Source organism: Pogoniulus pusillus, chromosome 16, assembly GCF_015220805.1.
Source record: "Pogoniulus pusillus isolate bPogPus1 chromosome 16, bPogPus1.pri, whole genome shotgun sequence".
In the NCBI taxonomy this organism is placed as follows: Eukaryota; Metazoa; Chordata; class Aves; order Piciformes; family Lybiidae; genus Pogoniulus; species Pogoniulus pusillus.
In genome coordinates this window covers 3,427,682-3,488,629 of record NC_087279.1, presented here as the reverse complement: position 1 = coordinate 3,488,629, position 60,948 = coordinate 3,427,682, and the positions used below count along the sequence as shown (strand labels likewise).

Here is a 60,948-nt window from a genome sequence, read left to right as displayed (position 1 = left end):
GGCCTGAGCAGTGCTGAGCACACCACAGTTCCTCAGCTCTGATTGCATTTCAGCATTTGGGTTTTTTTTTAATTTTGGGAACTTTTTGTGGCTTGAGCATTAAAGAGCTTCAGAATGGTTAAAGCAGCTGAGTTCAGTGCTCAGCTGCTGCCTAATCTGCAGCTGCTCAGCACTGGTAGATATGTAGGTAGTGCTGCATTTTAACACTCAACTTTACCATCTCCCAGCAGCTTCTTCCCTGGCTGTGTGCACCCCAAAGCTCTTGCTCCTAACAGAATCCTGACACAGTGGGGTTCACCAAGACCTGGGGGAGCTTTCAGTCCCCTTGCTAAAGCAGGGTCACCCACAGCAGCTTGTCCAGGATCACAATGTCCAGGTGAGTTTGGAATTTCTCCAGACTAGGAGACTCCACAACCTCTCTGGGCAGCCTGCTCCAGGGCTCCACTACTCTCACACCAAGGAATCCTTTTCCTCCTGTCCATGTGGAACCTCCTGGATTCCAGTTTTTGCCCATTACATTTTGTCCTGTTTCTAGGCACCACTGAGAAGAGCCTAGCCCCATCCTCTTGCCCCCTGCCCTTTAGCTATTGATCAGAATTGAGAAGATCCCTTCTGGGGCTGCTCTTTTCCAGGCTCAACAGCCTCAGGGCTCTCAGTCTTTCCTCTTCACAGAGACTCTCCAGCCCTCTCAGCAGCTTTGTAGCCTCCTCTCAGCTCTCCAGTAGCTCCTTGTGTCTCTTGAACTGGGGAGCCCTACACTGTGAAGTATCTCATACATGAGCTGGTAGAAGGATTTCCAGCAGAGTTTGCAGGTAAGAGCAGATCTGCCCTAAATGGATGCTGGGGCAGGTGGATATTGGTTACATTCTCCTCCAGCATATCTGCACTGGTGCAACTGGAACTCCATCAAGGTACCCTGCAGGAGAGGACTCTGTGACAGAAGGTGTGGCATGGAGACCTGACCTACCTGAGGCTGATGGATCCCTTTCTAAATGCCCACTCCAGCCAAAGAAGGTGAGCAGCAAGTGTGTGTGTATGGGGGGGGTGCTATAAATAAATCAATACATCCCAGAAAAATACAAGATCCTTTAGTTCTCTTCCAGCAGTTTTTGCTCTTGCCCAGTAGTAAAAAACAAATGCTACAAAATTTAAGATGCTTGAAAGGCATCTCAAAGCCCTGCTTGCTGGGACATGACTTCTACCAAGGCTGTGAGGGGATGAGGCACTTAGAGTCATGGTCTAGTAGATTGGATAGGGCTGGGTGCTAGGTTGGGCTAGAAGACCTTGGAGGTCTCTTCCAGCCTGGTTGATTCTATGAGTTAGGTCTTCCCTGACTGTGTTTGTGAGGAATCTCTGCATGGTATCCAAGCTTGAGGGAACAGTGGTGGGAGATTCCTCTTCCAAGTTGTCTCTGAGATCTGCCATTCCTTCATTCCATGATTGAAAGAGCTGAAACAGTTGGGGAATTCTGAGTTCCCCCTCTCTCACTTAACCATTGCATCAGAGCTGCCAAATAGTTGTTCCCTTTCTTTTCCTTCCCCTGTACGAAGCAAGCAGCTCAGCTGCTTCTCTGAGACTATTCATTTTCACCACATCAGGAACTTATTAATTCTTGATGAGAATTCAAGCATTAAGCAATCCTTGATTGAACTCTCCCCTGAGGGAAAGAGGAGGAACTGGGCCAGATTTGCCTTTTGGCTGCTTTGAGCTCTGCCTCCGACTGAACACACACATGGCAACAGTGGTATAAGCAGCCTGCTCAGCTCCAGCTCCACATCAAATGCCATCTTCACAGCTAGTGGAGGGCTCTGAAGACAGTCATTTTGGGGCATGGGTTAATGGGCATGACAGTCTTGGTTTGATGGTCAAATTTGATCTTGCAGGTCTTTTCCAACAAAGTTATTTGATAGACTCCCTGCTACAGGTCCTGTCTGATGAGAGGAAAGTGGCCAGAACCCCTGCAGTGCTCTACCATTGCAGTCCTCTTGTGATAGCCACAGCAGGTAGCAGGGAGAAGAACCCAAAGGTTGCTCTAACAGGGGTCAGGCATGCAAAATGCTGCACCGAGCCCAAGGTGGTTGAAAGGAGGAGGGAAAAATAACAATAATAATAATGATAAGTAGGCAGGTAGGTAGGTAGGCAGGTAGGTAGGTGTGTGTAGGTAGTTGTAAGTAGGTAGGCAGATGGGTAAGTAGGCAGGTAGGTAGTTGTAGGTAGGTAGGCAGGTGGGTAAGTAGGCAGGTAGGTAGGTGTAGGTAGGAAGGTAGTTGTAGGTAGGTAGTCGTGGATAGGTAGGCAGGTGGGTAAGTAGGCAGGTGTAGGTAGGCAGGTAAGTAGTTGTAGGTAAGTAGTCATGGGTAGGTAGGCAGGGGGGTAAGTAGGCAGGTAGGTAGTTGTAGGTAGGTAGTCGTGGGTAGGTAGGCAGGTGGGTAAGTAGGCAGGTAAGTAGTTGTAGGTAAGTAGTCATGGGTAGGTAGGCAGGTGGGTAAATAGGCAGGTAGGTAGTTGTAGGTAGGTAGTCATGGGTAGGTAGGCAGGTGGGTAAGTAGGCAGATAGGTGTAGGCAGGTAGTTGTGGGTAGGTAGGCAGGTGGGTAAGTAGGCAGGTAGGTAGTTGTAGGTAGGTAGTCATGGGTAGGTAGGCAGGTGGGTAAGTAGGCAGATAGGTGTAGGCAGGTAGTTGTGGGTAGGTAGGCAGGTGGGTAAGTAGGCAGGTAGGTAGTTGTAGGTAGGTAGTCATGGGTAGGTAGGCAGGTGGGTAAGTAGGCAGGTAAGTAGTTGTAGGTAAGTAGTCATGGGTAGGTAGGCAGGTGGGTAAATAGGCAGGTAGGTAGTTGTAGGTAGGTAGTCATGGGTAGGTAGGCAGGTGGGTAAGTAGGCAGATAGGTGTAGGCAGGTAGTTGTGGGTAGGTAGGCAGGTGGGTAAGTAGGCAGGTAGGTAGTTGTAGGTAGGTAGTCATGGGTAGGTAGGCAGGTGGGTAAGTAGGCAGATAGGTGTAGGCAGGTAGTTGTGGGTAAGTAGGCAGGTAGGTAGGTGTAGGTAAGTAGTCGTGGGTAGGTAGGCAGGTGGGTAAGTAGGCAGGTAGGTGTAGGTAGGCAGGTAGTTGTAGGTAGGTAGTCGTGGGTAGGTAGGCAGGTGGGTAAGTAGACAGATAGGTCGGCTGGTAGGTAGTTGTAGGTAGGCAGTTGTGGGTAGCTAGGTAGGCAGGCAGGTAGGTAGATAGATCTCATCTTTCAGCTGAGTTTTACTGTGTTACAGCCATACCTTGGGGTCTAGCCAGCAGGGTAAGGATGGAGGAGGATTAAATCATAGAATGTCAGGGGATGGAAGGGACCTTGAAGGATCATCTGGTCCAGCTTCCCTGCCAGAGCAGGATCCCCTAGAACAGATCACACTGGAAAGCATCCAGGTGGGTTTTGAATGTCTCCAGAGAGGAAGACTCCACAACCCCCCTGGGCAGCCTGTTCCAGTGCTCTGTCAACCTCACAAGGAAAAAATTCTTCCTTGGGTTCACGTGGAACCTCCTGTGCCTTAGCTTCCACCCACCACCCCTTATCCTGTCACTGGGCATCACCAAGAAGAGGCTGGCTCCATCCTGCTGGCACTCACCCCTCACATATTTATAGGCATGAACGAGGTCACCCCTTAGTCTGCTCCTCTCCAAGCTCCAAGCCCCAGCTGCCTCAGGCTCTCCTCAGAAGGAAGGTGATTTCCCATTGGAATGGGCTGCCCAGGGAGGTGGTGGAGGCACCGTCCCTGGGGGTCTTCAAGAAAAGACTGCATGAGGCACTTAGTGCCATGGTCTGGTTGATTGGATAGGGCTGGGTGCTAGGTTGGACTGGATGATCTTGGAGGTCTCTTCCAACCTGGCTGAGTCTATGATTCTATGTTCAACTCTCTTAATCAGTTTTGTGGCTCTGCACTGGACTCTCTCAATCAGCTCCTGTCCTTCTTGATCTGGGGGGCCCAAAACTGGACACAATACTCCAGATGAGGCCTCACCAGGGCTAAGAATCAAAGTCATGTCCAAAGTCAAAGGTCTTGAGTCTTCTGCTGTTCTGAAGTGGTGATTGATTTGGACACAAAGCTGTCATATTGCTGCAGCGGGTTCTGAAACGAGGCTGTTCAGTTCCCTATTTTGAAGCTGTTTGCTTCTAGTGGCAATCTTACAAGCATACTGCCTGCACTAAAACCACTGCAAGTCAGGTTTTCAGTCTGAGGTGTCCTCCTGCTTTCATTTAGTCCTGGTATACTGAGGAATTCTGATTTACAGCGTTGACCCACTTCCTCCTAACGGCATCTTGCAGCAGGAGGAAGTTTCCCTGTGAGATTTTTAGAGCTGTTTAGATGAATTTTACTTGACAGCTCCATGTCATTTACTTTATGATTCCCTTGCAATTGGCATTCAATAGCTCCAAGTGCAGGGTGCTGCACTTTGGCCACAACAACCCCATGCAGAGATACAGGCTGGGGTCGGAGTGGCTGAGAGCAGCCAGACAGAGAGGGATCTGGGGGTGCTGATTGATACCTGCCTGAACATGAGCCAGCAGTGTGCCCAGGTGGCCAAGAGAGCCAGTGGCATCCTGGCCTGCATCAGGAATGGTGTGGCCAGCAGGAGCAGGGAGGTCATTCTGCCCCTGTACTCTGCACTGGTTAGACCACACCTTGAGTGCTGTGTTCAGTTCTGGGCCCCCCAGTTTTGGAGGGACATTGAGATGCTTGAGTGTGTCCAGAGAAGGGCGACGAGGCTGGGGAGGGGCCTGGAGCACAGCCCTGTGAGGAGAGGCTGAGGGAGCTGGGGGTGTGCAGCCTGCAGCAGAGGAGGCTCAGGGCAGAGCTCATTTCTGTCTACAACTACCTTCCACCCCTCTGCCTTATCCCAGACTTTGCCTTATGTTCAAGGTGAGTTTGGAGAATTGCCCAGGGCGGTTAGGAAGCAGAGAGATCAGTTACACAGCAGGTTAGAGAGAGAAGGGAGGCAGCCAGAGCCAGAGAGAGCAACTCTGTTATCTCTGTTTGTGTTCTTGTTTTCATCCATCTCAGCAAGCCTCTGAGTGCAGCAGCCATCACCATTGGTTCCTTTTCACAGCCTAGCATCTAATTCCTCCCACTGAAATCTCCCAGCTAGGCTCAAACAAGCACACTGCTAAACTCTGAGAGTGATGGAGTTTTAGCCCCTGGTTTCCCCTGTGAACAGCTCCAGAGGAATCATTTCTTTTCAGGATTTAAAGGGCTGAAAGCAATGCCCAGTTCTTTTTTCCTGCAGACCCTTCACGTTCCAAGTGTGGAGGGCAGTACCCTGACAGTGGCAGCACGCAGAAGGTGATTGATTCTATGGACTGTTGTCCTTCCTCTTCTGGAAGGAGAAGACCTCAATTACAGTATCACAGTATCATCAGGGTTGGAAGAGACCTCACAGATCATCCAGTCCAACCCTTTACCACAGAGCTCAAGGCCAGACCATGGCACCAAGTGCCACGTCCAGTCCTGCCTTGAACAGCTCCAGGGACGGCGACTCCACCACCTCCCCGGGCAGCCCATTCCAGTGTCCAATGACTCTCTCAGGGAAGAACTTTCTCCTCACCTCCAGCCTAAATCTCCCCTGGCACAGCCTGAGGCTGTGTCCTCTTGTTCTGGTGCTGGCCACCTGAGAGAAGAGAGCAACCTCCTCCTGGCCACAACCACCCTTCAGGTAGTTGCAGACAGCAATAAGGTCACCCCTGAGCCTCCTCTTCTCCAGGCTAACCAATCCCAGCTCCCTCAGCCTCTCCTCGTAGGGCTGTGCTCAAGGCCTCTCCCCAGCCTCGTTGCCCTTCTCTGGACACGCTCAAGCATCTCAATGTCCCTCCTAAACTGGGAGGCCCAGAACTGAACACAGCACTCAAGGTGTGGTCTAACCAGTGCAGAGTACAGGGGCAGAATGACCTCCCTGCTCCTGCTGACCACACCATTCCTGATGCAGGCCAGGATGCCACTGGCTCTCTTGGCCACCTGGGCACACTGCTGGCTCACGTTCAGGTGGGTATCAATCAGCACCCCCAGATCCCTCTCTGTCTGGCTGCTCTCCAGCCACTCCGACCCCAGCCTGTATCTCTGCATGGGGTTGTTGTGGCCAAAGTGCAGCACCCTGCACTTGGAGCTATTGAACCCCATCCCATTGGACTCTGCCCATCTGTCCAGGTGGTCAAGGTCCTGCTGCAGAGCCCTTCTGCCTTCCAGTCTCAGCTGGGACAGCATGAATAGCTGAGCAGGAAGGGTAGAAAACACCTAACAAACAAACTGAAGGTCAGTAGGGGACTGAGGGAGCACTTCAAATGAAGATGTCAGCAATGAAATGGAAATGTATCCATTCTACTGACCTGTATGAGCAGCTGAGAGAAGCTGGAGCTGGTCACTTCTACCCATAGCAATTTAATTAAATTGGTATTGCTTGCAGGAAATAGAATATTGAACACAACAATTAATGGCTCTTTCTATGCTTTTGGAAGGAGCAAGTGGGCAGAAGGCACAGGGAAATTGCACTTAGAGCAGAGTGCAGTCCCCTGGTGGGTTCCAGGCAATTAAAACAAATGACCCATCAGTGTCTGAGTTCAGTGTTCTAATAGCTGAAATAGAAGATGGGGCACTTGGTCATGTCTGATAGGAAAACAAATCCCACAGTGTAGTTTTCAATCTGTTTGGCAGTGTGCAAGTGTGGGGTAGGAGGAAATGTAGCCCACCTGGACTGCAGCAAAGTCTTTGACACTGTCTGCCACAACAAGCTCCTAGCCAAGCTGGCAGCTCATGGCTTAGACAGATTCACTCTGTGCTGGGTCAAGAACTGGCTGGATGGCAGAGCCCACAGAGTGGTGGTGAATGGTGCCACATCCAGTTGGCAGCCAGTCACTGGTGGTGTTCCCCAGGGATCAGTGCTGGGCACAGTCCTGTTCAATATCTTTATTGATGATCTGGATGAGGGGACTGAGTCCAGCATCAGTAAGTTTGCAGATGACACCAAGCTAGGAGCAGCTGTGGAGCTGTTGGAAGGTAGGAGAGCCCTGCAGAGGGACCTGGCCAGGCTGGATGGGTGGGCAGAGGCTAATGGGATGAGACTGAACAAGGCCAAGTGCAGGGTTCTGCACTTTGGCCACAACAACCCCAAGCAGTGCTACAGGCTGGGAACTGAGTGGCTGAGAGCAGCCAGGAAGAGAGGGACCTGGGGGTACTGGTAGAGAGTAGGCTGAGGATGAGGCAGCAGTGTGCCCAGGTGGGCAGCAGAGCCAATGGCATCCTGGGCTGGCTCAGGAATAGTGTGGGCAGTAGGACAAGTGCCCCTGTGCTCAGCACTGCTCAGGCCACACCTTGAGTGCTGTGTCCAGTTCTGGGCTCCTCCATTCAAGAGAGATGTTGAGGTGCTGGAAGGTGTCCAGAGAAGGGCAACAAGGCTGGGGAGGGGCCTGGAACACAAACCCTATGAGGAGAAGCTGAGGGAGCTGGGGTTGTTTAACCTGGGGAAGAGGAGGCTCAGGGCAGAGCTCATTGCTGCCTACAACTCCCTGAAGGGAGGCTGTAGCCAGGTGGGGTTGGGCTCTTCTCCTAGGCAAGCAGCAACAGAACAAGGGGACACAGTCTCAAGATGTGCCAGGGCAGGTCTAGGCTGGCTGTTAGGAGGAAGTTGTTGTCAGAGAGAGTGATTGGCATTGGAATGGGCTGCCCAGGGAGGTGGTGGAGTTGCTGTCCCTGGAGGTGTTGAAGCCAAGCCTGGATGAGTGACTTAGTGCCATGGTCTGGTTGATTGGCTAAGGCTGGGTGCTAGGTTGGGCTGGATGATCTTGGAGGTCTCTTCCAACCTGGTTGAGTCTTTGATTCTCTGAGATAGGCTTAAGGGAGGAGCAGGAGGAGAACTGCAGCATCACTAGGTCCTCCCTTTGGAGAAATAGATATGTAAGCTCTCAAGTGTGAGATTATCCTTGGTTGCTTCTTAAAGGCTGTAGCTGCCTTTTCCCTGCCTGAAGATGCATTGCACCCAGCAGAAAGAAGCTCTATATTAGAGCCCATCTCCATGGCAAGAGAGTAATTGATCATGGAACGAGAAGTTAGGGGTTGCTTGGTGCAGAGAACCACGGTTTGGTTATGTCTGCTATGTGCTAATGGGAGGGAGAAAAGAACCCAGCCTCAACAATTTATTTACTCCTCTCCAAAAAGAAAAAATCCAATCCAATTGCAGAAAGATGAAGACAACAAAGCTCCCTTAATTCCTGCCCCCTCTCTCCCCTGCTGGCAAAAGGCTCCGTAACAAATGGTGAGCAGGGTGATGAGGAGCATGTAGAGAATAGGAATGAGAGGATGAACATGGTTAAGATTGACAAGCAAAAGAGCTTGAGAAAATGTATGGCCAGCAAGTTTAAACCCACTTCACAACATCCCTTCAAGCTGACAGGAGGGGGGGGGGGAGAAGTTTAACAAGTTGCAGCAGTCTATTTGCAGCTAGGAACAGCCCTGCCAGTGCATCTGTCCCTTTGCAGGCAGAGGAGCACAGAGATGCAGTTGCCTCACAGGAGGGAATCATTTATAGCCCAGCAGTGATTAAGAGCCAGATAAATGGCAGCTGTGATGGTTAGGCTCTGTTAAACCAGTAAGTCTGGGTGGCTGGCACCTAGTAAGGAGCTGGCTGAGCTACTCTTTGGAGCATTAATATTTATTTTTTAATAGGTCTGGGAAGTTTCAATGGGCTGGGGAAAAGCTTCTATTCTTCCATGGCTTAAAAAGGGTAAATAGGGTGAGCTGAGTAATTACAAGCCTGTCAGATGAGCCTTCAATCAATGTGTGTGTCACAGCACCAAAGGTAAGGTCATACATCTAAAGATAGTGAATGTAGCTGATACTTGCAGAAGAGGAGGTTTTAGCCTAAGCAGCAGCATGCAATAGGAGAGCACTGAACAGCTCTAGGGGGAAAAGCTCTTCTCTCTTTCTCTGTGCTGTGGGGGAACTCCACATGGCAGTGCTGCTGCCCTGTTTTTTGCTGTCCACACTTTGTGGAACTGCTTGGAAATTCAGGGAGAGCTTAGGAGAAATTCACTAGAATGATTAAAGCCTTCACAATCCAGCCCCATAAAATGATGTCTGATTGAGCCACAGGGAAGAGGCAAAGGACTTCCCTGATCTGTCTCTAATGATCTGTGCTGGGATGATACTGGCAGAAGATGCAGTGAGTGCAGCTTGAAGACAGAAAGCTCAGGCTATGGGCAGTGTCTGCAGTGCTGACTAATTACTTGATGGGATAAATTAGGGTGGTGGCAAGTTTCCACCACTGGGTTTCTTTGTGATGCTCTCAGGTTGCTTTGTAAAAATCTCACCTCTAGTGCAACCATCACTGGTGGCCTTTGAGCTGGAGGAGACCTGTTCTTCTTCTGGGCAGCCTGATCTAGCTGAGGATGGCCTTGCTTGCTGCAGGGAGGGGTGGACTAGATGACTTTCAGTATCTGAAGGGGCCCTACAAAAAAGATGGGGAAGGACTTTTCAGGCTATCAGGGAGTGACAGGGCTAAGAGTAATGGAGCAAAGCTGGAGATGGGTAGGTTCAGGCTGGTTGTGAGGAAGAAGTTCTTCAGCATGAGAGTGGTGAGAGCCTGGCATGGATTGCCCAGGGAGGTGTTTGAGGCCAGGCTGGACGAAGCTGTGGCCAGCCTGCTCTAGGGTAGGGTGTCCCTGGGCATGGCAGGGGGATTGGAACTGGATGATTCTTGTGCTCCCTTCCAACCCTGACTGATTCTATGACTTTCTTAGGTCCCTTCTGACCCAGGCTGTGCTATGAATGGGCTGTATCAAGAGAAATGTGGGCAGCAGGGTGAGGGAAGCAATCCTCTCATTCTACTCCATGCTAATGAGACCCCACCTGGAGCACTGTGTACTTTAATGATATTGCATTCAGGTTTTCCAACAATATAATCTTTAGGGCAACATCTTTCATGGTCTTCTGAGAGACAGCTCAGCCAGGGGAACACAGAGCAGAAAAGGAATGAAATGGTTTGCCCAAGGAATTTGGACTAAGCATGGAGAAAACCTGTTTGGATTGGTTTGGTGGCTTTTTTCTCTCCATATGAATAACTTAATATTATAATTAGATATAGTATAGTTCTGGAGACACTTTATTGATGGTATAGATAAGATTACTTTATAATGTAATGTTGTAACTATATATGACATAGTTCTGGATTGCCTATAGTTAAGATGTGCCAGGGCAGGTTCAAGATGGATGTTAGGAAGAGATTCTTCATGGAAAAAGTGATTAGCATTGGAGTGGGCTGTACAGGGAGGTGGTGGAGTCATCATCACTAGAAATGCATAAAAGGAGGCTGGATGAGGCACTTAGTGCCACAGGTTAATTAGAAGGGTTAGGTGATAGGTTGGACTCAATGATCCTGGAGGTCTCTTCCAACCTGCTTCATTCTGTGATTCTGTAAGATAGATGTAATAGAATATTATAACTATCTATAATACAGTTCTGGAGCCCCTTAGTACAAGAGGGATATGGAGGGGCTGGAAGGAGTCCAGAGAAGGGCCACGAGGATGAGCAGAGGGCTGGAGCTGCTCTGCTGTGCAGAGAGACTGAGGGAGTTGGGATTGTTCAGTCTGGAGAGGAGTAGGCTCCCAGGTGACCTTCTTGTGGCCTTCCACTATCTTAAGGGGGCTGCAAGAAAGCTGGGGAGGGACTTTTTATGCTGTCAGTTAGTGATAGGAGTGGGAGGAATGGAACAGAGCTGGAGATGGGTAGGTTCAGGCTGGATGTGAGGAAGAAGTTGTTCAGCATGAGGGTGGTGAGAGCCTGGAATGGGTTGCCCAGGGAGGTGGTGGCAACCTCATCCCTGGAGGTGCTTAAGGCCAGGCTGGCTGAGGATCTGGACAGCCTGATCTAGTGTGAGCCTGGAATGGGTTGCTCAGGGAGGTGGTGGCAACCTCATCCCTGGAGGTGCTTAAGGCCAGGCTGGATGAGGATCTGGACAGCCTGATTGAGTGTGAGCCTGGAATGGGTTGCCCAGGGAGGTGGTTGAGGCCAGGCTGGCTGAGGCTGTGGCCAGCCTGATCTAGGATAGGGTGTCCCTGGGCATGGCAGAGGGGTTGGAACTGGCTGATCCTTGGGGTCCCTTCCAACCCTGCCTGATTCTATCATACTAGGATAGGATTTGCCTGGTGTGCAGGGCTGCAGGTGGTGGTCATTGCAGATGTGAAGAATGTTGTTTCTGTCCATGACCTTTGCATGTCAAAAGAGTTTTGTTGCTGACTGGCTGAGGATGAACCTGGTGGGTTGGAGGCATGGCCCTCAACCCTGAACAACACTTTAGTGTCTGGTTTGCAAACTCTCAGTCACTTGACAGCTTTGGTACATTGCTTCTACCTCCAGAAGGTTCACTATCACAGAATGACAGAATTATCCAGGTTGGAAAAGACCTTTGAGGTCTTTGAGTCCAACTGTGCCTCAGTGAGCAGAGTTCTCAGCAGGGCCTCTGGAGCTGGAGCCACCCCTCTGGAGGAATGAGAGACAGACACCTGCAATAAAATGTCCAATTAATGGTTGACCCTTCAGGTGGCCAAATTGTGTTTGCTCACCGAGCTCAGAGGCCATTCCTCCATGAACTCCTCTATTATTTATAGCTGTCCAAATAGCCACACAAGCTACAAGGCTATTTTTTTTGGGAAGGTACAAGGGAAATCTAAATTGAAGCCTATTTTTAGCACCTCTCCTGGAGGCCAGGATGTGCACAAGTGTCCATGGGCTCTGCAAAGCCTGCAAATGTTTTCCAGCTAGAATCTGGCTTTAATTCTCTTCAGAAAGCCATCACTTTCTGGTTGTAAAGCAACCACTGAAAGCTGCTGCTGGTTTCTAACTTCATTTCTTCTCTTAATTAGCTGACAGAATTAAGAGCAATATCCTCCATGGTTTACCCTTTTAGTTATCTCTTGGACCTCCTGTATGGCACTACTTTTGGCTTCTAGGAGCAGGGATGAAGCATGAATCATTTAATTTGCCTTTTTTTTTGGGGGGGGGGGGAGGTGTTAGGTTTCTGATTTGATGTTGTAAAAGAAACTGCCAATACCTTCAGGGGAAAAGAAATAGAAATCCTAAAGTGCTGGAGGAACTTAGCATGGAAGAGCTTATAGGGGGGTAATAGGCAGTTGAATATGGGGAGGGCTTTTGGGGGTGGTCATAGGCAGCTGAATATGGGGAGGGCTTTTGGGGGTGGTAATAGGCAGCTGAATATGGGGAGGGCTTCTGGGGGTGGTAATAGGCAGCTGAATATGGGGAGGGCTTTTGGGGGTGGTCATAGGCAGCTGAATATGGGGAGGGCTTTTGGGGGTGGTAATAGGCAGCTGAATATGGGGAGGGCTTCTAGGGGTGATAATAGGCAGCTGAATAAGGAGAGGACTTTTTAGGGGTGGTAATAGGCAGCTGAATATGGGGAGGGCTTTTGGGGGTGGTAATAGGCAGCTGAATATGGGGAGGGCTTTTAGGGGTGGTAATAGGCAGCAGAATGTGGGGAGGGCTTTTGGGGGTGGTAATTGGCAGCTGAATATGGGAAGGGCTTTTGGGGGTGGTAATAGGCAGCTGAATATGGGGAGGGCTTTTGGGGGTGGTAATAGGCAGCTGAATATGGGGAGGGCTTCTGGGGGTGGTAATAGGCAGCTGAATATGGGGAGGGCTTTTTAGGGGTGGTCATAGGCAGCTGAATATGGGGAGGGCTTTTGGGGGTGGTCCTAGGCAGCTGAATATGGGAAAGGCTTTTGGGGGTGGTCATAGGCAGCTGAATATGGGGAGGGCTTTTGGGGGTGGTAATAGGCAGCTGAATATGGGGAGGGCTTTTGGGGGTGGTAATAGGCAGCTGAATATGGGGAGGGCTTTTGGGGGTGGTAATAGGCAGCTGAATATGGGGCAGCAGTGTGCCCAGGCAGCCAAGAAGGCCAATGGCATCCTGGCTTGGATTGAAAATGCTGTGGCCAGCAGGAGCAAGGAGGTGATTGTCCTCTTGGACTGGGCTCTGGTGAGGCCACACCTTGAGTGTTGTGCTCAGTTTTGGGCACTGCAATACAAAGAGATGTGGAGGTGCTGGAGCAGGTCCAGAGGAGAGCAATGAAGCTGGGGAAGGGCCTGGAGAATAAATCTGGTGAGGAGTGACTGAGGGAGCTGGGGAGGGTTAATTTGAAACAGGAAGCTGAGGGCAGACCTCATTGCTGTCTACAGCTACCTGAAGGGACATTGTGGAGAGGCTGCTGCTGGGCTCTGCTCACAAGGAATTGGAGATAGAACAAGGGGGAATGGCCTCAAGCTGGGGAGATTTAGATTGGACATGAGGAAAAAGGTTTTCAGGGAGTGAATGGTCAGGGACTGAAATGAGCTATACAGGGAGGTGGTGGAGTCCCCAACCCCGGCTGTGTTTAAAGGTGGTTTGGATGTGGTGCTTGGGGCTATGGTTTAAGGTGAATCTTGTAGAGTAGGGTTCTAGGTTGGACTTGGTGCTCCTGAGGGGCTTTGCCAACCTGCATGTTTCTGTGATTCTGTGACTTCTAGAGGCTGCAGTTAGCTCATCTGGGATATTACTGTCTTGATTTTTTCAGCTGCAGTTAAGCAGATGAGAAGTGGAAAGAGTGGAGATCATGAGGATGGGGCTAGACTCCTTTTGGTGGTGCCCAGTGGTGGGGCAAGAGCTAATGGGGGCTGGACTCCTTTTGGTGGTGCCCAGTGATGGGGCAAGAGCTAATGGGGGCTGGACTCCTTTTGGTGGTGCCCAGTGATAGGGCAAGAGCTAATGGGGGCTGGGCTCCTTTTGGTGGTTCCCAGTGATGGGGCAAGAGCTAATGGGGGCTGGACTCCTTTTGGTGGTGCCCAGTGATGGGGCAAGAGCTAATGTGGGCTGGACTCCTTTTGCTGGTGCCCAGTGATGGGGCAAGAGCTAATGGGGGCTGGACTCCTTTTGGTGGTGCCCAGTGATGGGGCAAGAGCTAATGGGGGCTGGACTCCTTTTGGTGGTGCCCAGTGATGGGGCAAGAGCTAATGGGGGCTGGACTCCTTTTGGTGGTGCCCAGTGGTGGGGCAAGAGCTAATGTGGGCTGGACTCCTTTTGGTGGTGCCCAGTGGTGGGGCAAGAGCTAATGGGGGCTGGACTCCTTTTGGTGGTGCCCAGTGGTGGGGCAAGAGCTAATGTGGGCTGGACTCCTTTTGGTGGTGCCCAGTGATGGGGCAAGAGCTAATGGGGGCTGGACTCCTTTTGGTGGTGCCCAGTGGTGGGGCAAGAGCTAATGGGGGCTGGACTCCTTTTGGTGGTGCCCAGTGATGGGGCAAGAGCTAATGGGGGCTGGACTCCTTTTGGTGGTGCCCAGTGATGGGGCAAGAGCTAATGGGGGTGAACCAGAGCACAGGAGATTCCACTTAAGGAAAAACTTCTTTACTTTAAGGGTGATGGAGTACTGGAACAGGCTGCCCAGAGAGGTTGTGGACTCCTCTGAAGAGATCCCAGACTACCCTGGACATTGTGATCCTGGGCAAGCAGCCATGGGTGACTCTGCCTTAACAGTGAGGTTGGACAAGGTGATCCTTAGAGGTCCCTTCCAACCTTCATCCTCCTGAGACTCTTTGAAAAGCAATGGTGTGGGAAGAAAGATGCTTTGGATGCTTCTTTCCATGTACAGCTTTGTTTTGGTTTTGAATGTAAGTGTTCCTGGAGTATTTTTAAGCAAAGAGTTACCTTTTTTTTTTAAACATTTGGAGGGCTTGAGTGACATTTCAGATTGGAATTTAAATCAATATCCTCTATTTTTGAAGGATTACAACTAAATGAGGTCCATAGAAAAAAAAACCCAACCTCTAGGTTTCAATTTTTGTAGTACAATTCCCTTCTCCTTTTCCTCATTCTCCCCTAGATTGAGCCTTTTGATCTTTCACTTAATTCCCAGACAGGTAAAAGTTTAATATTGGTATTTCCCACAAAATAGGCCAACATTTGGGTTTTTAGCTACTGGTAAGAAAAGAAGATCCTTCAGGAGGCTGAAGTCCCCTGGTGCCTCAGACAATCAGAGTAGTGCAAGGCTGTGCTGAAAGTACAAACAGCTCCAATGGGCTCTGACAACTCATTTGTCTCACACCTGCTGTGCTGAGGGGACATTCTGCTGCAGCCTCTAGCATATGTTTGCTTCCAGAAATTCACTTTCCCAGGTTCTCTTTGACTTTCCCTTTCCTCTTTTCCTTCTCTTTTTTTTTCCTTAAAAGAATTGTCTCTGGAGCTTTCTTAATTCATTCTCAATTCTGGAGCTTAATTCATTGTGTTTGTTATGTTATTAACATAGGTACTGGACAGTCTCATGTGCAAAAAGTCTGTGATGGCTACTAGCAAATATTTGAGAGTCTGATTGGGCTCTTCACTAGGAATGATAACTTAATTTCTGCTCATCTGAAGATGGGCTGCTCACAGATGCTCGTGGCATGGATAGGTGGATAATTTGCTGGGTTAAAAGCTGGCTAGATAGAGGGGTGGTGAATGGAAGTAAAGCCAGTTGCTGGCTGATCACTATTGGTGTTCCCCAGGGCTCAGTATTGGAGCCAGTCTTGTTTAATATCATTATCATAGAATCAAGAGACCTCCAAGACTATCCAGTCCAACCTATCATCCAGCCCTGTCCAATCATTAAATCGACCAGGCTGGAAGAGACCTCCAAGATCATCCAGTCCAATCTACCACCTAGCCCTTTCCAATCATAGAATCAACCAGGTTAGAAGAGATCTCTAAGATTGTCCAGTCCAATCTATCACTCATCCCTATCCAATCACAGAATCAATCAGGTTGAAAGAGACCTCCAAGATCATCTAGTCCAATGTATCACTTAGCCCTATCCAATCATAGAATCAACCAGATTGGAGGAGACCTCCAAGATCATCCAGTCCAACCTATCACTCAGTTCTATCCAATCATAGAATCAAGCAGGTTGGAAGAGATCTCCAAGATCATCCAGGCCAACCTAGCACCCAGCCCTGGCCAAACAACCAGACCATGGCACTAAGTGCCTCATCCAGGCTTTGCTTGAACACCTCCAGGGATGGTGACTCCATCACCTCCCTGGGCAGCCCATTCCAATGCCAATCACTCTCTCTGCCAACAACTTCCTCCTAACATCAGTGAGGGGATTGACTGCATCCTCAGTAAGACTGCAGGTGACCAACCCTGACTGATTCTATGAAATCATAGTTCAAGTTACTGTGGACACAAAAATGTGTTCTCTGATAAGCTCTGAGCCCTCCTTCTCAGCTCCCAAGTCCTAAAAGAAACCCAAACCAGACAAAATACACTCTTTAACTTTTTTAATCTGCTTTCTGTAATTGAGCAAAGCTAAGATCCATTTTTTTTGGGGGGGTGAGACATATGGAAGCCACTTTTAAAAGGGTTCCTGATGATGGCTTCATGATTGTAATCTGTACATATTTTGAGTGCTGTCAGGCTGTCTTTGGGTGGTGCCAGGCTGTCTTTGGGTGGTGCTGGTGTGAAGAGAACATTAATTGGCAGATGACTGTGAGAGGCAGGGGGGGCTGTAATTTCATTTAGGAGCTCTGCTTCCTGCTTGGATCACATGGGAGTGAATGAGCAGAAACTCAAGATGAAGTTTTTGATCACAAACCCACAAGTCTCTTGGCTTTCTTAATGTTATGGGCAATGAATAGCTCAGGGAAACAAATAAAAGGGACTGCTTTGCCACTTCAGGGTCTATTAGAATCATAGTGATAGAATCAGTCAGGCTTGGCCCTGCCTATGGTGGGGGTTGGAACTGGATCATCTTTGAGGTCTTTTCCAACCTTAAACCATTCTATGATTCTAACTCTAAGGCCCTAATTGTAACCCTAATCCTAAAGGCATCTTATCCCTAACCCCTCACCCTTCCCATCCCTCCCTTCCCCAATCTGCTTCTCCCTCCCTTTGCACAGGATAGGTTGTTTTTTCTCTCCCTTTGCACAGGATAGGTTGTTTTTTCTCTCCCTTTGCACAGGATAGGTTGTTTTTTCTCTCCCTTTGCACAGAGTAGGTTGTTTCTTCCCTCCCTTTGCACAGGATAGGTTGTTTCTTCCCTCCCTTTGCACAGGGTAGGTTGTTTTTTCTCTCCCTTTGCACAGGATAGGTTGTTTCATCCCTCCATTTGCACAGGGTAGGTTGTTTTCTCCCTCCCTTTGCACAGAGTAGGTTGTTTCATCCCTCCCTTTGCACAGGATAGGTTGTTTCTTCCCTCCCTTTGCAGAGGGTAGGTTGTTTCTTCCCTCCCTTTGCAGAGGGTAGGTTGTTTCTTCCCTCCCTTTGCACAGGATAGGTTGTTTTTTCTCTCCCTTTGCACAAGGCAGTCTGTTTTCTCCTTCCCTTTGCACAGGGTAGGTTGTTTTCTCCCTCCCTTTGCACAGGGTAGGTTGTTTCTTCCCTCCCTTTGCACAGGGTAGGTTGTTTCTTCCCTCCCTTTGCACAGGGTAGGTTGTTTCTTCCCTCCCTTTGCACAGGGTAGGTTGTTTCTTCCCTCCCTTTGCACAGGGTAGGTTGTTTCCTCCCTCCCTTTGCACAGGGTAGGTTGTTTCTTCCCTCCCTTTGCACAGAGTAGGTTGTTTCCTCCCTCCCTTTGCACAGGGTAGGTTGTTTCCTCCCTCCCTTTGCACAGGGTAGGTTGTTTCTTCCCTCCCTTTGCACAGAGTAGGTTGTTTCCTCCCTCCCTTTGCACAGGGTAGGTTGTTTCATTCCTCCCTTTGCACAGGGTAGGTTGTTTCTTCCCTCCCTTTGCACAGGGTACGTTGTTTCCTCCCTCCCTTTGCACAGGGTAGGTTGTTTCTTCCCTCCCTTTGCACAGGGTAGGTTGTTTTCTCCCTCCCTTTGCACAGGGTAGGTTGTTTCTTCCCTCCCTTTGCACAGGGTAGGTTGTTTCTTCCCTCCCTTTGCACAGGGTAGGTTGTTTCTTCCCTCCCTTTGCACAGGGTAGGTTGTTTCTTCCCTCCCTTTGCACAGGGTAGGTTGTTTCTTCCTTCCTTGCATATTTTCCTCGTGGGAATCCAGCATATTCCATAAGATTGGAGCAGGGGGGGAGTAGATGGGTGTTTTTTTTGCTGCTGCAGCATATACAGCAATGGAAGAAAATCAGCTGAGTAAACCAGAAACCTGCTCTCTGTTTCCTACCCAAATCACAGAACCAGTCAGGGTTGGAAGGGACCACGAGAATCATCCAGTTCCAACCCCACTAGGTTTCTTTACACCTCACACTAGGTCAGGCTGGCCAGAGCCTCATCCAGCCTGGCCTTAAACACCTCCAGGCATGGGGTCTCAACTACCAAACTGGGCAACCCATTCCAGGCTCTCACCACTCTCATGGTGAAGAACTTCCTCCTCAGCTGAAGAAATACAGTGGCAGATTTCTTGTACTATCTGGACACCACCTGCCTGGGCAACCTGTTCATATTGACCAGCAGTAAATGAGTTTCAAAGCAGTGTCAGTCACAGAGGACCCCTGCAGCAGCTCTGTGGTGTGGCATGTGGAACTGTGATGTTCTGGAGCTAAAACTGGAAGATCAGGAGAATGGGAGTGGAGGGGGTGCCTGTGTACCACCATGGGGTCCTCTGCTGCTGCCTAGGATGAGTTGGGTCTCCTCTGTTGTGCTTAATTATGAAACCTTTGTTCTCCTTCAGCAAAGAACAGGATGAGAAAGAAACTTGGCAGTAGGAAGACAAGAGAAGACTGCCAGCCCTGAGATCCTGACCTGGACCTTGGCCAAGCTGTGCAAGGTCAGTACCACGTTCATCTCTCACTCTTCATGCAGGCAGCATCTCCTGGTGAGCGCTGTGCCGGCGATCAAAGCGCGCGCAGCAGGCGTGCAGCTCAGGTTCAAAGCCTCTAGCCACGTCTCTCATTTCTGCATGAATATATTCCTTCTATTTTATCCTCTGCTAGTTATTATTTTTTACTGTTCCTATTTTCCCTGGAAGGTGGTAATTATTGCATGTTCATGCCTCAGTCATTAGCAATTGAAGCGATCATGTCGTACTGGGCGGCTTTGAGCGCTGCGGAGAGTGTTCACCTGGGATGTCTCTGCTGCTCAATACCCCTTTGTGGCAAAGAGAGGTGTTGGGTGTAGGCACAGGTCTAGTTTGAGACTGAATTATCTGAGCAGTGCTCTCAAGCATCTCATGATGCATCTCATGGTGCTGGGGTTGTTTAGCCTGGAGAAGCAGAGGCTCAGGGGTGACCTGATGGCTGTCTACGACTACCTGAAGGGAGGTTGGGGCCAGGTGGGGTTGGGCTCTTCTGCCAGGCAAGCAGCAACAGAACAAGGGGACACAGTCTAAAGTTGTGCTGGGGAAGGCATAGGCTGGGTGTTAGGAGTTTGTTCCCAGAGAGAGTGATTGGCATTGGAATGGGCTGCCCAGGGAGGTGCTGGAGTTGCCATCCCCAGAGGTGTTGAAGCAAAGCCTGGCTGGGGCACTTAGTGCCATGGGTTAGTTGACTGGATTGGGCACTTAGTGACCTGGTCAAGCTGATTGGCTAGAGCTGGGTGCTAGGTTGAACTGGATGAGCTTGGAGGTCTCTTCCAAGCTGGTTGATTCTATGACTTGTTGCACAGGTGGGATAATGGCAGGTCTCAGTTTTTGGGCGTGCATGGCTTTGTTTCACCTGAAGAGAGATTTTACAGCACAGGACACAGCTCTCAATCCATGCCATGAAAAGAAAGGGTATTTGCTTGGAGAAGCCTGAGCAGGGAGATTGTTTACAGAGAGGGTGGTGAGACACTTGAACATGTTGCTCAGGGAGGATGCAGATTCCCCCTTGCTGAAGACCACAGTTTCACAGAGTGTTAGAAGGGACATCCAGAGATATTTGAGTCCAACTCAGCCTGCAAGAGTTGGGGCTCTTCAGCCTGGAGAAGAGAAGGCTTTGAGGACACCTCATAGTAGCCTTCCAGCATCTGAAGGAGGACTACAGGAAGCCCGAGAAGGGACTATTTACAAGGCCTTGTAATGCCAGGATGAGGAGTAATGAGTTTAAAATGGCAGAGGGGAGATTCAAACTGGATGTTAGGAAGTTCTCTCCAGTGAGGGTGATGAAACAGTGGCACAGGTTGCCCAAGGAGGTTGAGGTCTTTGTGATCTTTGATCACTTTCTGTACTTCTGTGATCCACAACCTCCCTGGAGATGTTCAAGGTTAGGTTGGAGGAGGCTCTGGGAGACCTGTTGGTGAGGGGCTTGGAACTAGATTATCTTTAAGGCCCTATCTAATCCAAACTATTCTGTCATGCTGTAAGGTGCATCTGGGTTGTCTGTACTACCCATGACTATATGTGGTTGCACTGACCCTACAGTCTTATCTCCAAGGCTGTGAGATGCTTGAAGCTGGTGGAAATTCTTTTGGGTTCTCCTCAAGCTCCTAAAGTTAGTAGAGCAGAGACAATCCCCTTTACAGCAGGATCATTTCCAGGATAATTCTTGAGGAGTTTATTATGTCACAGAGGTGTCATTACAAGACTCAGCAGTCATAGAATCAACCAGGTTGGAAGAGACCTCCAACATCAGCCAGTCCAACCTAGCACCCAGCCCTAGCCAGCCAACTAGACCATGGCACTAAATGCCTTATCCAGGCTTTGCTTGAACACCTCCAGGGATGGCAACTCCACCACCTCCCTGGGCAGCCCATTCCAATGCCAATCACTCTCTCTGACAACAACTTCCTCCTGACATCCAGCCTAGACCTCCCCCAGCATCACTTGAGACTGTGTCCCCTCATTCTGTTCCTGGTTGCCTGGCAGAAGAGCCCAACCCCACCTGGCTACAGCCTCCCTTCAGCTAATTGTAGACAGAAACGAGGTCATCTTAATACAGATTTAGCACCCACAAAGGCAGGACGAGGAGGAGACACCAGTTACCTCTTTCCAGCCATTTGTTTCCAGTAGTTAAGCTGAAGTATGCTAACAGAACCCTTATTGATTAGCTTTCAGGATAAAAAAGTAGGTATGTTTGCACAGATATGGTCAGCATCATTGCATATTGACTAAGTGTATTAAAGACAGATAAGATGCAGCTGTGATAGGCACAGCCTCATGTCTGGAGCAATGGCTTTTAATTCCATTTGTTCTTAAAGTGAGCACAGCAGCACTCAAGAGCCTGAGCCCTTCTGTGCACCTGCCTGATCAGCAGTTGAATCTCGTAGTTTCATGATATTGCATTCAAGTTCTTCCAACAATATAATCTTCAGAGCAACATCTTTGATGATTTTCTGAGAGAAAGCTCAGCCAAGGGAACACAGAGCAGAAAAGGAATGAAATGGTTTGCCCAAGGAATTTGGACTAAGCATGGAGCAAACCTGTTTGGATTGGTTTGGTGGTTTTTTCTCATCCTAGGTTAGGGTGGAGCCCTCCCCTGGTAGAATAAACTCACCACAACACAGATTTTTTTCTGTGGAAAGTCAGGGAAAGATGCAATTGTATTTCTTATAGTGTAAGTATGACAGTATAAAGAGAAATCACTAGAGTAAAACAAGTATAATAACCTTAAGGAAGATGGGGAAGGGGTCATAGAATCATAGAATCAACCAGGTTGGAAGAGACCTCCAAGATCATCGAGTCCAACCTAGCACCCAGCCCTAGCCAGTCAACTAGACCATGGCACTGAGTGCCATGGGTCAAGTCATGGCAAAGCAGCCAAAACAGCAGCCAGGGAAGATAGCAGGCAGGCAGAGCTCAAGCAGCAGAAGCCAGCAAGAGGAAAGAACAAGCTGTGCTTCTAGGCATAAAGCTCTTGATGCTCCAAAGAAATTGTATTTACTTACCCAGTGTTGCCATTCTATGGCCCATCCCTGGAATGTTCACCTCTCCTCTATGTCTGAGCTAGAAAATCAACTCAAACTGCCACATTTCCCCACATTAATAATCTAATATTATAGCTATATATAACATAGTTCTGGAGACACTTCATTGATTATATAGACAGTACTATATCAAGAGAAGTAAGAGAAGTTTGGCCAGCAAGGCAAGAGAGGGGATTCTCCCCCTTTACTCTGCTCTCATCAGACCCCAACTGGGATCCTGTGTGCAGTTCTGGAGCCCCCAGCACCAGAAGGACATGGAATTGAGTGCTGTGTCCAGTTCTGGGCCCCTCAATTCAAGAGGGATGTTGAGGTGCTGGAACATGTCCAGAGAAGGGCAGCAAAGCTGGTGAGGGGCCTGGAGCACAAATCCTATGAGGAGAGGTTGAGGGAGCTGGGGGTGTTTAGCCTGGAGAAGAGGAGGCTCAGGGGTGATCTTATTACTGTCTACAGCTACCTGAAGGGACATTGTTGCCAGGTGGGGGGTGGCCTCTTCTCCCAGGCAACCAGCAATAGAACAAGGGGACACAGCCTCAAGTTGTGCCAGGGTAGGTATAGGCTGGATGTTAGGAAGAAGTTCTTCACAGAGAGAGTGATTTCCCATTGGAATGGGCTGCCCAGGGAGGTGGTGGAGGCACCGTCCCTGGGGGGTCTTCAAGAAGAGCCTGGATGAGGCACTTAGTGCCATGGTCTGGTTGACTGGATAGGGCTGGGTGCTAGGTTGGACTGGATGATCTTGGAGGTCTCTTCCAACCTGGTTGATTCTATGATTCTGTGATTCTATGAATTGCTGGAGCCAGTCCAGAGGAGGGCCACAAAGATGCTCAGAGGGCTGCAGCAGCTCTGCTATGAGGGCAGGCTACAAGAGTGTGGGCTCTTCATTCTGGAGAAGAAAAGGATTCAAGGAGACTGTATAGTGGCCTGCCAGTATCTGAAGGGGGCTACAGGAAGGCTGGGTAGGGAATATTGACAAGGTCTTGTAATGACAGGACATTGGGGAATGGGTTTAAACTAGCAGAGGGGAGATTTAGACTAGATGTTAGGAGGAAGTTCTTTACAGTGAGGATGGTGAGATACTGGAATAGGTTGCCCAGGGAAGTTGTGGATGCTTCCTCCCTGGAGGTGTTCAAGGCCAGGTTGGATAAGGCCTTGAGCAACCTGTTCTAGTGGGAGATGTCCCTACCTGTGGCAGGGGGTTGGAGCTGGATGATGCTTGAGGTCCCTTCCAACCTAGACCATTCTATGATTCTATACTCTAATATAATACTATAACTATATCTAACATAATTCTGGCTTCCCTATATTTAGAATATATATAAGATAAGATTATAACTATACATAATGTAATTCTGGCTTCTCCAGCTTTATAATCTATATGGTATTACAACTATATATAATGTCATTTTGGCTTCCCTATCTTTATAATATATATAATATTATAGCTATATATGTAACATAATTCTGGATTCTCTATCTTTATAATATATATAATATAGTTCTGGAGCCATTATTACAAGAGGGCTATGGATGTGCTGGAAGGTGCCCAGAGAAGGGCCATGAGGATGAGTAGAGTGCTGGAGCTGCTCTGCTATGAGAAGAGACTGAGGGAGTTGGGGTTGTTCAGTCATGGAGAGGAAAAGGCTCCCAGGTGACCTCATTGTCACCTTTCAGTATCTGAAGAGGGCCTATAAAAAAGCTGGGGAGGGAGTTTTTAGGATGTCAGGTAGTGATAGGATTGGGGGAATGGAAAATGGGTAGACTCAGACTGGATATTAGGAAGTTGTTCAGCATGAGGGTGGTGAGAGCCTGGAAGGGGTTGCCCAGGGAGCTGGTGAAAGCCTCATCTCTAGAGGTGTTTAAGGCCAGGCTGGATGAGGTTCTGGACAGCCTGATCTAGTGTGAGGTGTTCCTGGGCATGGCTGGGGGGAGTGGACCTAGATGATCCTTGTGGTCCCTTCCAATCTGACTCTACCATTCTATATCTAACATTAATTTTCACAACTGAATCATAGAATCAAGCAGGTTGGAAGGGACCTCCAAGATCATCCACTCCAACCTAGCACCCAGCCCCAGCCAATCAACCAGACCATGGCACTAAGTGCCTCATCCAGCCTTTTCCTCAATACCTCCAGGGACAGCAACTCCACCACCTCCCTGGGCAGCCCATTCCAATGCCAATCACTCTCTCTGCCAACAACTTCCTCCTAAACATCCAGCCTAGACCTCCCCTGGCACAACTTGAGACTGTGTCAGTGGCTTGAAGAGTGTGAAAGTGACTCTATTTTCCAGATAGACAGCAAACAACAACTGAAGCAGGCTACTTGAGGTCCAAAAATGCAGATTTGTAGCAGAGGTGATGGTGTCCTCGGATGAAAACGAGGATGTGCTTACCCTGTGCCTGTATTTATTGTGTTCCCCTGAGTTTGCTCCTGCTTTATTTGTTTGTCTAGACTTTGTGAGGAATTTGGCTCAGTTGCTGGCATGAATTAACAGGCCAAGAAGATGAACTGCTTTTAATCATAATTGCACGTTCATGAGCCCAACTCCAAGGCAAGGATTTAACACCTTTAAGTGCAAGTGCTAATAATGATGGCAAATGTTACTTCATCAGGAGCCATTTCACTTCCTAAAATCACTCAGCAAAGGCAACCCCACTCATCCAAGTAATTTGTGTAGCTACATAAATATTCCCTGTGTTCCTTAAAGCATTTCTTTTGCTTTTTTCCTCCTCCAGCCTGCAAATTACCCTTTTATGAGATGCTGTACAAACCAACTACTCACTCTATTCAGAGTATGATAATATCTCTGTGCCTTTGAATGAAATATTTGGCCCTTGAGAATCTGGCAGCATCTTTCTTCATAAACTACCTGAGAATTGAATAAGTTCTTCAGCTTTATTATGTACATATAATACTGGTACCTGTGGGGCTCTGTGTAGTAACCTTATTTACACAGCCTTAGGATGTATTTGCAGGATAGATTTTTAAGGCTGGGGCAGCTTTGCAGTGTGTTTATAATCTCTTCTTATGTGACTTGATCTTGAAAGAAACCCAAAGGTTTTGTGCTGGGAAAAGGATACATGTCCTCAGTACCAGCTGAGTTTAACTTTAAGTTGTAATATTTTGGAGTATCATAGAATCAACCAGGTTGGAAGAGACCTTCAAAGACCATCCAGCCCAACCTAGCACCCAGCCCTGGCCAAATCAACCAGACCATGGCACTAAGTGCCCCAGCCAGGCTTTGCTTCAACACCTCCAGGGATGGTGACTCCACCACCTCCCTGGGCAGCCCATTCCAATGCCAATCACTCTCTCTGACAACAACTTCCTCCTAACATCCAGCCTAGACCTCCCCTGGCACAGCTTGAGGCTGTGTCCCCTTGTTCTCTTGCTGCTTGTCTGGTAGAAGAGCCCAACCCCACCTGGCTACAACCTCCCTTCAGGTAGTTGCAGACAGCAATGAGCTCTGCCCTGAGCCTCCTCTTCTGCAGGCTGCACACCCCCAGCTCCCTCAGCCTCTCCTCATAGGGTTTGTGCTCCAGGCCACTCACCAGCCTTGCTGCCCTTCTCTGGACATCTTCCAGCACCTCAGCATCTCTCTTGAATTGAGCAGGAAGAAGACTTGCTGTAATATATGAAGTCAGTCTCTTGGCCTGTCTTGTTTCTAAGTTCTTTTCTTTTTTCTGCTCAAAATACAAAGAAAGGGTAAGGAAATGTAGCTTTTCTTGTAAGAGAGAACATGCATCAGGAATGCTGCAGCCACAGAGATCCTTCTTTTGAACATGGAATAGGGCCATGAATTTTCCAGTGCTAGAGAAATACCCTGGAGACCTGATACTGATGAGATGTCTTAACTTTCCTCCAGAAGTACTTTCTCTCTGCTCTGGAAGGAGAACTTCTTCTGGCAAAGAGTTGAGGCATCCTAGTGAGTGAGCTCAGGAAGTGTGGGATGGAAGAGCAGGCAGTGAGGTGGATTAGGAACTGGTTACAAGATAGAGTCCAAAGAGTGGTGATCAGTGGTGCCCTGGTGAGAGCTCAGCTTGAATACTGCCTTCAGTTTTGGGCTCCCCAGTTGAAGAGGGACAGGGACCTGCTGGAGAGTGTCCAGAACAGGGCTATGAGGATGATGAAGGGACTGGAGCACTGCCTGATGAGGAGAGGCTGAGGGACCTGGGGCTGCTTAGGCTGGAGAAGACTGAGAGGATTTAATGTTTATAACTATCTGAGGGCTGGGGGTCAGGAGTGGGGGGACAGGCACTTGCTCCCTGGGATAGGACAAGCAGCAATGGATGGAAGCTGCAGCACAGGAGGTTCCAGCTCAACACAAGGGGCAACTTCTTTCCTGTAAGGGTCCCAGAGCACTGGCACAGACTCCCCAGAAAGGTTATGGAGTCTCCTTCATCTGAATACACTCCTCTGTGACCTGAGCTAGATTGTATGCTCCTGCTGTGGCAGGAGGGTTGGACCAGATGATCTCTTTGGGTCCCTTCCAACCCCTGAAACCTTGTGACCCTCTAAAGAATCTGCTCCCCCATATGTATACAATTTCCCAAGATGAAATCAACTCCCTTGGGAAGAAGGAAGGAAGCAAAAAGAGTCATACCATCTACAAATGATAAGAGGGTCTACATTTGGAAACTGTGAGTGAGTTTCAAACCCTTTCAGCAAGCAGCTGGGATAACACAGAAAGAAGCATCCACCTCATCTGCTCTGTGTGCATGACATCCTCCTTGGCCAAAAGATGTGTTAGGGCTTTGCAGAGCAGTGTTGTGGCATTATCCACGGGGATGCTGATGTAAAAGGGCTTTACAGAAACTTTGGAGAAGTCAAAATCCAGGACAAAACAACTTCTTGTCTTGGTTCAGGGAAAACAGAGGTTTCCAAGTGCATTTTTCTCTCCGATCCTCTTAGCAGTTCCTTCACAGATAAATAATTCCATTACATTTCTGTTTGAAACACCCAACCACGAGCACTTTGGTGGGTTTAGTTAGCTTATTTCTCATTCCTAAGCTGATCTTTCAAGGAGCTGGAACCAAATCCATGTCCAATCAAACTGATCAGCATTTCTGGGCATGACTTTTCCATCCCAGCATGAGGTGCAGTCATTTAATGTAACTTTATACAACAGAGCTGTTGGGATTATTCCCTAAAGATTATCTGCAGGATCTTCAAGAGCACTTTGGATAGCTCTGAAGTCTCAGCACTGTATATATTTGTCATTATGTTCCTGCTGCTTTTGTGATGTTTCCAAAGTGTCAGTATTTGGTATGGCAACAGAAGAGGGCTTACAATTTCCTGCACTGAGCCAGCAGTGCTGTCTAAGGTGAAATTAAAATAGATTTCACTTATTTGGGGAATTAATTATTCAAATGTGCTCAGCAATCACTCATCTCAACCCTCTGTGCTTACAGGGCATGTTCTTCCCTTCATGCAAATGCCACCAGAACAATATGAGAATCATAGAATCAAGAGGTTGGAAGAGAGCTCCAAGCTCAGCCAGCCCAACCTAGCACCCAGCCCTGGCCAATCAACCAGACCATGGCACTAAGTGCCTCATCCAGGCTTTGCTTGAACACCTCCAGGGATGGTGACTCCACTACCTCCCTGGGCAGCCCATTCCAATGCCAATCACTCTCTCTGCCAACAACTTCCTCCTAACATCCAGCCTGTATCTCCCCTGGATGAGGGAGGAGACTGAGGGAGCTGGGGGTGTGCAGCCTGGAAAAGAGGAGGCTCAGGGCAGAGCTCATTGCTGGCTACAACTACCTGAAGGGAGGCTGTAGCCAGGTGGGGTTGGGCTCTTCTCCCAGGCAAGCAGCAACAGAACAAGGGGACACAGACTCAAGTTGTGCCAGGGCAGGTCTAGGCTGGATGTTGTTAGGAAGTTGTTGGCAGAGAGAGTGATTGGCATTGGAATGGGCTGCCCAGGGAGGTGGTGGAGTCACCATCCCTGAGGTGTTGAAGCAAAGCCTGGCTGGGGCACTTAGTGCCATGGTCTGGTTGACTGGCCAGGGCTGGGTGCTAGGTTGGACTGGATGATCTTGGAGGTCTTTTCCAACCTGCTTGATTCTATGATCTTTAAGGTCCCTTCCAGCCTAAGCCATGCTCTGATTCTCATAGGCTGTGCCTACACCTCTCAGCAGCTGGAATTTCAAAGCACCTATTTATGTGTGAGCCCATCTTAAGCCAGGGAAGTAAGGAATGGATGTGAAGGGGGACACTTAGAAGGCTTTCTACTGCAAAGAAGTTAAGTTTAAAGATCTGAAGTTGTGGTTTGTGTTTCCTCTTTTCTTTTTTTTACTTTTTTTTTTTTCCAACAGAGATGATCTTAGAAATCTTTTCCATCACTTCTCTCTGCATTCCAATTTCAGCTTTATAACACCCCTCACTGTGCAAGTCTTGGCAGGAAACTTGCCCATCTTGCAGAGCCTTGCATGAATAATTCATTTTGGTGGCATGCTGATTCTCAAAAGGTTGGAATGGTTCTTTGGAGAAAGCATTTAATAAGATGCTTCCAAACAACCCAAACCAGAGCTTTGTAGGAGTTTTACAGGGCAGGATCTCTTCAAAGGTGTTGCACAATCAAGGATTTAACGAACTGAAACCCAAAACATGTGCTAGTCCCTTCTAACCATCCATTTCCTAGGTTGGAGAACGGGGATGAAGCTGATTAATTGGGGTCAGGAACTTGAATCTGGCAGATCTGAAGGCAGAACTTGAAGAAATAGGCTGCCACTCCTATTTGCCTCCTTACATTTATATCTTCATTTGGTTGATACCCTATGACAAAGGCAGGGAGTGAAGCAGCACTGGCAGTTATTTGCCAAGAGTAAGTACCAGACAGCTCCTACTGAACCCTCTCACTCTGAAAGGCTTCCAGCTGCATGTTCAGCCCATCACTTAGAGGCAGGCATACTGAACCCTCTCACTCTGAGAGGCTCCCAGCTGCATGTTGCCCCAGATGCTTTGTTCAACAAGGTGCTCTTCTGCCCATCACTTAGGGGCAGACATACTGAACCTTCTCACTCTGAAAGGCTCCCAGCTGCATGTTGCCCCTGATGCTTTGTTCCACAAGGTGCTCTTCAGCCCATCAGAGGCAGGAATACTGAACCCTCTCACTCTGAAAGGCTCCCAGCTGCATGTTCAGCCCATCACTTAGAGGCAGATATACTGAACCCTCTCACTCTGAAAGGCTCCCTGCTGCATGTTCAGCCCATCACTTAGAGGCAGATATACTGAACCCTCTCACTCTGAAAGGCTCCCAGCTGCATGTTCAACCCATCACTTAGAGGCAGGAACACTGAACCCTCTCACTCTAAAAGGCTCCCAGCTGCATGTTGCCCCTGATGCTTTGTTCCACAAGGTGCTCTTCAGCCCATCAGAGGCAGGAATACTGAACCCTCTCACTCTGAAAGGCTCCCAGCTGCATGTTCAGCCCATCACTTAGAGGCAGACTTACTGAACCCTCTCACTCTGAAAGGCTTCCAGCTGCATGGTCAGCCCATCACTTAGAGGTAGGCATACTGAACCCTCTCACTCTGAAAGGCTCCCTGCTGCATGTTCAGCCCATCACTTAGAGGCAGGAACACTGAACCCTCTCACTCTGAGAGGCTCCCAGCTGCATGTTGCCCCAAATGCTTTGTTCAACAAGGTGCTCTTCTGCCCATCACTTAGGGGCAGGAGTACTGAACCTTCTCACCCTGAAAGGTTCCCATCTTCATGTTGCCCCAGGTGCTTTGTTCAACAAGGTTCTCTTCAGTCCATGACTTAGAGGCAGGCAGGCATCTGCAGCTCTCTGAACAAAAGTGTGCCATGACAAACTAGTGCTATTTAGAAGTTAAGGAAGCTGCTTGGGGTGGGGTCTATTTTGGCTCTGTTTTTCCTTTTGAAGACAGTTTCTAAATGGGCTGTGGTGATCCAAGAGGCTGGTTTGAAATGGGAAGTCCCTTGAAGTGTTTTCCAAACAACCCTTGCCACTCAGTAGTTGTTTTTTAATGCTATTCTAGCATTGTTGCCACTTTCCATCACAGGATGATAGGGGTTGGAAGGGACCTCCATAGATCATCGAGTCCAACCCCCCCTGCCAGAGCAGGGCCATAGAATGTAGCCCAGGTCACACAGGAATGAATTCAGATGGGTCTTGAAAGTCCACAACCCTTCTGGGGACCCTGTTCCAATGCTCTGTGACCCTTACAGTGAAGTTCTTGCTCATGGAATGGTTTAGATTGGAAAGGACCCCAAAGCTCAGCCAGTTCCAACCCACTGATATAGGCAGGGACATCTTCCACTAGAACAGGTCACTCAAGGCCTCATCCATCCTGGCCTTGAACACCTCCAGGGAGGCTGTGGGTCACAGAAGCACTGAATGTGATCTTTGGTCTTTGATCACATTGGGTGATTCTGTGCTCCACAATCTCCCTAGACAACCTGTGCCACTGTATCTCCACCATCACTGCAAAGAACTTCTTCCTAACATTCAGTTTCAATCTCCTCTCTTCAGGTAGTTGCAGACAACAATGAGGTCTGCCCTGAACCTCCTCTTCTCCAGGCTGCACACCCCCAGCTCCCTCAGCCTCTCCTTATAGGGTTTGTCTTCCAGGCCCCTCCCCAGCTTTGCTGCCCTTCTCTGGACACCTTCCAGCACCTCAACATCTCTCTTGAATTGAGGAGCCCAGAACTGGACACAGCACCCCAGGGGTGGCCTGAGCAGTGCTGAGCACAGGGGCAGAAGAACCTCCCTTGTCCTGCTGCCCACACTGCTCCTGAGCCAGCCCAGGATGCCATTGGCTCTGCTGCCAACCTGGGCACTGCTGCCTCATCTTCAGCTCCTCTCTGCCAGCACCCCCAGCTCCCTCTCTGCCTGGCTGCTCTCAGCCACTCTGGCCCCAGCCTGTAGTGCTGCTTGGGGTTGTTGTGGCCAAAGTGCAGAACCCTGCCCTTGGCCTTGTTCAATCTCATCCCATTGGCCTCTGCCCACCCATCCAGCCTGGCCAGGTCCCTCTGCAGGGCTCTCCTACCTTCCATCAGCTCCACACCTGCTCCTGGCTTGGTGTCATCTGCAAACTTACTGATGCTGGACTCAATCCCCTTGCACACTCATAATGGCTGAAATGTATTCCTGCATGGATCATGCTCTTGGTAGCATCTACCAGGGAGCTCATTTCTAGGTTCTGTTGCTGATTGGTGTCTTCCAGTGTTTGTGAAGTAGTTTTCATCAGCAAGGTGTGAAGAGAGCTGAACTCCTTAACCCAGCTGGGTTTATCTCGTTTCTTTTTTACTTCTTTCCCCCTCCCCCAGATGTCATTTATTGGAAATTAATATTGTAATTGCTTTCTCTGGAGGCTCTGTGGCTTCATGCACTCTCATTTTTGGCTGGATATATGGATGATGGGTGACTAATGATGCTAGTTAGGGGGGTATAAAAATAAACACAGAATCTGTCAATCCATTCTCTGCCAGGGAGAGAAACAGCTCCTGGTTGCTCACAGTCTCTTCCTTCAGGGGATTCTGTCTTGGGAAGTGCAGTAATAGGGAGAAGTGTATGGATTTTGACTTCTTTGGCAGTTTTCAGCCTTTCCTTTGCAAATATTCTTCCAGTTTTCTGATTTGTGGGGGGTTGAGAGTGTGGTGCCTGCTGAAGAAGGTAGAGCAAGTGGCTTGGAATGACACTGACCGCAAGATGTCGAGTCCATGACCTCTACTTTTATCATCCTTAGGTATAAAAGCTGAGCAAACAGCATCTTTATTTGTATTGATTAGGATGTTGCTATGGGGACTTAGAACCATAGAAGAGTGATTTTCACATTTTTCAAGCCAATTGTGAAAGTTAATATTAGGTCATAGAATCATAGAACCAGTCAGGGTTGGAAGGGACCATAAGGATCAGCCAGTTCCAACCCCCTGCCATGCCCAGGGACACCCTACCCTAGAGCTGCCCACAGCCTCAGCCAGCCTGGCCTTAAACACCTCCAGCCATGGGGCCTCAACCACCTCCCTGGGCAACCCAGTCCAGCCTCTCACCACTCTCATACTCAACAACTTCCTCCTTATGTCCAGGCTGAATCTCTCCAGCTTTGCTCCATTGCCCCCAGTCCTGGCACTCCCTGAGAGCATAAAAAGTTCCCCCCCAGCTTTTTTGTAGCCCCCTTCAGATCCTGGAAGGCCACAAGAAAGTCACCTGGGAGCTTCCTCTTCTCCAGCCTGCACAGCCCCAACTCTTTCAGTCTGTGCTCACAGCAGAGCTGCTGCAGCCCTCTGAGCATCCTCCTGGCACTCCAGCATCCCCTCTTGTCATAGGGGCTTCAGAACTGGATGCAGTACTCCGGGTGGGGTCTCAGCAGAGTGGAGCAGAGGGGGAGAATCACCTCCCTCCACTTAAATCAGCTTTGTCCTTAATTGCTTGTAGAAAGTCGACTGTTATGCCTAGCTCTCCATCTACTTCTTCTGCAAGCTACTTGCCAAAATATGATTTTTTCCCCCCTATCAATTATCTGATGATTGATTAATTCACTTCAGCTTCCTCTGACTGCAAGCTTCAAGAGGACACATTCTCGTTTCACTCATACATATGCAAGATTTTCTTTCCCTCATCATAGCTTCTCACCCTTCAAACAGTCATTTCTTACATTTCCTCTTCTTGTGAGCAGTCTTGTGTCCTGCTGCTTCAAATAAGAAACAGAAGCAGACTACTTTCCAAGGCTTCTTAAGGGTCAGCTTCCCCTGGTTGAGAAATTAGTTGTTGGCTAGCAGATGCAGGGGAGCAGAGGATGGAGTATCACAGTGTGAGCAATCAACTCAGCTCCAAACAGAAAAATTCATGACCTAAATGAAGGATCTCCCTCCAGATGTCAGAACTGTGAATAAATGTTTCATAAACCTTGCTTTCCAGGTCAGCTCCAAACCACGGGGTTTATGTTTGGGGTTTAACCCTTATGATTTAGCAAAAGCAGCAGGTTGAGATGGGAGGAGGAGCAGGGACACGTTCCTGGGTGTCTCTGTTGGGAGCAATTGCATCACTAGTGCCTGCAGCCAGGAAAAATAAGCCTGTGCAAGACTGAGACAGCAATCTTGAGGATGAGGAATAATATCACATGCATTTTCTCAGCTCAGGACATCAACTCCAAAACCCACTAGATCACATCGTATGATGGCATAGCTGAATGGGTAGATTCAGGGAGAGCAGTGGATGTAGTCTGCCTTCATCTTAGCAGTGGATGTAGTCTGCCTTCATCTTAGCAAGGCCTTTGACACAGTCTCCCATGATATCCTACTGAGCAAGCTCAGGAAGTGTGGGATGGAAGGGCAGGCAGTGAAGTGAATTAGGAACTGGTTACAAGATAGGGTTCAAAGAGTGGTGATCAATGGTGCTAGGTCCAGCTGGAGAACTGTAACCAGTGGAGTCCCTCTGGGATCAGTACTGGGTACAGTGCTCCTCAATATCTTCATCAATGACACTGATGAGGGCACAGACAGAGTCTGCTCAGCAAGTTTGCTGATGACACCAAGCTGGGAGGCTTGGCTGATACAGCTGCAGGCTGTGCTGCCACCCAGCGAGACCTGGACAGACAGAGGTGGGCACAGAGGAGACAGGTAAGGTTCAACAAGGACAAGTGCAGAGTCCTGCACCTAGGGAGGAATAATAAACTGCACCAGGACAGGGTGGGAGGTGACTGCTGGAGAGCAGCCCTGTGGAGAGGGACCTGGGAGTGCTGGTGGAGAACATCCATGGGACAGCAATGTGCCCTTGTGGCCAAGAGGGCCATGGGACCCTGGAGTGCATTAGGAAGAGTGTGTCCAGCAGAGCAAGAGAGGTTCTCTTTTCCCCCTTCTCTGCCCTGCTGAAACCTCATCTTGAATACTGCATGCAGTTTGGACTCCCCAGTTGAAGAGGGACAGGGATCTGCTGGAGAGGGTCCAGTGGAGAGCTACATGGATGATTAGGGGACTGGAGCACTGCCTGATGAGGAGAGGCTGAGGGACCTGGGGCTAGTCTGGAGAAGAGTAGTAGACAGCAACAAGGTCACCCCTGAGCCTCCTCTTCTCCAGGCTAAACAACCCCAGCTCCCTCAGCCTCTCCTGTGTTTGCAATCCCAGGCTGAGCTTGCTCTTCTTACTCTTAGGAAGCCAAGTGAGATTGCACAGCACACAATTGTAGAGAGAGCATGGAGAGTGTCAGCAAATTCTGTTAACAAGTGGCAGAATTTATGTGCTCATGGCCTAACTCTTGCATTGGAGGTTGATGGAGCTCTCCTTGCTTGCTGTGCTGGTGCTGCTGCTTCACAATGGGAGGGAAGCTGGCATTAAGAACATCTGCTCCCTGTGCTGGCCTGGAGTTGCCAAACTTTTTTGCTCTCTTTCTGCCAAGCAGTACCTTGCCAGCAGTACTGTTGTGTTTAAATGTGAGCTCCCCAAAGCAACGCTTGCCACTGAATCAGCACTAATCCTGACATTTCACTTAGGGGAGGGGAAGGATCTGGGAGGAAGCAGCACCTCCAGGAGCTTAATTAGCATGGAAGTGCAGGATGAAAATGAGCATGTCCTACAAAAAAGCACGGTAAGGGGTTGTTTTCTTCTGCTTTCCTGAGCTTTCCTAACATCTGCTCTGGATATGTTGTTTGGGAACTGGTGGCTTGGTTCCAGGTTCTGGAAGGTCTCTACCTGCTGGTAACAAACCAGTGCATGTAGAGCCCAAGCATGGGTGGTCCTGTCACCACCAGAAGTCCAAAGCTTCCTGCTGTTCTTTTGAGCTGCACTTTAATTTTCAGGGGGGGGAGCTGTCACTTTACTGCTGCTGTTGTGGTGAGATGCTGGAGGTGGGTTGGGGGATGTGTTATGTTGTGTGCAACCACACACCGAGACAAGGTCCTTGGCTGCAGCATCCCAGCATCCTTCCCACACATTTTTCACTCTGTTTAAAATGATTACCAACAGCTAAAGAAGTTGTCAACTATTCATTCCCACTCCTCACTCCAAGGGTTAGTGATTCTCTTTCTGCTTGCTTCCTGAGCAATATAAACATCCCATTGTAATATGTGCCACAGGTTTTCACAGCAGAGAGAGAACAACAGTGGCAAACTGCTAACTAAATGCTGTGCAGGAGTGGTGAGCTGGGAAGTGGCAATGCTGGTGGGTAAAATGAGAGCTGACCCTCTTCATTTTCTAGCTATAAAGTATCTTGGGGGACAACTAAAGATATTCAGCAGCCAATATGTAACAGACTTGCTTTGGCCATTGTAATCTGGGCCCCTCAATTCAAGAGAGATGTTGGGGTGCTGGAAGGTGTCCAGAGAAGGGCAACAAAGCTGGTGAGGGGCCTGGAACACAAAGCCTATGAGGAGAGGCTGAGGGAGCTGTGGTTGTTCAGCCTGGAGAAGAGGAGACTCAGGGGTGACCTCATTGCTGTCTACAACACCCTGAAGGGAGGCTGTAGCCAGGTGGGGTTGCTCCTTGAGCAGCTCATTCCAGTCCCTGACCACTCTCCCCAGGAAAACTTTATGCTAATGTCCAATCTAAACCTCCCCAGCCTCAGCCTGAGGCCATTCCCCCTTCTTCTGTCCCCAGTTACCTGTGAGCAGAGCCCAGCAGCAGCCTCTCCACAATGTCCCTTCAGATAGCTGCAGACTCCTGCGCCGCAACGACCCCGAACCACCTGAAATACAACCAAAATGTGTCAGGTTTGCCTTTGCAGGAAGGGATTTAACCTTCAACATCAGCTGTCTAGAGGAAGCTACAGACAACAGCAAAATCTAGCAATATTTGGTGAAAATAAAAGCAGGTCTACATAGCTACCTCTGCTGTAAGAACAGGCTGGAAGAGCGGGGGTTCTTCAGCCTGGAGAAGAGAAGGCTCCAGGGAGACATTCTTGTGGTCTTTCAGTACTTAAAGGGTCTGATCAGAAAGATGGAGACAGATTTTGGAGCAGGGCCTGTTGTGACAGGACAAGAGGACAGGGTTTGAACCAAAAGAGGAAGATTCAGGCTGGAGAAAAGTGATTTGACACTGAGGGTGGTGAAACACTGTCCCAGGCTGTCCACAGAGGTCCCTTGGAACATTCCAAGTGAGTCTGGGGCTCTGAGCAATCTGCTCTAGTTGCAGATATCCCTGCTTAACTGCAGGGGGTTGGACTAGATGACCTCTAAAGGTCACCACTCAGTCATTCTCCAATCTTTAATCCTGAAGTTCAGCCCAGAAGTTTCTCTGCTTGATGAATTGCTCCTAAACTTTGTCTCCATTCTGATGGAGTGAAATATGTTTAATGTGTTACAAAATAGAAGTGACTTAGACATCCTTGTGGCAGCTGGACATGGAGATGAGCTGCCTCTCCTTGCCAACAGCTCCTGCCATGACACTTGGCTACTCAAAGAGCAAGGAAATGCTTAAGATGAGTAAAACAATCACAGCCAAACCCACAGATGCACAAATAACCACAAACAGGAGGGAGTTCTTCACAGTGAGGGTGATTTGCCATTGGAATGGGCTGCCCAGGATGGTGGTGGAGTCACTGTCCCTGGAGGTGTTCAAGCAAAGCCTGGATGAGAACCTTAGTGCCATGGTCTGGTTGATTGGATAGGGCTGGGTGCTAGGTTGGACTGGATGATTTTGGAGGTCTCTTCCAACCTGGTTGATTCTGTGATTGGATAGGGATAAGTGATAGATTGGACTAGATTATCTTAGAGGTCTCTTCCAACCTGGTTGATTCTGTGATTGGATAGGGATGAGTGATAGATTGGACTAGATTATCTTAGAGGTCTCTTCCATTCTGATTGATTCTGTGATTGGTTAGGGCTGGGTGATAGATTGGACTGGATTATCTTAGAGGTCTCTTCCAACCTGGTTGATTCTATGATTGGATAGGCATGAGTGATAGATTGGATTAGATGATCTTAGAGGTCTCTTCCATTCTGATTGATTCTGTGATTGGATAGGGATGAGTGATAGATTGGACTGGATGATCTTGGAGGTCTCTTCCAGCCTGGTTGATTCTATGATTGGATAGGGATGAGTGATAGATTGGATTAGATGATCTTAGAGGTCTCTTCCAACCTGATTGATTCTATGATTCAATGCCCATGGCACTTTTTATGCTGAATGAAATAAGAGAGAAGATGCAGTGTGGGTTTCATATCTATACCTTCTTCTCCACATATTATCAGTTTGATATCCTTGTTTAGCAAATAAGCAAAGTGCTAAGAAGGGGCCAAAAGCTGAGATATTTGCCAGCTGTCATTGCACCCAGCAGATACAGGTGGAAAGGAGTTTTTTTTTGGAGCATCCTTAAGAGAATGAATATTTCTAGTTAAGTGCTGGAATATTCTTTCTCTTAAGGATGCTCACAGAGTGGGGGTTTTACTTGCAGTTGAGTGAATGCCATAAATGCAAAGTAACACAGGGAAAATATAAAGTCTCTATCAGCTCAAAAACCTGAAAGATAACTGCAGGAAAGCAGAACAGCTCCCAAAAAAAACCAAAAAAAAAACAAAACCCAGAAAACATAAAATAAGATAAAATTTGAAGAATCCAATCTTGAGCTGGGCAGCTTGACAGCAGTCTAAGTTTAAGTACTGCCTGGAGGAAGGAATGCATTGCTCCATGAAGAATAGGAAGAAATGAACACAGCAGTTTTTGGAGTCTATCAATACTATTTACATTGAGTTCTTTCTTTCTAGCCTGAGTTTTCAGCTGATGTGTGCCAATAAGATTCAGCCAAATATGAGGGAAGCAGCAGCAACTTTCTTTTCTTCTGGGAGAGCCAAGGACATGTTGCAGGCTGCTTACTGATGTGCAGCCTCAGTTGTAGTTCATGTTGGCTACTCATAGTTGTCAGAGAAATAAGAAGATAAAAGTATTTTGTGGTAGTTTTGCAACCATATATCCCCTGCATGAGTGCACACACCTGGGCAAGCGTTCTCTTTCCCAGCAGTCACAGAATCCCAGCGTGGGGAGGGCTGGAAGGGACACTGTTCATACAGTCATAGACTCATAGAATCAACCAGGTTGGAAGAGACCTCCAGGATCATCCAGTCCAACCTAGCACCCAGCCCTAGCCAGTCAACCAGACCATGGCACTAAGTGCCTCATCCAGGCTTTTCCTGAACACCCCCAGGGATGGTGACTCCACCACCTCCCTGGGCAGCCCATTCCAATGCCAATCACTCTCTCTGACAACAACTTCCTAACAACATCCAGCCTAGACCTCCCCTGGCACAACTTGAGACTGTGTCCCCTTGTTCTCTTGCTGGTTGCCTGGCAGAAGAGCCCAACCCTCACCTGGCTACAGCCTCCCTTCAGGTAGTTGTAGCCAGCAATGAGCTCTGCCCTGAGCCTCCTCTTCTGCAGGCTGCACACCCCCAGCTCCCTCAGACTCTCCTCATAGGGTTTGTGTTCCAGGCCCCTCAGCAGCTTTGTCGCCCTTCTCTGGACACCTTCCAGCACCTCAACATCTCTCTTGAACTGAGGGGCCCAGAACTGGACACAGCACTCAAGGTGTGGCATGTGATTCTGCATGGGAGTGCTGCTGGTTGAATGCAGGCAGCGAGCAGCAGAGGGCACTGATCTAACAGGAGACGGAGTTGACTCAACTGTCAGCTTACTTCAGCACAGTCTGAAAGCCCCCAAGATTAATCTGTTAATATTCTCTCATTCCTTTCCCTTCCTATATCAGTGTTAATTGCCAAACAAGTGACAACTTTCCCCACCATATTATACTGGTCCATTATACACCACTGCTGCAGATATGGTTATGTGCAAGTTTTGCTACAGACTCCTCCACAAATTCAAGAGGTTTTTTATGTTGTTTCTGTATGTCTGAAGGCAAATAAATAGAGGCTGCAATTCCATCGATATACAACATAGTCTGCAGGCTATTTAAAGCAGCCTAAATATGAAAATCAGGTTGTTGGGATAGTCTGCAGGGTTAAGCTTATTCACCATAGTTTGCTTTCAGATAAATTTGCCTGCTTCCTTTGGTTTTCTTTCCCTGCAAAAGGATGTGATCCTTAAAGTGGTTATTTTAGGCTGTGCCTTCACAACCTTATTTAGGAACCTGTTTCTACCTGTTATCCAGTGGGTTGATAAATGCAGTCATGACTGAGGCTTGGCAGGAGCAGCACTTATAATCATAACTGCATAAAGCACTCCTGCAAACTGGATGTGGTCATGGAATTGTTGCAGTTTGAGAAATCCTCTAAGGCCATCAAGTCACAAGGTGATGATTCCACCACCTCCCTGGGCAGCCTATTTCAATGCCTGAGCACTCTTTCAATGAAGAAATTCTCCATCAGAGAATCAAGCAGGTTGGAAGAGACCTCCAGGATCATCCAGCCCAACCTAGCACCCAGCCCTGGACAATCAACCAGACCATGGCACTGAGTGCCTCAGCCAGGCTTTGCTTAAACACCTCCAGGGATGGTGACTCCACCACCTCCCTGGGCAGCCCATTCCAATGCCAATCACTCTCTCTGCCAACAAATTCCTCCTAACATCCAGCCTAGACCTCCCCTGGCACAGCTTGAGGCTGTGTCCCCTTGTTCTGTTGATGCTTGCCTGGGAGAAGAGACCAACTCCTGCCTGGCTACAACCTCCTTTCAGGTACTTGTAGACAGCAATGAGGTCTGCCCTGAGTCTCCTCTTCTGCAGGCTGCACACCCCCAGCTCCCTCAGCCTCTCCTCTTAGGGTTTGCATTTCAGGCCTTTCACCAACCTAAACCTCCCTGGCACAATTTGAGGCAGTTTCCTCTTATCCTATTCCTAGATACTAGGGAGATAAGACCAATCTCCAACCTCTTTTCAGGCAGATGTAGAGAGCAATGAGGTCTCCTCTCAGCCTCCTCTTCTCCAGACTAAGCATCCCGCAGTTCTCTCAGCTGCTGCTCCCCAGCCTTGCTCTCTACCCCCTTCACCTGCTTTGTCTCCCTTCTCTGGGCATGCTCCAGCAACCCAATGCACTTCTTGTAGTGAAGGGCACAAATGGAAGGCAAAAGCTTTGGGGGGGATGATGAAGGAGAAGGTAAACAGAGGCATAAGTTTCTGGTAGAAGGTTGACAGAGCCCTGGAGCAGGCTGCCCAGAGAGGTTGTGGAGTCTCCTTCACCGGAGACTTTCAAGACCTGCCTTGATACATTCCTGTGCAGCCTGCCTCTAGGTGATCCTTCTCTGATCAAGAGTGTTGGATTTAAATGACTTCCAGAGGTCTCTTCCAAGCCCTACCATTGCATGCTTCTGTACTGCTTCCCCAGATCCAAGGGCAGAAGAACCCTCCTGAGCGGCAGCAAGGGATCAGAGTGGCCGTGCTAGGGTTGGAGGCAATCTGGTGTCAGCAGAAGGGATGAAGCTGGCGTGTCTGGAAATTGCTCTGACAGCCAGGGCCCTATAAAATTTTAATTTGAGGAATGAACCTGCTCTAAACTTTGCAAGTCAAGCCCTGCAGCCTTTGCTTGGGCAAGATTTTTCCCTAAGATAAATGAAAATAGACTTAAGGAGTGTGACAGCAGCCGGCGGGCAAAGCCCTTCCTTGTGTCTGGCAAATAACCCCTTCTAGCCCTGGCTTGTGTCACAAGATTGGGGTCAATAAATAAATAGCAGTTCGATGGGAGCTTGTCCTGGGTGTCACAGCATTGTTAAAAGCCTTTCAGGTTGAGCAAAGGGAGGTGGTGTGAAGTCAGTCTCAGACGTGTTGCTCTCCTCCAAATTGTATCTCTGTTGGCTTTTATGTGTTATAGAATCATAGAATCAAGCAGGTTGGAAGAGACCTCCAAGATCATCCAGTCCAACCTAGCACCCAGCCCTAGCCAGTCAACTAGACCATGGCACTAAGTGCCTCAGCCAGGCTTGTCTTGAAGACCTCTAGGCACAGCGACTCCACCACCTCCCTGGGCAGCCCATTCCAATGCCAATCACTCTCTCTTCCAACAACTCCCTCCTAACATCCAGCCTGGCACAACTTGAGACTGTGTCCCCTTGTTCTGTTGCTGCTTGCCTGGGAGAAGAGCCCAACCCCAGCTGGCTACAGCCTCCCTGCAGGTAGTTGTAGCCAGTAATAAGATTAGTAATTAGTCTTGCTAAGAGCTTTGTAACAAACACATCCTGCTGAGTTTCCTGAGATTTGCCTTCTTTGTTGTCATGTTGTTGTTTTTTCATTTCTATAGGAGAGTTTTTAATGGAAAAAAAAAAATCATCCCTATTCCTGGAGGTGAAAGTTTACTGAATGGATGGCTCAAAAGAGAAAAGCTAGACCTCCCCTGGCACAACTTGAGACTGTGTCCCCTCGTTCTGTTGCTGCTTGCCAGGCAGACGAGACCAGGGAGCGACTTTTGAAATGATTTCTTCCCATAGCATCTGAAAGGAAAACTAAAAACAGAAAAGAAAAACTAATAAGGAAGGAAAAAGGCATTTTATAGCTGTTGTACTAATGACATTAAGTCAAGAAACTATGGAGGAGATGGTCAAATAGGTCCTGGGAGGCTGTAGCCAGGTGGGAGTTGGTCTCTTCTGCCAGGCAACCAGCAACAGAACAAGGGGACACAGCCTCAAGTTGTGCCAGGGGAGATCTAGGCTGGATGTTAGGAGGCAGTTGTTGACAGAGAGAGTGATTGGCATTGGAATGGGCTGCCCAGGGAGGTGGTGGAGTCACTGTCCCTGGAGGTGTCCAAGTAAAGTCTGGATGAGGCACTTAGTGCCATGGTATAGTTGATTGGATAGGTCTGGGTGACAGGCTGGACTGGATGATCTTGGAGGTCTCTTCCAACCTGGTTGATTCTATTCTATGATAAGGATCCTTCTGGTTATGAGGCTGCAAATAGGATCCTCCTGGTTCTGAGGCTGCAAATAGGATCCTCCTGGTTCTGAGGATGCAAATAGGAACCTCCTGGTTCTGAGGCTGCAAATAGGATCCTCCTGGTTCTGAGGTTGCAAATAGGAACCTCCTGATTCTGAGGCTGCAAATAGGAACCTCCTGCTTCTGAGGATGCAAATAGGATCCTCCAGGTTCTGAGGTTGCAAATAGGATCCTCCTGGTTCTGAGGTTGCAAATAGGATCCTCCTGCTTCTGAGGCTGCAAATAGGATCCTCCTGGTTCTGAGGATGCAAATAGGAACCTCCTGCTTCTGAGGCTGCAAATAGGAACCTCCTGGTTCTGAGGCTGCAAATAGGAACCTCCTGGTTCTGAGGATGCAAATAGGATCCTCCTGCTTCTGAGGCTGCAAATAGGAACCTCCTGGTTCTGAGGCTGCAAATAGGAACCTCCTGGTTCTGAGGATGCAAATAGGATCCTCCTGGTTCAGAGGCTGCAAATAGGAACCTCCTGGTTCTGAGGCTGCAAATAGGATCCTCCTGGTTCTGAGGTTGCAATGGGATCCTCCAGGTTCTGAGGCTGCAAATAGGAACCTCCAGGTTCTGAGGCTGCAAATAGGAACCTCCTGGTTCTGAGGCTGCAAATAGGAACCTCCTGGTTCTGAGGTTGCAATGGGATCCTCCAGGTTCTGAGGTTGCAAATAGGATCCTCCAGGTTCTGAGGCTGAAATTGGATCCTCCTGGTTCTGAGGTTGCAAATAGGATCCTCCTGTTTCTGAGGTTGCAATAGGATCCTCCTGTTTCTGAGGTTGCAATAGGATCCTCCTGGTTCTGAGGTTGCAATAGGATCCTCCTGGTTCTGAGGTTGCAATGGGATCCTCCTGGTTCTGAGGTTGCAATGGGATCCTCCTGTTTCTGAGGTTGCAATGGGAGCCTCCTGTTTCTGAGGTTGCAATGGGAGCCTCCTGTTTCTGAGGTTGCAATGGGAGCCTCCTGTTTCTGAGGTTGCAATGGGAGCCTCCTGTTTCTGAGGTTGCAATGGGAGCCTCCTGTTTCTGAGGTTGCAATGGGAGCCTCCTGTTTCTGAGGTTGCAATGGGAGCCTCCTGTTTCTGAGGTTGCAATGGGATCTTCCTGCTTCTGAGGTTGCCTCTCTTTGAGCTCGAGGGGGGGAGTGTGACATCAATCATCTGCAGGGTCCAGTGTAGACATTGCACCAAGGTCTTCATTCCTACTGCACTTGATTTCCTTAAGGAAAATGAGCTTTCCTCCCAAGCCCTGCTGCTATTCCTCGGCACACAAAGATACACCCAGGAATAATTGCTTTATCCTTTAGTTTTGAGTGGACTTTTTGCTTTGCCTCTTCCAAGCACATAGAAAAAGCCCTTGCACTTAGTTTAGCATACACAACTATCTAAGAAGAGGAAGAATTCAATAGAGGCAAAGATAACTTTATTTCTGTCAGCAAAGAAAAATAGATATTTGATCCAATCTGTGCTCAGCTTTTGCTGTGCAGATCCTGAGGAATACAGGGGGGAAAATAATAAAATCAAATCAAATCAAATCAAATCTATATATCACACTCTTAGCCAGCACTTGATGACAGTAACCTTCTGTTTTTTCCCTCTCTGTTGTCTTACTAACAGCAACAAAAAAGGCAGGGAATCATAGAATCATAGAATCAACCAGGTTGGAAGAGACCTCCAAGCTCATCCAGTCCAACCTATCACCCTGCCCTATCCAATCAACCAGACCATGGCACTAAGTGCCTCATCCAGGCTTTGCTTGAAGACCCCCAGGGACGGTGCCTCCACCACCTCCCTGGGCAGCCCATTCCAATGCCAATCACTCTCTCTGTGAAGAACTTCTTCCTAATATCCAGCCTGTACCTACCCTGGCACAACTTGAGGCTGTGTCCCCTTGTTCTATTGCTGGTTGCCTGGGAGAAGAGGCCACCCCCCACCTGGCTACAGACAGTAATAAGATCACCCCTGAGCCTCCTCTTCTGCAGGCTAAACAACCCCAGCTCCCTCAACCTCTCCTCATAGGATTTGTGCTCCAGGCCCCTCACCAGCTTCGTTGCCCTTCTCTGGACATGTTCCAGCACCTCAACATCTTTCTTGAATTGAGGGGCCCAGAACTGGACACAGTACTCAAGCTGTGGCCTGACCAGTGCTGAGTACAGGGGCAGAATAACCTCCCTTGTCCTGCTGGCCACACTGTTCCTGATGCAGGCCAGGATGCCATTGGCTCTCTTGGCCACCTGGGCACACTGCTGGCTCATCTTCAGCTTACTGTCTATCAGTACCCCCAGGGAGTAAGTTTATGTATCAGTAAAGGTAGAGCAGCAGAGTTCCTGTGCACCTCGTTTTACAGCTTGCTTTGACACGCAGTGAGAAATAACTGAGCAGAACCTTTACTGCAATAATTGGATTTTTGCCATCAGGAAAAGCTTGTTACAATTGTGTCCTCTGAGAAATAATACTTTTTTTTTTCCCTCTCTCCTTATTTTTTTTTTTTTAGGTTTATAGAAACCATTCTCTGTAACCTTAGAGGGCTCAAATTCCAGTGAGAGAAAGATGATGCACACGGGTTGGATCCTTCCCCTTGCGAGTCAATCATCTGTCATCATTCTGTCAATAGTTTGGGTGAGTTTACACCACCACAGCCTAAAAATCGTTTTGTGAGGCATGTCTTAAAAACACAGACTAATTTTAGAGCAGTCTCCTTTGTCTTGCTCTTTTTATTTAGCTTCCTTTTTTTTTTTGGCTTCAGGTCACGTTGTTTTGTGAGTGATTTTTCTCTCTCTTCAAGTGGCTTTCTTGAGGAGTTCTAGGAGGATATATTTCATTAGGAAAGCTGCATGGAAATTGCACCTGAAAACCACATCAGTTAGGCTGCAAGAGGTCAGAGATGAAGGATGAGTGAGTTTTGTGAGCTGGGAAGAGGAAGTTAGAGTCACAGAAACAACCAAGTTGGAAGAGACCTCCAAGATCATCCAGCCTAATCTAGCACCCAGCCCTGGCCAATGAACCAGACCATGGCACTAAGTGCCTCATCCAGGATTTGCTTCAACATCTCCAGGGACAGCAACTCCACCACCTCCCTGGGCAGCCCATTCCAATGCCAATCACTCTCTCTGCCAACAACTTCCTCCTAACATCCAGCCTAGACCTCCCCTGGCACAACTTGAGACTGAGTCCCCTTGTTCTGTTGCTGCTTTGTCTGGCAGCAGAGCCCAACCCCACCTGGCTACAGCCTCCCTTCAGAGAGTTGCAGACAGCAATGAGCTCTGCCCTGAGCCTCCTCTTCTGCAGGCTGCACACCCCCAGCTCCCTCAGCCTCTCCTCACAGGGCTGTGCTCCAGGCCCCTGACCAGCTTTGTCACCCTTCTCTGGACACCTTCCAGTCCCTCAACATCTCTCTTGAATTGAGGAGCCCAGAATTGGACACAGCACTCAAGGTATGGCCTGAGCAGTGTTGAGTACAGAGGAAGATCTCCCTTGTCCTACTGGCCACACTGTTTCTGATCCAGGCCAGGATGCCATTGGCTCTCTTGGCCACCTGGGCACACTGCTGGTTCATGTTCAGCCTACTCTCTACCAGTACCCCCAGCTCCCTCTCTGCCTGGCTGCTCTCAGCCACTCTGTCCCCAGCCTGTAGTTAAAGGGCCCTTGTACTCAAAAAATCAATTTGAATTTACTTCAGACTTTGCATAACCTTCTCTTTGGAGCTACACAAATGTCTTAATAGACTCATTAAAGTCTGGAAAGTGGGAGGGAAAATCTGAAGCTTAGGGACCCACGGAAGAGCAGAAATAGAAAGCTGTAACTGAAGTGTGAAGTGCATCAGTGAGAATTTTGTTTCTATTTCTTCCAGTTTGTGGGTTTGTCACCTGTTAATTCCCCATTTTGATATAGTGGATCAGACCTGTTACAACCTATTTATTCAGATCTGGTTTTTGCAGGGCCTTCCCTCTGCCATTCTACTTGTGTAGCTCACAGTGAAGACCCTTAAGATGCCTTTGATGGAAGACCCAGCATTAGCAAATCTATGGGAAATAATGATCCTTGCATTCTCCTTTCAATAGGTTACTTTGGAGGACAAAAGAGGAGAAGGCTTTGCTATGGAGAGATCCCTTATGAGCTAAATGGTCATCTCCTCCTTCTAGAAATAGATTGCAAATTGGATTTGCAAGTCTCTCTCCAGGGAATGTGCATTAATTGGCTTTCAGAGAAGTCTTCTGACTTGCTGTTGAGCACCATGTCCCATGAAAAGCCTGGATGAGGCACTTAGTGCCATGTTCTAGTTGACTGGATAGGGCTGGGGGATAGGTTGGAGTGGATGATCTTGGAGGTCTCTTCCAACCTGGTTGATTCTATGAGTCTATGAGTGTGTTTTCCAGCTGCCTGCTCTTGCCTACCTCCAAATGGACAGTTTGACTGGCAGCATCTTATTTACTGCTACACAACCAAGCCAAAATTGTTTTCTCATATCTGCTGTACCACTGAGGGTAGAACTTGGATCTTATCATTAAGGATACCTTGAAGTGTAACTTTTATTCAGCTGCAAGGTTTCTGGTTGAAACTCCTGTTTACACCCCAAATTGATAGAGAGAAATTGAGATTTTTCTGTATCAGGATTGTACAGTATGGAGCAAATTGCTTCAGATTATGATTCCCTCCACTTTAAATTGTTCCATTGTTTAGGCTGGAGCTGGCTGACAGTTTCTTCATTTATCTTGCACAGAGGAACGCTGCAGTGGACATGCTCAAGGTATTAGGCTGGGGCTGATCTGTCAACCTTGACCTTCTGCCACATTAGCTCGTTGCAGAGCTGACACTCTTCATTTCTCAGCTGTGGATTTCTTTCTGAGCTCTCTGAGCTCTCTGAGCCAGGAGTAGCCACCACCATTTATGTGAAGGTTATATGGACAGGTATCAAAAGCTGCCATGCACTGTTTTCTTTCTCACACTGGACCCCTGTTCACCAACTTCTATCAGAAACACATCTCTCATCCTGTGTGGAGACATGGTGTTGAGGGACATGGTTTAGTGGTGACCTGGCCCCAATGGTTGGACTTCTTGATCTAAAAAAATCCCTTCTAACCATAATGATTCTGTGATTCTCTCATGATTCATAGCTCATAACAAAATTTAATTGCTATTCTCATCTCTGACTTATTTTATAGGCTTAGTCTGGCTTAATAACAGCTTGCACAGGACAGACCAGCCTATGTTTGAAATATAAGCCACTGAAATTAGCAGCAGTTTCCTGTTGCTGAGCAATTGGAAGTAGCCTATGCAGGATATAGAATCATAGAATCAACCAAGTTGGAAGAGACCTCCACGATCATCCAGTCCAGTCCTGTTCAACATCTTTATTGATGATCTGGACAAGGGGATTGAGTCCTGCATTGGTAAGTTTGCAGATGATTCCAAGCTGGGAGCAAGTGTGGAGCTGTTGGAAGGTAGGAGAGCCCTGCAGAGGGACCTGGCCAGGCTGGATGGGTGGGCAGAGGCCAATGGGATGAGATTGAACAAGGCCAAGTGCAGGGTTCTACACTTTGGCCACAACAACCCCAAGCAGTGCTACAGGCTGGGGACAGAGTGGCTGGAAAGCAGCCAGGAAGAAAGGAACCTGGAAGTGCTGGTAGACAGTAGCTGAAGATGAGGCAGCAGTGCCCAGGTGGCCAAGAGAGCCAATGGCATCCTGGCCTGGATCAGGAGCAGTGTGGCCAACAGGACAAGGGAGGTTCTTCTTCCCCTGTACTCAAAACTGGTCAGGCTACACCTTGAGTGCTGTGTCCAGTTCTGGGCTTCTCAATTCTAGAGAGATGTTGAGGTGCTGGAAGGTGTCCAGAGAAGGGCAACAAGGCTGATGAAGGGCCTGGAACACAAACCCTGTGAGGAGAGGCTGAGGGAGCTGGGGGTGTGCAGCCTGCAGCAGAGGAGGCTCAGGGCACTGCTCATTGCTGCCTACAACTACCTGAAGGGAGGCTGTAGCCAGGTGGGAGTTGGTCTCTTCTGCCAGACACCCAGCAACAGAACAAGGGGACACAGTCTCAAGTTGTGCCAGGGGAGGTCTAGGCTGGATGTTAGGAGGAAATTCTTCACACAGAGAGTGATTGGCATTGGAATGGGCTGCCCAGGGAGGTGGTGGAGTTGCTGTCCCTGGAGGTGTTGAAGCAAAGCCTGGATGAGGCACTTAGTGCCATGGTCTGGTTGACTGGATAGGGCTGAGTTCTAGGTTGGACTGGATGAGCTTGGAAGTCTCCTCCAGCCTGCTTGATTCTATGATCCTAAGGTGCCTTTGATTTTTGCTTTTCTTGAGTGGCAGTGACCAGTAGTTTTATTGTTTGTTGTTTTTTGTTTTTTTTTTGCTTCACATCCTGTGGGGCAAAAGAAAAGCTGTAACCTCCTAAAACTTTGATGAAGTATTGTGCATAGGTGTGAAGCCAGGAACAGCTCTCAGAACAGAGCCAGAGCCTTGCGTTTGGCGGAGAGGTTGAGCGCTGAACTGTAACACGGAGCTACTGCTTGCTGCTTTCAGGGCAGCCTGTTGTAACTGTGGTTGCAACTCGCTGAGAGAGAGAGTTAACATGATTTTCTTTAGGTGTGTTTTTGTGCTGGTGCTATTCTTAGGGCTTGCTGGGTGTTGCATCAAACCCCCACCAACAGCTTGACATCTTGTTCAGATAAAGAAGAGAGAACACCTGTCCTTGGCGAAGCGCACATAATAAAGCAAGGTGAGTGAGATAATCAGGAGAGATCTGAGTGAGAAGCAGGAAACCTTTGGCAGTTTACAGCAGCCTGAAATCAGGCTGACTTTCAGATGGCACAAGGTCTGGGCATGTCCAGAAGATGAGTTTCTCATGACTCTGCACTTAATGTAACGACAGCGTCGATCTTTATCAAGGCTGAGCTATCTACATAATCTCTTTCCCTGATTGTTAAGCACTCCGAACAGCTCCTTCTGCTAAAGGGACAGAAAAGTGATGTTTTGAAACTCAGTTTGAGATGGCTCCTTCTCACTAAGCACTGCAAGCTGTGGAGGAGGCCACACTCCCCAGCTTTTTGTCTTCAGTGGAGCCCAGACTTCACCCTGCTGCTGGGGCAGGAGAAAGCTGTGATTATCTGATAGCCACTTGTTTACATGTAGTGGGAAGTGAGATGATAATTCCCCTCAAGAACACTTCACATATTTTTTTTTCTTTCCTTTTTTTTTTTCCAGACTACAGAACTTGTTAATTTTATTATGTTTTCTTTCATTTGTTTTTTTTTTTTCCTTGCCAGATTGTTCCATTTAAGACACAGGCAAGACCATGAAACATTTAATAGCATCATAAAACCCTATCATAGAACGGTCTGGGCTGGAAGATACTTCTAGAGGACATCTAGTCTAGCTCCCCCTGCAGTCAGCAGGGACATCCCCACTGGACCAGGCCACCCAGGGCCCCATTAAGCCTCACCTTGGAAAAAAAACATTTAGGATTGAGTCCAACCTTGGCCTGGATCAGGAACAATGTGGCCAGTAGGACAAGGGAGGTTATTCCTCCTCTGTACTCATACTGCAACTTGAGAACTGTGTACAGTTCTGGGCTCCTCAATTCAAGAGAGATGTTGAGATACTGGAACATGTCCAGAGGGGGGTGACAAAGCTGGGGAGGGGCCTGGAACACAAACCCTATGAGGAGAGGCTGAGGGACCTGGGGTTGTTTAGCCTGGAGAAGGAAGGTTGTAGCCAGATGGGGTTGGGCAAGCAGCAACAGAACAAGGGGACACAGCCTCAAGTTGTGCCAGGGGAGGTCTAGGCTGGATGTTAGGAGGAAGTTGTTGGCAGAGAGAGTGATTGGCATTGGAATGGGTTGCCCAGGGAGGTGGTGGAGTTGCTGCCTCTGGAGTTGTTCAAGCAAAGCCTGGATGAGGCACTTAGTGCCATGGTCTGGTTGACTGGACAGGGCTGGGTGCTAGGTTGGGCTGGATGAGCTTGGAGGTCTCTTCCAACCTGGTTGATTCTATGATTCTAAAATAAGTCTTGTGCTAAACCATGTTCCTCAGCACTACATCTCTGAGTTTTTTAAGCACCTCCAGGGAGAAGGCTTCTTTTACACATCTCATCCTACAGTAACAAGTGGTTTGCATCCAGAGCTGTAGATTGGCAGACAACTGGAAGTAACTTGGAGTAAACACTTACTAAAATACTTGAATCTGAGAGCTAGCAGCTATATGCTTCTTACAACTAGGTTCATTCTAAGCTGATACTTAATTAGATTGTCATCCTTATGAGAGTAAGTATTCAAACATGTCTAAACTTCATAAAACCTCCTGTAAGGAAAGGCAGTATTAGAGCAAAAATCAACCCCTAACTTTTTTAAGCATGTTTGCACAGCAAGCTCAATAAGCACTTCTGCTGCTCCCCAGGAAACCTGTGCAATTTAAATGCCATTCTTCTTCTTCTTGTCAAGGTGCAGGTAAATTCCAGCCCTGGTTGAGAACCTCAAAGTATTAGGTTTACTTAATAAAACCTATTAAAATGGGTGGCATGAAACTGAATTATTTCAGCTGGAATATATATATATATATATATATATATATACACACACTGGGGAAAAGCAAGATCTTGAATATTCACATTACAGCTCATTGAAAAGGCAATGGGCTATGCAACAAGATTGACAACAAAGGGAAAAATGATGAGGGAAATTGCCTTACTTATCTGCTAGAGTGCTCTTGACTGCCAACTGTAATTTTATGGTTCATTATATAAAAAAAAATACCATTAATGTTAGTACTTGTGTGTCATAATCACAAGAAGAAGGGGAGGGGGGAGGGAAAAAAAAGTTGGTTGAAATGTGCTCCGTTTTTAATCAAGACACTCTAATTGTGTGGTTGTTTTTTTTTTTTCAGGCATCATCAATTCCCATCAATTTTACTGCTGCTAAAAGTAATAATAATAATAATGGGCTGCTGTAGTTCTTCCAAAGGTCAATTCCTGCATGAGGTGCATCGACTTGGAGGGATTGTACACTGTAAATAAACAGCAGCATAATTTATCTTCCCTGATATTGCTTGATTCATCATAAGCTTTAAGTTGATAAGTGAAGAAAATGGAAATGCTGCTGCTGAATTTCCTGGTGCATCAGATAACTTAGAAATTACAGGAACTTTGGTTATATAAATGTTGTTATACAAAATGTCAGGCAACAGCCAATATTAGCATTGCAGAGCCAATATTACACAGCAAATGGATCTGTCAACCTATCTGTGTGCTCTCAAGGGGGGGGGTTGGAAAATCACAGCTCAGGCAAAATTGTCTGAAACAATGGCAGGCTCTGCACTGCGAGGTGCTGCAGGACGTGGGGACCAACCACCTCAAAATGACTTTGTCCAGCAAGGGATTTGGGTTCATAGAATCATAGAATCAACCAGGTTGGAAGAGACCTCCAACATCATCCAGTCCAACCTAGCACCCAGCCCTAGCCAGTCAACTACACCATGGCACTAAGTGCCTTATCCAGGCTTATCTTGAACACCCCCAGGGATGGTGCCTCCACCACCTCCCTGGGCAGCCCATTCCAATGCCAATCACTCTCTCTGTGAAGAACTTCACAGTATCACAGTATCACTAAGGTTGGAAGAGACCTCATAGATCATCCAGTCCAACACTTTACCACAGAGCTCAAGGCTAGACCATGGCACCAAGTGCCACGTCCAATCCTGCCTTGAACAGCCCCAACTTCCTCCTAACATCCAGCCTAGACCTACCCCAGCACAACTTGAGACTGTGTCCCCTTGTTCTGTTGCTGGGTGCCTGGCAGCAGAGCCCAACCCCACCTGGCTACAACCTCCCTTCAGGTAGTTGTAGACAGCAATGAGCTCTGCCCTGAGCCTCCTCTTCTGCAGGCTGCACACCCCCAGCTCCCTCAGCCTCTCCTCATAGGGTTTGTGTTCCAGGCCCCTCACCAGCTTTGTCGCCCTTCTCTGGACACCTTCCAGCACCTCAACATCTCTCTTGAATTGAGGAGCCCAGAACTGGACACAGCACTCAAGGTGTGGCCTGAGCAGTGCTGAGTACAGGGGAAGAATAACCTCCCTTGTCCTACTGGCCACACTGCTTCTGATCCAGGCCAGGATGCCATTGGCTCTCTTGGCCACCTGGGCACACTGCTGGCTCATCTTCAGCCCACTGTCTATTGCTTCCTATTTTCAGCTAGCCACCACTGCTTGCCTGACACCTTTGAAGCTGGACCATCCCACGGCGGATGCTGAGCAGCCGAGTTGTAGAGGAGCCTCTCCCATCTCCTGCTCCCAGCAGAAGGGAAGGTCTGGGAGAACACTTTGCAAGCCTGCCTGTTAAAAACATGGCATTATTCATAGTGTATGATTAGTCTTTCATGCTTTCCTTGTTATAAATATGTAACACATGCTCCAGCACAGAATGTGCTAATGTATTCCAATGTGCTCTTTAATGCTGATATTTAAAACCCTGTTCCTCAATAGGCACAGTTTAAATTTCACATGAATGTACATCTACCATTCCCTCCCCCCCCCCTCTCTCTTTTAAAGCATAAAGTCTTTCAGGCATAAAAAAGAAAAAAAAAAGGGTTTATGTCAACTCATTTTTACTCCTTTCTTCAGCTCATCTATCTACAGCCAAATATTTTCTTCCTCTTCCACAAAAACCCAGAAATGAATTATTCCAGCAGCACTGTGAGCTGCAGTTTATGTGTGTGTTTGTTGGGGAGGCTAAATACAAACACTGGGAGAAGAGATTCTCATTTGTTTTCCCTTCCAGTTTGTGTGGTTGTTTTTAAGTGATGTGTTAGGAAGCAATCAGAATAAAGAGGAGCTGAAGAAATTATTCCTCAGTTAGAAAGCAGCCTGCTGGTATCGCTAATCTAAGAGGCAGTGGAGAGAGGTCATCTTCTGATCAATGAAGTGGATTTTGGTTTATGATGCTGGAAACAGACAAAGAGTGGTACAATTGGGTGCTTTGCAAGAGAAAACAGGAGCAGGCAGGGAATGATGGAAGAACCATAACAAAAATACACAGATTTATTGCTAGGTGCAGCCTGTTTTACAAGGGCTCTCCAGCACAGAAAGAGGATGTAACTCTGAGCCCCTCAGATACACAGAGTATGGTCAGGATTTGCAGTCATTTTACCTGCCCAGGACATTCTTCTGCACAAATGGGTTTAACATGGCTAAATTCTCTACTAAAGGGGAAGCAATTTGGGTTCCAAGGTGAACACTTAAGCATGTAATGCAATGCAACGTTGGGAATCCTCACACACAGAGTGCTGAAAGCTTTGCTGTGGTATTATGGTCTCCAAAACCCCAACACAAGTGGGTTTCTCCCATGTGCACTGGCTCTGAAGGGCTGACTCCAGGGCTTGAAGAACAAGAAGAGTCTGAAGAAGATGGAATTGCTCAGCCTGGAGAAGAGGAAGCCCAGGGTGACCTCACTGCTGTCTGTGACTGCCTGAAGGGAGGTTGTAGCCAGATGGGGTTGGGTTCTTCTCCCAGGCAAGCAGCAAGAGAACAAGGGGACACAGTCTCAAGCTGTGCCAGGACAGGTTCAGGCTGTTAAGAAGTTCTTCACAGAAAGATTGGTATTGGAATGGGCTGCCCAGGGAGGTGCTGGAGTTGCTGTCCCTGGAAGTGTTGAAGTAAAGCCTGGCTGAGGCACTTAGTGCCATGGTCTGGTTGATTGGATAGGGCTGGCTGCTAGGTTGGACTGGATGATCTTGGAGCTCTCTTCCAACCTGGATGATTCTATGATTCTTACTGCTCTCTACAACTAAAGGAGGCTTCCTACCTGAAGGGAGGCTGTAGCCAGGTGGGGTTGGTCTCTTCTCCCAGGCAAGCAGTGATAGAAAGAGGGGACACAGTCTCGAGCTGTGCCAGGGCAGGTTTAGGCTGAATGTTAAGAAGTTCTTCACAGAAAGATTGGTATTGGAATGGGCTGTCCAGGGAGGTGGTGGAGTATGATCTTGTCTGTTCCACAGGTGTCTGCTATTCCCTCCCAGAACTGGGGAAAAGAATGGAGCGTTCCTTGTTCTCTGGAGAGCTGGGTGACAAATTGCTATCATATTCCAATGCCAATCACTCTCTCTGCCAACAGCTTCCTCCTAACAACCAGCCTATACTTCCCTTGGATCAACTTGAGGCTGTGTCCCCTTGTTCTGTTGCTGGCTGCCTGGCAGCAGAGCCCAACCCCACCTGGCTACAGCCTCCCTTCAGGTAGTTGTAGACAGCGATGAAGTCCTTCCTGAGCCTCTTCCAGGCTGACCAACTGCAGCTCCCTTAGCCCCTCCTCACAGGGTTTGTGTTCCAGGCCTTTCAGCAGCTTCGTTGCCCTTCTCTGAACACCTCAACAGCAGCAAGAAGTCAAAAATACTTGCCCATGAAAATACTGAATTCCACAATGAGCACAGTTGGCTGCTCAAAATGATCTGTCATGGAGCAATCTGGATCATTTTCAGGAGAGGAAGCAAGACAACCAATACTGATGCAAGCAAGGAGATGAGCAAGAGGAGAAGGTTGTGTAAATACAGGCAAGGATAAAGGGATTTGTGAACTGTGGTACCAGGAAATGGGCAACCATACATCTGTCGTGGTGCATCAGGAAATCATCCATTTCTGAGTGTCTGACTTGCTATTTGTGGCTGAACTATTGATTGTAAAACAAAGTTGGACTGCAAATATTCCTTGGTGAAGATTTGAAGAGTGACATTAGACCTGGAGTTGCATCAAGTATATTATATGTGATTGTACTCTATGTAACTGTAGGTGGAAAGGGGTCAGCCCATGATGACAATCAGCAAATGCTGACATAAATTCACAAACCAGTCACAAAGTAAAACTGGAAGAAGAGAAAGCTAAAGTGGCAGAGAAGCAGTGCAAAAAGGAGCCCAGAATTTTAACTGATCTGCTGCAGTTGGAGACTGCACAAGCAAGGAGCAGGAAAAGGCAAAGTGTGCTGCTGGCAGGGAAACACAGAAGCAAGTTTCCCTGGTTTTGTGTGCCTCATCCAAAAGGAAAATGTGTGCAGCATTAGAACAGATCTAAGGAAGAAATGTTTTGTGATGGGGCTGGTGAGCCCCTGGCCCAGGTTGCCCAGAGAGATGGTAGCTGCTCCATCTCTGGAATCATTCCAGGTCAGGCTGGATGGAGTTCTGAGCAACCTGCTCCAGCTGCAGATGTCTGTGCTGACTGCAGGGGAGTTGGACTAGATGAGCTTTAAAGATCCTTTCCAAACTACTCTGTGATGCTGTGTATATATATTTGAAAACAGCCCCAGACAGCAGAGCTTACTCCTCAGCAGAATGCAGAGCAGAGTTGCTGTGTTTTTCCCCAAACCTTATGAATCACAGAATTAATTGAGTTGGAAAAGACCTTCAAGATCTTTGAGTCCAACCTATCACTTAACACCTTCTAATTGACTAAACCCTGGCACTAAGTGCCTCATCCAGTTTCCTTTTAAACACCTCCAGGGATGGTGACTCCACCACCTCCCTGGGCAGCCCTTTCCAATGCCAATTACTCTCCCTGGCAAGAACTTCTTAACATCCAGCCTAAACCTGCCCTGGCACAGTTTGAGGTTGTGTTCTCTTGTTTTATCTCTGGGTGCCTGGCAGAAGAGACCAACCCCACCTGGCTACAACCTCCCTTCAGGGAGCTGCAGGCAGCAATGAGCTCTGCCCTGAGCCTCCTCTGCTGCAGGCTGCACACCCCCAGCTCCCTCAGCCTCTCCTCACAGGACTGTGCTCCAGGCCTCTCATCAGCTTTGCTGCTCTTCTCTGAACACATATCTCAACATCTCTCTTGAATTGAGGAGCCCAGAACTGGACACAGCACTCAAGGTGTGGCCTGAGCAGTGCTGAGTACAGGGGACAGAAGGACTTCCCTGCCCCTGCTGAACAATCTGCACACACACACACACAAAGGGACAACAGAGAGCCCTTGTTAGCAGCACAGATAGATTTGGAATTCCTTGGCGTTTGCAGATCCTGCCACATCAAAACAGTAGCTTGCATCAGAAGTTTGAGCAGCGACTCAGAGTACTCAGCAGCTCAGAAAGCTGTGAGAGCAAATGAACCAAACTGCCTCCAATTTCTGTGGCTTGCAGACTTCAAAACCTGGAATTGTGCTGTAAGACTTTGATCTCAATATTAATCTTCTATTGCTTTTGAAGTCCAAAGTGTGGGCCACTGTTGAGGGGTGGAACTCAGAGATGGCAGGTGTTTATTCCCTATGGCCACCTTTAAGGTACATTGTATTAACTACAGACCACTGGGTGCTAGAGGATGCAGCCAGGTGTAGAGAAGACCTTTTTTGGAGTAAAAAAAAAGTTCCACATATCAGTAGTTTCAGCACAAAGAGGACCCTGCAGGCCAGTGATGCATGGGAACTCTGGAAGATGTTTGCTAGAACAAATGAGCAACCACATCACTGAGGGCTTGGACCAGATAACCTTTAAAAGTCCCTTCCTACTAAAAGCATTCTGTGATTTCATGATTAATAATCAACTGTTACAGCTCAGCAGGGGTTAAAAAGATGTCAAAAGTTCATAGATTCATAAATCATAGAATCAACCAGGTTGGAAGAGACCTCTAAGATCATCCAGTCCAACCTAGCACCCAGCCCTAGCCAGTCAACCAGACCATGGCACTAAGTGCCTCATCCAGGCCTGTCTTGAACACTTCCAGGGATGACAATGCCACCACCTCCCTGGGCAGCCCATTCCAATGCCAATCACTCTCTCTCAGAGGAACTTCCTCCTAACATCCAGCCTATACTAAACAGCAGCTGAAGTGATTGTTGGTGCTTAGTAGGATTCCCTAGAAGGAGAGGATAAGTGAGGTGCTCAGCTGGAACATCAGGAATCTGCCTGCCCCTGAGATGGAAGCTTAACATCACAAACTGGTACCAGCATCTGCCTTCACGCAGCAGAGGTGGAAAAGAAAAATGGAAAGGGCTGCATCTATCTGGCTTGTAAAATATTCATTGATGTGCTGTGCTTGAGGAGAATTGATCTCAAGAGAGCAGGGGGTTCCTCCATCTCAGTCAAATTAGATTAGAGGTAAGAGCTGAGTGGGATAAACCACCACAGGGACAGCGATGGGGCGAACCGGTGCCGATGTGTGCTCACCTCTGATCCCTGAGCACTGCAGGGGTGGATCAAGGAGGGCTGAGCCTGCAATGGGACCAAGGCAGAGTGTGCCCATCAGCAAGTGTCTTTGGCCTTCTACTCCATGAGGTGGGCAATTGTTGAAACCTTTTGGTAAATCTGTTCCTAGGACAACGTATTTGGTCTGGCAGTTATGGCAAGGTTAATGAAGGTCAGTGCTGAGAGAGGCAGTGGTTACTTGGCTTGGTTCATGGACTTCTCCTCAGTGTATGGTGAAGGAGAAGACAGCAATGGGCACAGCAAAGGGTACAGGGAGCTTTGTGCTTTGCTCCTCCATGAATGCCCATTGTTCCTTAGCATTGCTCACAGCCACAGGGGTTCCTGCAATGGTGGCTGTATTGGTTCTACTTTAATCTTCCCAGAGACTCAAAATAAAGCTATCATCAGAACCAATACATGAGTGGGATGCCTTCCCCTCTCCCACACTTTGGAAAGAAAGGAATTAGATGTAGAGAGGAAAAAGGGGTAAAACCCCCTGAAGAATAGTCTTGCTTCCATTTGGAAGTTAAAAACTTCAAGAATAAATAAAAGATATTTAAGGTAGGAGAGTTACAAAGTGGTATAGGGAAGGGAAACAAGGTACAACTAAATATATACAGCCAGACTGGTGGCAGTGGATGGAGGTAGATTCAGAAACTGGGTGCCCACCACGTGGTAGAATGGCCACATGGTAAGAGCAATAGAACAAGGAGACACAGTCTCAAGTTGTGCCAAGGGAGGTCTAGGCTGGATGTGATCTAGGCTGGATGTTGTTAGGAAGTTGTTGTCAGAGAGAGTGATTGGCATTGGAATGGGCTGCCCAGGGAGGTGGTGGAGTCACCATCCCTGGAGGTGTTGAAGCAAAACCTGGATGAGGCACTTAGTGCCATGGTCTGGTTGACTGGACAGGGCTGGGTGCTAGGTTGGACTGGATGAGCTTGGAGGTCTTTTCCAACCTGGTTGAATCTGTGATTCTATGAGGGTGTCAGAGCCCTGGAGCAGGCTGCCCAGAGAGGCTGTGGAGTCTCCTTCTCTGAAAAGATTTCAAACCCACCTGGATGTAAACATGGGCAACCTGCTCTGGATGAACTTGCTTTAGCAGGAAGGTGGAGCTGGGTGACCTTCACAGTTCCTTCCAACCCCTACCATGCTGGAAGTCTATGATTCTGTGGTTTGCCTGTTTGTACAGCTGCTAGCCAGGTCCATTCACAGGACATGAGATCAATATGAAAAGAGTGAGTGCCAGGAGGCTGCAGCCAGGCTCTGCTGGGTGATGCCCAATGACAGGACAAGGGGCAATGGACTGAAGCTGAGGCATAGGAAGTTTCATTTAAACATGAGCAGGATTTATTTAACCTGTGAGGGTGACAGAGCCCTGGAACAGGCTGCCCAGGAGAGTTGTTGAGTCTCCCTCTCTGGAGATACTCAAAACCCACCTGGGTGTGTTCCTGTATGGTCTGGTATAGGTGATCCTGCTCTGACAAGGGGATTGGCCAGGATGAGCTTTCAAGGTCCCTTCCAGCCCCTGACATTCTATGATTCTATGTGATATGGTAGGTCAGAGCTAGTTTTGCCCATGCCTGGAGTGATTAATCAGCCTGACCCAGTGGTTTCTTTGAGTTAAAATGCTCTTTGTGGATATTAAGTGAGATGTGCTTCCATGAGTGAGGCTCTTTCACTCTTTTCCTGATGTCAAGGAATTCTGAAAAGCTTCTAACACCAGATTCTCTGCATAGTTAAACTGAGAAATGTCTTACATAATGTTTTTTTCCTTGGAAGCAAAGCATTCATGATGGTGTCAATAAAGGCAGCAGCTTTGACAGCAGCTTTATTTATCAGCGTGGGTACAGAGCGCTGAATATTACCTGTGTTATCAATGGGCTAACACTGCCCATGAAGAGAGATGTCTCTTTAGGAAGCTGGGCCTCTTAGGAGTGTCATCAACTTCTGGCAGGCTGGCTTTGATGGGGTTTGAGGGTTTCTGTTGTTGTTTAAATCTGTGATGAAGTGAGTGAGCCTTTTTCTGAGCGATGGGCACTGAAAAATGTGTTGTGTTCAGCTCTGAGCTGCTTCTTTCTCCTGCTTTATGTGAAAGCTCTGAGATCTGGTCTAGTTGATTGGTTAGGGCTGGCTGATAGGTTGGACTGGATGATCTTGGAGGTCTCTTCCAACCTGGTTGATTCTATGATTCTATGATATGATTCTATCTGGGGAAGAAAAGGCTTAAGCCACAGAGTGATTTGCCATGCTTTTGGCATTGGAACAGCACAGGCACAGTTTGTGCAGGGGCAGTGACTTATTACAGCTCTGAACATCTCTCCTTTAAAAGCTTTGGGCAGAGTCTTCAGAGAGTGATTGGCATTGGAATGGGCTGCCCAGGGAGGTGGGGGAGTCACTGTCCCTGGAGGTGTTCAAGCAAAGCCTGGATGAGGCACTTAGTGCCATGGTCGAGTTGAATGGCTAGGGCTGGGTGCTAGGTTGGACTGGATGATCTTGGAGGTCTCTTCCAACCTGGCTGATTCTATGATTCATCATGGAATGTGATTCTGTGATCCACAACATCCCTGGAGGTGGTCAAGGCCAGGTTGGATGAGGCCTTGAGCAGCATGTTCTAGTGGGAGATGTCCCTGCCTATGGCAGGGGGTTGGAGCTAGATGCTCTTTGAGGTCCTTTCCATCCTATGATTAACCCAGCACTGCCAGGCCACCACTCAGCCCTACATCTCCATAGCTTTTCAAACCCTCCAGGGACAGAGACTCCCTCACTTCCCTGGGCAGCCTATTCCAGGGCATGACAACCCTTTTGGGGAAGAAATTGTCCCTGACATCCAACCTAAACCTCCCCTGGTGCAAGTTGAGGCCGATGCTGATGGAGACCAGCAAGGAGCTGCTTTCATTATGGGAAGCTTCTTTCTGAGTATTTACATCTGAGATATAAATCAGACTGCAGACATCACTCAGTGTAATAGGTTCCTGTAATTAAATGAGAGCTGTATGGAATAAATTACCACAGTGCTAATTCTGTTTGTAATACTCATGCTGTAGCACTGGCAATTCCTTTGCCTTTATTGCAGCTAAAACAATGACCTTGTCTATCTTCACAGCTCTTGGTAATTAAAGATGACTGAAGGAATGTAATTGTGAGTTGCCTAAGAAGCCTTTACAAATGCTACTATCAATAATATTAGCTTAATATTGAGATAATATCACTGCTAATACTTTCTGTGTACTCCCAGTGGCAGTCATCACCCTGTTACCTTTGGAAACACAAAGTTTATGAGCATCAGAGCTTGGTATGTGCCACTAACACTGCCAATAGAGTGGGAAAATTATAGAACCATGGAATGGTTTGGGTTGGAAGGGGTCTTAAGGATCATAGAATCAACCAGGTTGGAAGAGATATCCAAGATCATCCAGTCCATTCTATCACCCAGCCCTATCCAAGCAACCAGACCATGGCACCAAGTGCCTCATCCAGGCTTGGCTTCAACACCTCCAGGGACAGCAACTCCACCACCTCCCTGGGCAGCCCATTCCAATGCCAATCACTCTCTCTGTGAAGAACTTCCTCCTAACATCCAGCCTAGACCTAGCCTGGCACAACTTGAGACTGTGTCCCCTTGTTCTGTTGGTGGTTGCCTGGGAGAAGAGACCAATCCCCACCTGGCTACAATGTCCCTTCAGGTAGTTGTAGACAGCAATGAGCTCTGCCCTGAGCCTCCTTTTCTGCAGGCTACACACCTCCAGATCCCTCAGCCTCTCCTCATAGGGTTTGTGTTCCAGGCCCCTCACCAGCTTTGTTGCCATTCTCTGGACACCTTCCAGCACCTCAGCATCTCTCTTGAATTGAGGGGCCCAGAACTGGACACAGCACTCAAGGTGTGGCCTGACCAGTGCTGAGTACAGGGGAAGAATAACCTCCTTGTCCTGCTGCCCACATCTAGTTCCAAACCTCCTCCTGCCATGGGCAGGGACAACTTTTACTAGATCAGATTGCTCAAGGCCTCATCCAGCCTGGCCTTGAACACCTCCAGGGTGGGGGCATCCAGGACAGGATCACAGGATGTTAGGGGTTGGATGGGACCCAAAGACATGATTGAGTCCAACCCCCCCCTGCCAGAGCAGGACCACACAGGATGATGCTGCTGGAGCAAAG

General features: G+C 48.3%; 1 long non-coding RNA gene across 3 annotated transcripts; it reads left to right on the top strand.

Annotated features, from left to right (window-relative positions):
• Positions 1-346: 346 nt before the first annotated feature.
• Positions 347-50,679, top strand: LOC135182191 (uncharacterized). 3 transcript variants are annotated; one of them, XR_010305083.1, is made up of 6 exons: positions 8,625-8,824; positions 18,671-18,766; positions 34,295-34,389; positions 44,143-44,267; positions 48,264-48,367; positions 50,529-50,679. It is a non-coding gene; the product is annotated as an uncharacterized LOC135182191 (long non-coding RNA). The 3 variants fall into 3 exon arrangements; XR_010305084.1 differs by lacking the exons at positions 8,625-8,824; positions 34,295-34,389 and adding an exon at positions 347-1,014; XR_010305082.1 differs by lacking the exon at positions 34,295-34,389.
• The last annotated feature ends 10,269 nt before the right edge of the window (positions 50,680-60,948 follow it).